The sequence below is a fragment of the Trematomus bernacchii genome, unplaced genomic scaffold (genome assembly GCF_902827165.1).
Source record: "Trematomus bernacchii unplaced genomic scaffold, fTreBer1.1, whole genome shotgun sequence".
Classification (NCBI taxonomy): Eukaryota; Metazoa; Chordata; class Actinopteri; order Perciformes; family Nototheniidae; genus Trematomus; species Trematomus bernacchii.
The window spans coordinates 16006996-16079084 of record NW_022987593.1 but is presented as its reverse complement, the minus strand read 5'-3'; the positions used below and the strand labels follow the sequence as shown (position 1 = coordinate 16079084).

Below are 72089 nucleotides of genomic sequence, written 5' to 3'. Positions count from 1 at the left end.
GGGGTGTAAGAAACCTTTAAAACAATATAGAAGGTTGTCCCATATGTGAGGATATCCTTCTTTCCTTTGAAGAAAACTTGTTTGTTTTAAATGTGTTTTACTATTCAAAATATAACATTATTTTTAAAACCTCAACATGAAGACCTGAACACAAACTTCAGAGCCTATTTGTCAAATAATATAAGAGGAAAACTGATCTCTAATGCAATTTTTACACGATTATTTTTGCTCGAAATGTATCTAAACTTTCTAAAGCGCCTATTTTTAAGATAAACTTTTCTTTATGTTTATTATTACTTAACATAGGTGATGCCAAATAGTATTTACAACAAAAATAGGTAATACTAACACATACTTTTTTAATATAACAAAAGTTATTATATTGGTTTGGGAGAAATCAGCTCTGGATGTACTGAAATATATGAGACCATTTTATAGAAAATTAACCATATTGTATTGTTTTCATAAAATTCCTGTTATTGCCGTCGCTATTTGGGTTCATTGTACAGTTTATTAGTTGTTCTGCATGTTAGTATTGTGAAAAACCCTTAAAATATCACTTATAGTTTAGTATTTAATGACAGAATAGGGGCTCCTTTAAGAAATAAGGTTGTGAAGCACTTATCTAAAGCTCTTCATCCTGAACCCTCAGACACGTTTTGGACCAACCCGCAGTTCAAGCTGGAGCTGGAAGACGCTGATGATGACGATGACGTCTGCAGCGTGATGATCGCTCTGATGCAGAAGAACAGGAGGAAGCTGAGGAAGGAGGGCATGGACCTGGAGACCATCGGATTCGCTGTATACGAGGTCAGAGAGGAAGAGAGATAGATAGATAGATAGATAGATAGAGAGATAGATAGATGGATGGATGGATGGATGGATGGATGGATGGATGGATGGATGGATGGATGGATGGATGGATGGATGGATGGATAGATGGATGGATGGATGGATGGATGGATGGATGGATGGATGGATGGATGGATGGATGGATGGATGGATGGATGGATAGATAGATAGACATAACCTAAATTAGCACAAATATAATTCACCTGTAGCCTAAAATGTGTCTTTGAACAACTTAACTTACTTGTAAACATCACAGTTTGAGTTAAGTGTGCAAATATCATATAAATCATATTTTGTGTACTAATATCTGAACTTAAGTGTCACCCAGCTCATTCAGTCCAGTTTAAAGCAGATATTGACTCTTCTCTCTATCTGCGCTCAGGCTCCAGACGACCAGGACCAGGCGGGGAAAGACTTCTTCCGCTACCACCCCTCCAAGGCTCGCAGCAGGACCTACGTCAACATGCGGGAGATCTCCGAGCGCTTCACTCTGCCTCCGGGGAAATATCTGCTGGTTCCTACGACCTTCCAGCCGCACCACGAGGCCGACTTCATCATCAGGATCTTCTCCGAGAAGAAGGCCGGGGCTCTGTGAGTGTTGCATCAGTAAAGGAGTCAATGCTGTTTACTTTACAATGTGTAAAATGCAAAAAGAGTTCAAGTTATCAGAATCAGAAACAGGTTTATCAGCAGGTAGGTTGACACGTACGAGGAATTTGACTTGATGTATATGAAACATACCACACTATAATGTGTAATATCACACAGAGGATCTAAGATAATTGACCCTTTAAGACATTTTATGCAACATTTGGACACTATTTTTTGTAAAGAGTTCAAATTATGGCCCCTAAAGGCATAATATGAAACATACCACACTATAATGTGTATTATCAAATACATATACATATACTGACATCAAACTTGACATCCTGTTTCTGTCCTGCAGGGAGATGGGGAGCAACGTCGATGCTGACCTGCCAGATGTGAGTGTTTCACCCAGGATTCAATATTAATCGTTATCTATTACCTCATCATCCTGTGTTGTTGTTCTGATGCAGTGTTGTTGTTGTTTATCCTCCAGCCGCCCATGCCCTCTGAACCTGACGAGGAGACGGACGAGGAGAAAGGTCTGAGACGTCTGTTCGAAGCGCTGGCTGGAGATGTGAGGAAACATGAGCGTTAGACACCATTTTATATATATATACCCCAACCAGAGGTGGGAAGTAGTGGAGTACAAATACTTCGTTACTGTAGTTAAGCACATTTTTCTGGTATCAGTACTTTACTCCACTACTTAGACGACTTTTGACTTTGACTTCTTACATTTTGAACACAAATACCTGTACTTTCTACTTCTTACATGTTGAACACAAATACCTGTACTTTCTACTTCTTACATGTTGAACACAAATACCTGTACTTTCTACTTCTTACATGTTGAACACAAATACCTGTACTTTCTACTTCTTACATTTTGAACACAAATACCTGTACTTTCTACTTCTTACATTTTGAACACAAATACCTGTACTTTCTACTTCTTACATTTTGAATAACAAATACCTGTACTTTCTACTTCTTACATGTTGAACACAAATACCTGTACTTTCTACTTCTTACATGTTGAACACAAATACCTGTACTTTCTACTTCTTACATGTTGAACACAAATACCTGTACTTTCTACTTCTTACATTTTGAACACAAATACCTGTACTTTCTACTTCTTACATTTTGAACACAAATACCTGTACTTTCTACTTCTTACATTTTGAACACAAATACCTGTACTTTCTACTTCTTACATTTTGAACACAAATACCTGTACTTTCTACTTCTTACATTTTGAACACAAATACCTGTACTTTCTACTTCTTACATGTTGAACACAAATACCTGTACTTTCTACTTCTTACATTTTGAACACAAATACCTGTACTTTCTACTTCTTACATGTTGAACTCAAATACCTGTACTTTCTACTTCTCACATTTTGAACCCAAATACCTGTACTTTCTACTTCTTACATTTTGAACACCAATACCTGTACTTTCTACTTCTTACATTTTGAACACAAATACCTGTACTTTCTACTTCTTACATGTTGAACACAAATACCTGTACTTTCTACTTCTTACATTTTGAACACAAATACCTGTACTTTCTACTTCTCTCATTTTGAACACCAATACCTGTACTTTCTACTTCTTACATTTTGAACACAAATACCTGTACTTTCTACTTCTTACATTTTGAACCCAAATACCTGTACTTTCTACTTCTTACATGTTGAACACAAATACCTGTACTTTCTACTTCTTACATGTTGAACACAAATACCTGTACTTTCTACTTCTTACATTTTGAACCCAAATACCTGTACTTTCTACTTCTTACATGTTGAACACAAATACCTGTACTTTCTACTTCTTACATGTTGAACACAAATACCTGTACTTTCTACTTCTTACATGTTGAACACAAATACCTGTACTTTCTACTTCTTACATGTTGAACACAAATACCTGTACTTTCTACTTCTTACATTTTGAACCCAAATACCTGTACTTTCTACTTCTTACATGTTGAACACAAATACCTGTACTTTCTACTTCTTACATGTTGAACACAAATACCTGTACTTTCTACTTCTTACATTTTGAACACAAATACCTGTACTTTCTACTTCTTACATTTTGAACACTAATACCTGTACTTTCTACTTCTTACATTTTCCAAACAGGCTGGTTCCTTTAGTTTGAATGTGTGTTTGGTGGCGTGATCATTATTATTTAGAGTCATTGCGTGCCTATTGATTTGAACACGATCCGTGTATCCATCATTTCCTGGTCTTCTCTAAAGAAGAGGGACCAATGAAAACGTTGTCATGTTGCCGTTGTTCAGCATGGAAACATTCATTAGCTAACAATGACATTATTGTTCTATTAATATAAAGGGAGGTCAGGTACTCTTTAAAACAGCTGCTAGTTATGGGTACTTTTTACTGAAGTACATTTCAAAGCCTCTTTACTTTTACTTGAGTAAAGAAGTTTAGTCAGTACTTCTACTTTCACCAGAGTATTTTTAAACATGAGTATCTTTACTTCTACTTGAGTAAAGGATGTGTGTACTTTTGCCATCTCTGGTGGGAATCGTAGGGTCGCCGGTTCAAGTCCCCAAACAGACTTTAAATATGGAGTGTGTACTAGTATTTGGAGAGGTCCAGACCCAGCACTAGGATGGGTTCAGCGCAGAAGTCACTGTGTGCTGTTCTGTGTGCACGTGTGAGGGTTTCATCCTCTGATTCTAATTCATTGATCCTTAATTGGGAAGTGATTGTGTTAAGGAGCAGCGGGATTGTTTACACATCAGCTTATTGTAAAGATATTCTAAAAGACTTTATTAGTGGAGCCGATTTAGTTTCTAATGATCTTATGAAACCAAAAAGTTTAAAAAACAGTTTCAACATAGACAAGGAGAATAAGGATAATACTGTTAGGGATAGGATAGGGATCTTATACTGTGAATTGTGAAGTACAACTAATACAGTATTATATCATTGGAGGATGCAACCCTCTTTAATCATCACACACACATGTGTCACACAGTGACATTTGACCTCTGCTTTATTATTATACTATATTATATATAGGTTTTAAAGATGTATTTGTAGATGACTATGAGACTTTAAAGTTGTGTTTCCCCCCCAGGACGAGGCGATCTCCGTCAGAGAGCTCAAGGAGATGCTCGACGGCGTTCTCAGCAGAAGTAAGTGAATACAAAATATATATTTGCAGCTTTTTGTCAATTATCTCACCATTCGTCTCTCTTTCTGGTTTGAGTTTAGTCAGACAATTTGGCTTCATGAAAGGGATGGCCAACTATTTGTGTATACTGTATATATATATGTATGTACTGCATTCTCTTAACATTTGATTGCATGTTTTATCATTAAGTTAAAAACGGTTTGAATGCATTGTGTTTTCAGGAAAAGAGATCAAGTTTGACGGCCTGAGTCTCAGCACCTGCCACAGCATCATCAACCTGATGGACGTATCCTTGCACTGCGTTAGCGTCAGACTACATTCATCCTGTCAAATCATGTGTTTGTGATGTTGGAGATTAGAAAGAGAACGAAAGGAGTCGTGTATTAGGAACCCAGGTCATGAACAGCATGACATGCTTTCCACTTGATCTGTTTACAAAGGGTTGAAATAGTATTCAAATAATAATAATCTGTCAATAAAAGAAAATTCCACAATAGCGTAATATTTGCAGGGATAATAGACAAATACATTTAAATAAAACATATTTCTTAAGATAATCAGGTAATGTCCAAGTAGTTTAACATACATCTTTGGGGGGGTGGGAGTGATGTAAACATTAGCTAATAATAATTCAGGTAAAGTCCGATCTAACTGTAGATATAATAATAACAATAATTCATTACATTTTTTATTAGAGCGCTTTTTCACGTGCTCAAAGCGCTTAGATATGTCTTCAACCAATGAAGCCCAACAACTCTTAAAGGTCCCCTATTATCCTCTTCTTCATCAATATAGGTCTCAGATATATACAGAACCTGTCTCTGATTGGCTGAAACACCAAACAGATCATTGCAGCATCCCATAATCCCCTCTGTTTCAGCCCTGTTTCCAAAGTGCTGATTCTCTGTCTGTTACTTTAGATGAAAATAAGGAGCCCCTCCCCACGCCCCTCTGAGAGAGATTTGGTTAAAAAGAATGAAGAAGAGGGGACACATGTTGATGTAGAAGAGACATGAAGAAGAGGGGACACATGTTGATGTAGAAGAGACATGAAGAAGAGGGGACATATGTTGATGTAGAAGAGACATGAAGAAGAGGGGACACATGTTGATGTAGAAGAGACATGAAGAAGAGGGGACACATGTTGATGTAGAAGAGACATGAAGAAGAGGGGACACATGTTGATGTAGAAGAGACATGAAGAAGAGGGGACATATGTTGATGTAGAAGAGACATGAAGAAGAGGGGACACATGTTGATGTAGAAGAGATATGAAGAAGAGGGGACATATGTTGATGTAGAAGAGACATGAAGAAGAGGGGACACATGTTGATGTAGAAGAGACATGAAGAAGAGGGGACATATGTTGATGTAGAAGAGACATGAAGAAGAGGGGACACATGTTGATGTAGAAGAGATATGAAGAAGAGGGGACATATGTTGATGTAGAAGAGACATGAAGAAGAGGGGACACATGTTGATGTAGAAGAGACATGAAGAAGAGGGGACACATGTTGATGTAGAAGAGACATGAAGAAGAGGGGACACATGTTGATGTAGAAGAGACATGAAGAAGAGGGGACACATGTTGATGTAGAAGAGATATGAAGAAGAGGGGACATATGTTGATTGTAGAAGAGACATGAAGAAGAGGGGACATATGTTGATGTAGAAGAGACATGAAGAAGAGGGGACACATGTTGATGTAGAAGAGATATGAAGAAGAGGGGACATATGTTGATGTAGAAGAGACATGAAGAGAAGAGGGGACACATGTTGATGTAGAAGAGACATGAAGAAGAGGGGACACATGTTGATGTAGAAGAGACATGAAGAAGAGGGGACACATGTTGATGTAGAAGAGACATGAAGAAGAGGGGACACATGTTGATGTAGAAGAGATATGAAGAAGAGGGGACATATGTTGATGTAGAAGAGACATGAAGAAGAGGGGACACATGTTGATGTAGAAGAGACATGAAGAAGAGGGGACACATGTTGATGTAGAAGAGACATGAAGAAGAGGGGACACATGGTGATGTAGAAGAGACATGAACAAGAGGGGACACATGTTGATGTAGAAGAGACATGAAGAAGAGAGGACACATGTTGATGTAGAAGAGACATGAAGAAGAGGGGACACATGTTGATGTAGAAGAGACATGAAGAAGAGAGGACACATGTTGATGAAGAAGAGACATGAAGAAGAGGGGACACATGTTGATGTAGAAGAGACATGAAGAAGAGGGGACACATGTTGATGTAGAAAAGACATGAAGAAGAGGGGACACATGTTGCTGACATGTTGATGTAGAAGAGACATGAAGAAGAGGGACACATGTTGATGTAGAAGAGACATGAAGAAGAGGGGACACATGTTGATGTAGAAGAGACATGAAGAAGAGGGGACACATGTTGATGTAGAAGAGACATGAAGAAGAGGGGACACATGTTGATGTAGAAGAGACATGAAGAAGAGGGGACACATGTTGATGTAGAAGAGACATGAAGAAGAGGGGACACATGTTGATGTAGAAGAGACATGAAGAAGAGGGGACACATGTTGATGTAGAAGAGACATGAAGAAGAGGGGACACATGTTGATGTAGAAGAGACAGGAAGAAGTGGATTTTGCATAATAGGTGACCTTTAATCTTGTTATGTTCAAGTCTCATAATAGATGTCAGTTTCTCTATTACATAAATATCATAAATAACATCAGAACAGTCCTCAACCTGAGGTGCATCTGTCGTCAACCATTTCCTAGTCAGGGCTTTTTGACTTGCTATTAATAAGATATTGAACGTGTTTTTGTTGGTCTCAGTTCCAGGTAGTGTCTCAAAGTTAAATGGAATCACTTTAAGTATATTTTCCATAAAAGACTTGACTTGTTTCCCAGTAGTTAGAAAGGAGTGTTTTAAATGTTGAACCGATGGATGATTTTGAGCACAAAGTGTTTCCTTGACAGAGATCAGGTGGATAACACCGGGCAGCTGGAGTTCCAGGAGTTCAAGGTCTTCTGGGAGAAGATGAAGAAGTGGATTGTGAGTGTTTGTGATTCATGGCTTTAAAACTGAGAGTTAGTAGAAGTTTTTCAATAATCCACTCACTCAAAAGTAATAATACTACATTTTAAGAATATCCACATGCCAGATACCATACAGGTAAAAAGTGTGCACTCAGTTTAACAGGATGGTCCTTTTCGTTATAACATATCTTAAACTACTTCAATATAATTATTAGTATTAGTGCGTGCCTTATTTGACAGCTGTAAATATCGAGCTAATTTAATTGTATTTAAATAACGGCTGTCGTTTGATTGAATATGTAATTTAGATTATTGTTGGGTATTAATATGATACATTATTTATATTTTAATGTAATAATGTATGCATTGAAACTACTATCAAATGTAATGGGAATGCAGAGTACAATATTAACCTCTGAAATGTAGAAGAATAATCTAATAGAGTTACAGTTACTTTCCTTTATGTATTGCTGTAAATCAGTTCCTGTGCTGGAACTGTTCTTTGTGTTTCTTATTAAAACTGTAAAGAGATATAAATATTTACAATCTGAATTTCTGTTTCTGCAGATGCTCTTCCTCTCCTTCGACACCGACCGCTCCGGGAAGATGTCGTCCTACGAGCTGCGCATCGCTCTCAAAGCTGCAGGTGAGAGTCGATTATTAACTAAATTCACTTATTATATTATCATTGAAATATTCATTTTATAAAACTTGGCAGACATTTTCTTATTAGACCGTTTTAATGGTTTTATTGTAAAGGACATGTCTTCTTCTAACCCTACATGTAGTTGTGATATATTGAGATTCACATAACGTATTGTACATACTGTGGATTTCACGTTACAAAATATTACATTTGGCAAAAATGTTTAACTCAAGGTCGACCTTCCAGATGTTTACAGTTATTCTCAGTTGATGGATTTTCCTCATCTATCTTGGACCCCTTAAGGCACATGTGTCAAACTCAAGGCCCGGGGGCCAAATCCGACCCGCGACTTCATTTCATGTGGCCCCACAAGAGCTTGCAAAGAATATAATATGTTTATTATACGGTTACGTGCTGATTTACAGAAGCACGTTGCCCATAAACTACATGTCCCACAATGCATCTCAAATGTGACTTTTTTCTCAGAATTTGACTTTTTTCTCAGAATCTGACTTTGTTTTCAAAATGTCTCTTTTTTTATTTCGAATCTTGTTTCCAGAATTTGGCTTTTCTATTTAAATCATTTTGTGACATTCTTACTGAAGAGACTTGCAATTATTTGCCCTAGACTTCTGCTTTCAGATGTAGTTAATTATGAAGTTATTACCCTATCCGATAATAATCCAATGCAGAGGCAATAATGTAATATAATACATTAAATACATTAAATATTTATATATGTACTTTTATATAGTCTTATATATAAAACTGGCCCTTGAGTGCAACCATGATGCTGATGTGGCCCGTGATGAAATTGAGTTGGACACCCCTGCCTTAAGGCAACTCCATCAACTGAGGAAGACGAGGAGATGTAGGAGAAAGTGCTGAAAATTCAATATTGTTTATTATAATGTAGGCTAATGTATTCTACCGTAAAACATGGTATACTTAGTGAAATACTATAGATATATACCAGGTTAAAAACATTAGGTAAAACCCATATTTCTGATATATTTATCAGTATCAGTTTAATAATATTAAACATGTCATCTATCTAAAACTAAAATCATAATATATTCTGTGATATTAAGGGGACCATGCAAAATGCACTTTTTGATGTCTTTTATACATAAGTATGTGTCCCCGGTGTGTCGGGGAACTCATGCAGCGTCAGAAAATAAAACCCTCTCTCTTTTCCTCCGTACCCAAATCTCTAAAAACGGGGCTACAACGGAGCTGATCCAGATTTGCGTCCGATATGACGTAATATCTGAAATGTGGACCCACGGCCCAATCAGAAACGTTGCTATCAGAAACAATGCCCGACTGTTTTGGACGTAATATGGTCGGTGTTTACATTAGCATCTCTAACACTCAGAGCTAACCTGTACTGGAGAGCATGTGTGTGAAGAAGCAGGAAATAAAAAGGAACTCACCTTGTGGTATAACCGGCAAGAGAGAAAGCCTTTGAGCTCCATACTGTTTCAGAAAGAATCCTTGATAATCCATGATATGGCGTTTCATCACGGCAGTATTTAGTTTAGACAGTAGCTGCCGGGTCCCGCATAAGCTCAGACCCCTCATTTTAAAGCTTTATACCCCAAATCAGCACTTTTGAAACAGGAAGTGAAATAGAGGGATATGAGGCATGGCTAGAATGGGTGATCTGTTTGGTATTTTGAGCAAATCACTTCATAGACATGTTTTTTATATATTTGTATATATCTGAGACCTATGCTATTGCCTAAAAATAGCATGATAGGTGACCTTTAAGTAAACATTTATTTATGTGTTTTTAAAGATTTTAGATCATATTTTTTATGTCAATATATGTGTGTTTGAAATGATTTACATTTGACAGCAGAGCATCTACATTTCCTCTTGTTATTACTTGAAATAATATTAGCAAAAGTAGTAGATTAGGTAAGTAAGTGTGATTGAACAGGTGATACAGGTAGAAGCAGCTGATACAAAGAAAAGCTTTTAGTGTTTTTGTGAATATGTTGTGATGTTTTGTGTGTGTGTTGTCCTGCAGGCATGCAGCTGAACAACAAACTGCTGCAGCTCATCGGTTTGAGGTTCGCTGACGAAAACTACGACATCGACTTCGACGACTACCTGACCTGCATCGTGCGTCTGGAGAACATGTTCAGTACGTTGAATACTATCCTACGCTGGGTTTACAGGGAGTAATGCCTCAACAAATAAGAAGCAGAAACACTTTATGAAATCACATTTAGTTACAGTCGCTCCTTTTTGAATTTAATTTAAATTTAAATGGATATTAAAATAAATTGTCAATTAAAAATAACATTAAATACAAATTAAAAAAAAATTCAAATCTAAATAAAATGATCAAAAGTAAAAGAATTAAATATCAAATTAAAAATATAAATAATTAGTTTTAATATATATAAATATGTATATATAAAAAGAGAGTAGTAAAACAAAAAATGTGCTTGTAAATATATTCAAATAAACAAATACAATAGTGTCATAATATTAATAATTATATTAATGCTGCAAATGGTATCTACAGTATGGCTAATGGTTTATTATAATTAACATTTATTGGTGTTAAACTTAATGTTTTTAATTTATTTAGGCTTTCAATGTTGCTTTTAACCAAAATAGTTGTTTTTAATATATATTCATTAACAGTTAAACTCAAATGAGCATGTTTAGTACACATAAAGAAGAATACAATCCTCCACTAGGTCCACAGTAACATCACTATTGCCTTTAACTCATCAAAGTGCAGATTTATTCATGTTAAAATCTACTCTTACATAACTATTTCCCACTCTTTGCTCTCCCCCTTCTCCAGGAGCGTTCCAGGCTATGGACCAAAGGAAGAGCGGCCGGGTGAAGATGAACATCATGCAGGTAAACAACAACAAACATCAGAATAGCTTTGTTGTTTATCAAACAAACGTATAAGGACATTTCGTTGGCCTCTCTCACAAGTGTTACAGCAAAGAGCCAACATAGCTGAATATCTCTCACTTCCTGACCGTGTTAATTTAACACTTAAAAGTAGGGTAGGTAAGTTTGAGAAACCAGCTCCAGTGCGCTAGAATTTGAAAATACACAACCGGAGAAAATCTGCCACTTCCTTACAGAGCCCCTCCTCCAACACACACGAACGCGCACATGACCAATGAGGGCACGAGATAAGTTTGTGCACAGATGGAAGGCTGACAGGCAGGTAGGCCATCCAGTTATTTTAGCCGGGCCGGCTCAGATGATTGGTCGTGCTTTTTACAGTTCTACGGCTTCCACAGATGACATTTTTTTATCGATTTTTTGTCAAAGCACTTCAGATATTCATTGCTATCGGGATGTTAAGAGCATTCCATGGAATATAACAAAAAGTGTATCTCGAGCCGGTTTCTCAAACTTACCTACCTTACCTTTAAAGAGTCAATTTGAACACTGAGCCAGTGAACATATGGTCCTTATCTCAGAGTGTTAAATTAACACTCCAGATTTGACTGTGTATCTTGAGATTGACAATAAAGTTGACTTTGACTTGACTTTACATTTTGATTTGTTTGTTTGTAACATGGGATCTGATTGTATTTCGTTTTTATTGTCCTCACAGTTCCTGATGTTGTCGATGAACGTCTGAGGAGGAAACAGAAGCCACAAGAACAAAGTGTGTGTTGAATATTCTCTGTAACGGTGCATCTTTCTGTTTCTGTTTTTTAATGTGAGAATCCGTCTGCAGGGGGGGGGGGGGGGGGGACTTTGGGATCAAAATGTTAACATTTGCAGAGTCATAGTTTTTGACTTAAAACATGTTTTATTTTCTCTCTGCGCGAATGGAAATAAATATTGAATAAAACGCAAGGCTTGAATGTGCAAATATGCTACTGAGTTGGATCATGACTTATTGTCTAAGCAGGACTAAATAAAAATTGAGATAGTCAGTTCCATAACATTTTTAATGGTTTTATTGCAGAGGACGTGTCTTGTTCATATATGGAGTTGTGATATATTGAGATTCACATAACGTATTGTACATACTGTGGATTTCACGTTACAAAATATTACATTTGACAACATTTTTAACTCAAAGTCGACCTTCCAGATGTTTACAGTTATTCTCAGTTGATGGATCTGTCTTGGACCCCTTAAGGAAACTCCGACCCTCCATTTGTTTTATTTACAAGAGCTGAACAACAACACATTTCCAAATGTTTAATATATTGTACATTTACTTTAAGCAGTCCCCATCGATTTGCACGGAAGCAAGAAGTACTTTAAAGAACTTAAAGTTGTACACACTTTGAATAAAGTACAAATACCTCCAAATGATGCTTAATAAAGAACTTACAATTGAGGTTTAATCAAAACACAATGAAGCTTTTAGATTCAAGATTCACAGACTTATTGTCACGTCATAAACACAACTACAGTGTAGTTATGCAATGGATGAAAAACTTAGGTCACAGGTTCCTCAACAGTGCAATTACAAGACATACACTTTTATAAAAATGAAATGAAATAGAATAGTACAAAGTTAAAAGCACACACCGAAATGTAAACAAACACTGAAAAAAATGCAGAGTTGGAGAGGAGCCAAAGTTCATGTGAAGTTCATATGTTTTCTGTAAATACTTGGAGGTGATGCGGTACGATACACTGCAGGACTTTTCTTAGAAGAAATGTGGACACGTCACAGTAGGAAAATGTATTATTAATGTCTGAGTAAAGTTCAATTGTTAAGGTTATGAATCTACTGCTGAGAAACGTATTCTCCGTCCAACATCATACGTTCACGCGGGTGTTTTCACCTCACTCTAACATCAGGTTGTGAAATGTTTCCAGTTCTTCCAGTTTAATCGACATAGTGACCGTCTCTTGGTTGCACCTTTACTCAAGTACTTTACTATTGGGGTTGTCCTAATGTCAGAGGTGGAAGAAGTACTCAGATCTTGTACTTGAGTCAAAGTAGAAGTACTCAGATCTTGTACTTGAGTCAAAGTAGAAGTACTCAGATCTTGTTCTTGAGTAAAAGTAGAAGTACTCAGATCTTGTACTTGAGTCAAAGTAGAAGTACTCAGATCTTGTACTTGAGTAAAAGTAGAAGTACTCAGATGTTGTACTTGAGTAAAAGTAGAAGTACCAGAGTGTAGGAATACTCTGTTACAGTAAAAGTCCTGCATTCAAAATGTTCCTCAAGTAAAAGTAGAAAAGTATTCTCATCAAAATATAGTTAAAGTAGCGACAGTAAAAGTAGTGATTGTGCAGATTGGTCCATTTCAGAATAATATATATGATATGTTTTATAATGATTGATCATTAAAGTGTTCTCAAAGCTGGTAAAGGTGCAGCTAGTTTGAATGACTTTGTATACTGCAGGGTAGCTTGTGAATTTACTCCAGGTGGAACTAAAGTCTGATTTAACACTTGATTATATTTCACATCATTCATCCACATCTGTGAAGTAACTAAAGATATTAAATACATGTAGTGGAGTAAAAGTACACCATTTACCTCTGAACTGGAGTGGAGTAGAAGTACACAGTAGCATAACATGTAAATACGCAAGTCAGTAACTAAACAATTTTCTTAAGTACAGTACTTGAGTAATTAGTTACTTCCCACTTCTGCCTAATGTTAACCTCTGTATATACAGTTAGGTAGTTAAATCTACAGCAACACATCATATTCAATAAGATCATAATATGTTAATAACAATAGTACTTTTATGAGCTCACTAAACTTATCATTTGACCTCAGCTTTACTCATTGAAGCCACTGTGTGATCAGTGTCTGTTTGGCAGGTACGTCCACACCTTCTTTTTCCTCCACACCTTCACTTCATGGGCAGGAACCCAAACAAAGCAAGCATTCAAACCCTTACTCTGCAGGTTATAAAGTATTTCTAACTGAATAACTTCACCTTATAAGGAATCCCTTGCATGGAGTGGAATGACAACAATGAAGACAAAAGATCATGCATGTAAAGTACACCAATATATGCATATAGTACACGTAGCCTACAATTAATTACTATACTTTAGCTGCTGGAACATTTCAAATCCTAGATGATGAGGAGATTTTGTATTTTTTAAGAGCATTGTTATTGGGAGCCTCACAACATGTTCATATATAACTCTATCTATTTATCCACAGCAATTAAATGCATCATACTCATAAATGAAGCTGTAATATTTATCCACGAAGAGCAATCATATATAATAGCAAAACACATACTTTTCAAACATTGAGTACATTTTGCTCATACATACTTTTAAACAAGTAACGTTTTAAATGCAGGATTTGAGTTGAGTATTTTCACACTCTACTATGAGTACTTTTGCTATTTAAATTAAGGATATTAATTATTTTCAGTTTTTTTGTTTTTACTAATGTTTTGTGTGTATCCACTAGGTGGCGGTAATGAGCTTACACGCCGTTTTTTCAACCTACCGTACATGAAAAGAGAAAGACTACTATGGACTATACCAAAAATGCACGGTGTAGATCGAATACAAACACACTCTACAATGAAATGAATTACATTATAAATACAAACACAATCGACGCATCATTCACCCACAATCCACAATTGATCAATATTCAAACACAACGAAGAAATATCGCGTATTATATCTTAAATCATATTAATATAGTTTTTAACCCCCCCGTTGGTCTCCGCAATGGTTCTTTCCAGTAATGGTAGCAGCAGCATGGTGAAGGAGAAGCCAGCGTGGATAAACAACAACAACGACACTTTGTGGATTTAAACTGTTAGTTGTAATAACAGCTACCTGTAGTTTGAGATTTGATCATCTCTAACCCCGATTAGTCAAAGGAAAGCAGCTGAGACTCCGTTACACAATGGTAAACTGACGTTTCTAACCTAAGCTAATCTGTAAGCTAACTTCGGCTAACGTCACTTGTCCATGTGTGGTGTGTTCATGAGAAAAACACTGTTATAATGGGAAATATCACCGTCAACTAAATATATGTTATCGTATTGTACTTACATAACTACATTAAGAAAGTTCTAGGCTTGAATAAAGTTGAATTCTCCCCTGTTGTTTTGGTAGCAAGCTAACTCAGGTGTTTAAAGTTAAGGGAACTTGGTAGAAAATGATTTAACTTAAGTACCACCAAAGATACAGAAGAGACCTATTACAGTTAGTTTATAGAACGTACCTTTAATGTTTAAGTGTGTTGTTTATTCGATAAAGAGTTGGAATATTGAGGTACACTGAAGCCCATATATGTGGGATGTTAGGTAGTTGTTATAAAAACAAACATAGTAATAAAGTACCTTCACTATTGAGATTGTCTAATGTTTACTTATTTGCATACAGTTTGTTAGTTTAACCTATAGCAATGCATCATATTCAATAAGATCATAATATGTTTGTAAGAGTAAACTTATCATTGCTTTACCAAGTAGAAAAGGGTGCAAATATTAGATCGAGAAAAACAATGTGTATATATATATATATATATATATATATATATATATATATATATATATATATATATATATATATATATATATATATATATATATATATATATATATATATAGTATAAGGCATGGATCACATATATATATATATACAGGTTTCAGTCAGGATCATGCTGTTTTGCAATTAAACAGGGCTCTAACTAATGACAATCTATCAATTAATGTCACGATTATTTTTCCCTTATTCAATCATTCTTTTGGTCTTTGAAATCCATCCCAAAATGTCCATCCCAGTCTCAATAAGTTCAGTTAAAATGTCTTGTTTTGTCAAAGCCTGAAATATTCAGACAGATATACAATACAACTGAGAAAGAGAGGCTATTTATGAGTCAGAAAACAATCATTTCTGCATGAAAATTGTATAAAATGACAGCCCTCTCGCCAACAGTGTGAACGGGTAAAGTCACTTTCAGAATATTTAACAGCAGAATCCTCAGTGATGCATTTCTACAGAGGAAATCCTCCTTTCCTGTCCGGACTCCTTTATCTGTTTAATTTAAGACTCCTGTTATATATAATCACCAGCGATCTCACCTAATCCCTCCTCTATCTGTCTCTCACAGCCTCATCGAAAGAAGAAGTCGTTCATAGAGAAGAAGAAGGCGGTGACCTTTCACCTCGTGCACAGGAGTCAGAGAGACCCGCTGGCTGCCGATGAAAAAGCCCCTCAGCACGTCCTGCTGCAGACCGGCAAGGTACACTTTAATAATCATAATAATAATCTTTATTTGTATAGCACCTTTCATACAACAAGTGCAGTGCAAAGTGCTTCTCATAGACATTTCACAGAACATTGATATCACACAGAATACAGTTACCAGTCAAATACATAAGAACAAACTAAAAATAGCAAATACTAGACATATAAAAAATACATTTAGATTAAAGGTACAACGATGAAATTGTGCATTAAAAGGGGGATAATGCAAATTCAACACACAATCAGATGACGGGTTAAAATGCATTGAGAAAGTGCAACTTTAACTGTGTTTTATTTTATTAAATGTCATGTTACTCTCTGTTCATAACTGTCATATAAAAGAGAAGATTAACCTCAGGGGTTCATTCGCTTTCTGACTTCAGGCGCAGTAAGAAAAGCATTGAGCGTGCTGCCCCTGGTTGGGAATGTCTGAGTTAAGACCACTGTTTTAACATTACATTACATTACATCACATGTCACTTGTTAGACACTTTTATCCAAAGCGACTTACATACATTCAGTACTGTGAGCGACTTGGGGTGAAGTGTCTTGCCCAGGGACACAACGACATGCTGACTGCAGTGGGAGTGGGACTCGAACTTGCTACCCCCTGATTCCAAGTTCAGCGCGCTATCCACTGAGCCACAGCCATCCCTTTAAGATTATTAAGAAGCTGTAAGAAGTTCAAACTCTGCTTGTTTTTTGTTATGTTTCCTGTCTTGTTAATATCAAGCGACTGCTCAGATGTATTTAGCAGCCACTTAAATGTGAGCGAACAGTTGACACAGACAGCATTTATTGTTATTACATCAATATTTTGACATGAAACTAGTTGTAGTCTCAAATTTCTGATATTGTCATATTACAAAAGTCTCATTTCCTGGGTTAACAATCTACACAACAATCAGATAATGTCGTTTTCTGAACTAACCATACTTTTCTAGCTTTTCTATGAATGTAATATATAAACATTTCATTGTAAACAGTCAGCCCTAACATAATGTTGCAATATCAATATATGTGATTTCTCATGAGTTGGAAACGTCTTATCAAATCAATTCAAAGTTTATTTATATACAAAACACGTTGGTCTCAGTGGGCCTTACAGATGAACAAACATTCATTACAGAGCTAAGAGATTACATTACATTACATGTCCCTTGTTAGACGCTTTTATCTAAAGCGTCTTACATACTCAATACTGTGGACAATCCCCACAGGAGCAATTTGGGGTGAAGTGTCTCAGGGACACAACGACATGCTGACTGCAGTGGGACTCGAACTTGCTATCCCCTGATTCAAAGTTCAGCGCACTGAGTTCAGCGCAATATCCACTGAGCCACAGCCCCCAAGAGATAAATACAATTACAGGATAATAATCAAAAGACAAGATGGTGTAACATACAAATATAATGAGATCAAATACAATAAAAATACCATAACATGTCGGACCCAGGAGGCAAACATAGGGAATGATCTGAGAGGAGGATGTGGCTCTTTGGGCAAGACACTTCACCTCAAATGGCTCCTGAGGGAATCGCCCAAAGTATTGAATTAAGTTGCTTTGGATTAGAGTTTCTAACAAGTGACATGTCATGTAATCTGAAACCAGCTCGAACTATAGTCTTTATTAAAAAGCCTCTCTTGATGACTTTGCTTCTTTTGTTTTTATACTTTTCATTTAACAGCACTTTGTTCAGACTATTAACTCTTATGTCTACGTACAGTATGAGCAGAATCACAACAGAAACAATACAGACTAATTAAAGGTCTCCTGTCATCCTACCACTCGACCCAGGATCAGCGTTTCTCTCACAGGGCTGGAACAGAGGGGTATGAGGGACTGAGACCCTTAATATATCCCTAAAAGCAGCATGATGGGAGGTCTTGAAGCTGAAAGTCAAAATGAAAGCAACATAATGAAAGACAAATGTGTTGTTCCTCAGGTGGACGTGGATAAGCAGCTGGAGCAACAGAGGGAGTTTGGAGTGTTCTTTGACGATAACTACAACTACCTGCAGCACCTGAAGGAGCCGGCGACCCCCTTTGAGCTGGTGGCTGCCCGCACCTCACACACTAAAACAGGCAAGACCCCTCTCAAGGATGAAGAGGAAGACAAAGATGATGATGAGGAAGACGATGAGGACGAAGAGGAGGAGGTCATTGTCCTGCCTGTAAGTTGACTCAGAAACATTCAAATCCTGGGAACGTCCCTCTAACGCTGCGTTCACACCGGACGCGATGCGATGTTTGGGGGCGGCGCGATCACATGTAAAGTCAATGCAGAGATGCGGACAGACGCAAATTTGCTCCGACAGTGAGCATGAATCGGTTGATGGTAATGTCGCGGCGCGAGTGAAGGGGGCCACGACAAACGCTCGAGTTCAAATTTTTCAACTCGAGCGTGAAATTCCCGTGACCCGATCTCGCGGTAGCCAATCAGCGGTGAGGCTCTGCGTCTGCCGTCACTGACGTTGAACCAGAAAAACAACACAGCCGTTAGCTGTTAGCCCTCAGAGCTCACAGCTCCTCATGTCTGTTCAGAAACTAGACAAAAGTTAAACAAGTACAAACCACAGACTGCCTGTGTCATGGTGAATACAGTCGCTGCTTTATTTATGTCTGTATAGGCCGTTGTTGTGAGTGTGGACGGTCGGAGCATATACTGCGTTAGCTTAGCCAATCTCCATTTAGAAAACACGCATTTTAAAAGGTTTCTCGCCTGCCGTCTGTCTGCAGACTTGACAAAGCATTAATTCATGGTTTTTACTAACCGGTATCAGTATGTTGTTACTTCGGCATCATTTTGAAACGTGTATTACAATTAAATCACGGTCAAATATGTCCATCTTGTTGTAGTTGTAGCCCCCTTGCCAGCGCGTCTTGTTTGAATGATGCGAGTAAACACAGCTCACAGCCGTGGCAAATATTCGCATCGCGTCCGGTGTGAACGCAGCATAAGAGCTGGAATTGGGTTTGAGCATTTTTTGAAATATTTTTGACATCTTAAGAAAGCTGTCACATTTCAGATTATGTTGCCAGGTTGGTCCTTTTTTCAATCGGTTTGATTTCAAGATTACTTAAAAGCTATTAGTGACGTTTGGTGGAGAAGTACTGTAGGTAGCTGAACTATAAATAACTAGTTTTAGTTTTTGTGTGGATGGCGACACCATGTGGACATTCATTAGGAACTTTTTTTAATGTACATTAGTTTACCTCAACATATGTTTTCACCTATAGTCCCAGAACTGAGAGGAATAGACACAGATATGTGTTTTCGAGATGCATTAGTCCAACATGTTGCCGTCTAAGTATGATTCTAACCGTGTAGCGGCCAAAATCATATAGAAATATAACATATAATTAACTTAATACTGTCGCTGAGGCAGCAGTTATTGAATCGTACGCAGAGCAATGATCCGAGTCCAGACAATAATATCTGTTTGTTTATTTATTTCCATGAGCCACTATCATTAACAAAAGAAAAGGTTACCTCTCTATTCTTTTCCTTAAGCCTTTCCTATCTCCTAAAACAATACTGGTGCTCTACTCCCACCACCACCTGTCTCCAATATATACAATAACACCAGATGCCCACACATGACTTCAAAACAAAAGCATAAAAACGACTTGCTTAAATAACACTGAGAAAACAGCAAGTTAATACATGTTTAACTATTCAATAATATAAAGTAATATATAGCTCCAACAAACCGTATCCCAAATATCTTAACCTCACCATATTGCAGTTTAATGTGTTCTTCATGCAGCTGATCGGACGTAAGCTGTAGAAGTCTTTGTGTACATTCAGACAATTGGTTTAACCCAAATGAAAAGCTTCTGTAAACTGTTCCCTGTTGTTTCTCTGATGAACAGGCGGCCACGCTGAACCTCCCCTCCTCGGTGTTCGCCTCAGAGTTTGAAGAGGAGGTGGGTCTTCTGAACAAAGCCGCTCCGATCTCAGGTAAACATCCTCTGCTTTAAAATGACAATAACTAGTGGATCAGCTTCATCCGCCAATGCAGCGTTCAAAGGGAACTTTATTATCCAGGAAGAAAGCACACAGGATTATAAAAGACCCCCATCACCTCAGCCACAAACTGTATCAGGTCTAAAGGCAAGGCAAGTTTATTTATATAGCACTTTCAAAACAAGGCAATTCAAAGTGCTTTACAATATGAAAGACATTAAGAGCATAAAACACATTGGAAACATTCAAAAGCGAAGATAGTAAAACATGAATAACACGGGTACATGAATACAAGTTACAGTTACAGCTCTAAAATGTGAATAGTTAAATTAAAAGCAGCGGCAAAAAGAAAAGTCTTCAGCCTGGATTTTTTGAAGTTTTCTAACCTTTTTCTAAAACCACCAACAGGGACAGTTTCTTCCCACAGGCCATCAGACTGTTAGACACCTGAACTCTGTAAAGAACATCCATAAACATTCATCTGTTTGCATCTTGCTAATTATTTATCTAATATATCATATTCCATTTACTTGTATATAGACTCTTTTTGCACTATTTCTATTTTATTTGTATTTACTTGCACATCTCAAAACATTCTCTCGCACTATTTTATCTGTTTTATTTGTTTTATATCCTATATATATATATATATATATATATATATATATATATATATATATCTCTTGCTCTGTTGGAGGAGCCTGTGACTTCAGTTTTTCATTGCCATATCTACTGTAGCTAATGTGCACATGACAATAAAGCCTTGAAATTGTATTATCCAGAGTTCATGGCGAATCCTTAAAAAGTCTTAAAGTGGACCTATCATGCTATATTTGAATAATATAGTGTAGGACCATACTTAAGGCATATTTATACTTTTTTCTTTTCAAAATACCAAACAGATCATGCATTTTAGCCATGCCTCATTTTGCTCAATTTGACAATTCCTAGCTCTGTTTTAGCAAGGGCAGATTCAGTGAGAACAGCACCATCTACTGGCCTGGCATATGTACTACAGCGTCTCCAGCGCTTTCGAACTGCAATGGCCGTGGCTGTCTCCTCCTGATTGGTGGAGTTGGCCCAATAGCCGTAGCGCCACCGTCCTGACGTCAGGACAGTGTTCAAATCTGGATCAGTTTTTATCAGATCCGTTGCAGCCCCTTTTTTAGAGATTTGGGTATGGAGGAAAATAGAGAGGGTTGTGTTTTCTGACACTTGGTGAGTTCCCTGGAACACCGGGGACACATATTCATGTATAAAAGACGTACAAAAGTGCATTTTGCATGATAGGTCCCCTTTAAAGTACAGACCAAGAATATAATTACATTTGCAAATTAACAAATTCAACAAAAATGCAATAAAGACACATCCACAAACAGAGCAGCTTACAATTCTCCAAATAGATTAATTTTCATATTCAACATTCCCTCACAGTCGTTTAGTCTTTTCACTTTAACCTTCCAGCTTCTGCAATGTCCCCATTTTTTATAAATTCCAAAAACAATTCCCTAATGGTGTAAAATGCAGACTTACTATATATGTGAGTTTGTCTTAACACTTTCTAAATTGTTTTGTTTCCCTCAGGCCCGCGGCTGGACTTGGACCCCGACATCGTGGCCGCTCTGGACGAAGACTTCGATTACGACAACCCCGAAAACCAGCTGGACGACGACTTCATCATGAAAGCAAACGTGATGTGTGGAGCAATGGAAGTAGAGTAAGTGATCAAATATAAATAATCTCTACACATTTTCCCTGTTTCGACTGCACCTTGGCTTCAAATCTAACATTTAAAAGAAATGTGTCTCATTTGAAGCCACTGAGGCTCTGTCCTCCTCAGTGCTCTGTCCTCCTCAGTGGGTCGGAAGGACCTGCAATTATTTTCATTATCAATTCATTTCATGATTATTTTCTCGACTAATCCAGTAGCCTGTCTGTTCTATAAAAAGTCAGAAAATAGTGAAAATGTCCAACCCAGTTTCTTGAACGTAAAGTGATGTATTTAAATTGTGTCAGTCTCAGATATTCATTATGATATAAAAGAGAGACAAAAACTGCATTTCTGCCTGAAAAATGACTGGGAGTCAACGGTTAAGTTGATACTTGTTCTGTTTACCGACTTATTGCATCTCTTCTCATTGGTGCTCCTCCAACACGAATGAACTTATTGTCTGAATAAATGCGTCGGCTAAAACTTTTTTTAATTGCAATTTGTTTGATGATTTTAAAATATTTGCCTTTGACAGAGGTGGCGATGAGGAAGATGAAGATGGAGATGGTGAAGGGTGGGAGGACACAGACGAGGAAGGAGACGTTGACTCAGAGTTTTCTGACGAGGACGGAGAGAGACGCGCTAAAGAGTTTCTTTTCATGGACGAGGAGACGAAGAGTCGCTTCACAGAATACTCCATGTCCTCGTCGGTGATGAGGAGGAACGAGCAGCTCACCCTGCTGGACGACCGCTTCGAGAAGGTTTTGACTTATTCTTTATTAGTTATTCTCTCACATTCCCCTTTACATCCATTAGTACTCCGAATTAGATGAACAGCTTCTTTAACCCTTATGTTGTGTTCAGGTCTCCCGTGACCCGATTCATTTCATTACATTACATGTCACTTGTTAGACGCTTTTATCCAAAGCGACTTACATACTCAGTACTGTGGGCAATCCCCACAGGAGAAATTTGGGGTGAAGTGTCTTCAGGGACACAACGACATGCTGACTGCAGTGGGGTTTGAACCTGTGACCCCCTGATCCCAACACATACGCACAACCCACTGCGCCACACACCGCCATTTAATGATTCAAGTTAAAATTATATAATAACTACACTCTAGTTTTTTGTATCGGAACAAGGCTTCATGATATCCTCCACAGCAGCTATATAAACTCTACAAAACTGATTTTGATCATTTTAGCCCAGTCTGAAGGTCTCTAAAAAAAAAAAGTGTATAATTTGGTGTTGGGGTCTGGGGAGACCCAGCAGAACTGTTGTGGGTCACTCTGGGTCAAATTTGGCCCAATCAAGATACATCTCTGACTTTAGACACCCCTCCCCCTTCATACACTGTAACAATAATTTAAAACTTTTTTGGGGGAGATTGTATTCTAATATTAGTCTATTATAGTCAGATAACGTAATGATCCACTGTCTTCACTATAGGGAATATAATGAGTGAATTCAATCACATGTTTTACTTAAATATGTGGTGTAATGTGTTTCGGCCATACAATTAAATTACAACAGGATTGTACGGTTATGAATGCATAATAAGTTAGTTATGATGTAGTTAAAACAATATTGGATGATAGTGTTTTGGACTGAGATAAATCATGGGTCAAACTGTACACCATGAACGGTAACGGCTTTCGAACACAACACAAGGGTTAAGAAGGGGTCACAGCATGTAGAAGGTCTCAAATCCAAGAAGTTCAACATGAGAATATGACAAATAAAACGTATAGAAATCAAATCAATAATAACACTGAGAACGTAAATAACAGGTATAACAAAAATTAAATAAAAGATGGGTTATATACTGTATAAGGTCATCCTACATATTACAATGATACAGTCCAATATACTTAGGAAAAATATCCATGTACCAGAATATTTCAAAAATAACAATTCCTCATTTTTAAGAAGCCATATTTTATTATTTTGGAGAGTTCCTTTTTTTATGCAGCCTTTTTAATCCTTCCTGTATTAATACAATTTATATTGTTTATTATTGAAGACTGTACCCCAACCCCATATTCTTAAACACCTCCTGATGCCATTCACTTATTTCCATAAATACCCTTTATAATAATAATAATAACTAGGGATGCTCCGATCGATCGGCCGCCCATCGATATGGGTGCTCTCTATAAAGGCCGATCAGGAGAGCCCGATCACATGACGTAAAATACATGACACTTTTCTCTGTGCGCGGCAAAACAAGCTCGCCAACATGGCTTCACCGGTCTGGCAGTATTTGAAGGTGTCTGAAACAGACAGTAAAATAGCGGTATGCAACGTGTGTGTGAAGCAGAAATCCTGCAGCTCCGCCCGCTGTGACGGACCGGTGAGCGGAGCAGAACACACATTAAGAGTTAGACCTAACACACTTAGCTATTTTATCTACCTCTGGAACTAGCTAAACTAGTTATACATATATTTATTCTTCACTGTCGGGTCGCTCATTACTGGATCAGTGAGCTGCAGGAGACGATACTGACCTGCTGTCAGGAGAGAGAGAGAGGGGGAGAGAGAGGGGGAGAGGAAAAGAGAGCGCTTCCGCTCATTTCTCCTGTGTTATTCTCCCAAGTTAATGTAAACTTGAATAATGTACTTCATTTGAATGTTATAATTATGTTGGTTGTTGCTTGTGGAAGCTCCAGTGAATGAGCCCCATTAACTGAGTTTTAAACATCACTTTAAAGGTGGGGTAGGTAAATTTGAGAAACCGGCTCGAGATACACTTTTTGTTATATTCCATGGAATGCTCTTAACATCCCGATAGCAATGAATATCTGAAGTGCTTTGACAAAAAATCCATAAAAAAATGTCATCTGTGGAAGCCGTGGTACTGTAAAAAGCACGACCAATCATTTTAGCCGGCCCGGCTAAAATAACTGGATGGCCTACCTGCCTGTCAGCCTTCCATCTGTGCACAAACTTATCTCGTGCCCTCATTGGTCATGTGCGCGTTCGTGTGTGTTGGAGGAGGGGCTCTGTAAGGAAGTGGCAGATTTTCTCCGGTTGTGTATTTTCAAATTCTAGCGCACTGGAGCTGGTTTCTCAAACTTACCTACCCCACCTTTAAATGGAAGATCCCCATAGGCCCTGCCCACTCGATCGGATCGGCCCCAAAATTGGCGATCGGAGCATCCCTAATAATAACAATAATTAAAAAAGTCAATGACAAATATTTTCTCTTCTCTCTCCTCCCCTTAAATGAAATGTAAACCAACGGCACAGACGGATATATTAAATGTCAAAACAGTTCAGATAACGGGTAAAAGAGGAAGAGGAAGTTAAAAGAACTAGAGACTTCGTTATCTCAGAAACTTTGATAGTGGTATAGTAACACCGTCTGCAATATCTGGGTCAGCATCCTGCAAACACAGGGTCTTCAATCTGTTGAAGTTTCTTGGCAAACTTGTTAAAAAGTCTGTGTTTTGTTTTTGTTTCAGTTTTACGAGCAGTTTGATGACGATGAGATCGGAGCGCTGGATAACGCGGAGCTGGAGGGCTTCATCCAGCCGGACAGCGCTCGCCTGGAGGAAGTCATCAAAGACTATTTCATACAGAAAGGGAAAGAGTGAGTCCCTTCATTCTGAGTTTATTGATAACATGATATGATAGACGATGGATTCTGCATCAGATAGTTGTTTTCTCTGCCAGTACATGTTGCTTTAGATCAAATTCGAAGAGGCTTTATAGAGTGGTGCACTGAGGATGTTTTATTGTAGGTCGTCCAGAAAGTTAGCTTTGCAAGGACTCCATTGACAAAAAACAATGGGATTTTTTCATTGGATTTTCTAATATTGCAGAAAATAAGCTCTTAGTTTACCAGCGGTTTGTTATCGAGTATTAATAACCTCCTAAATGTCTGAATGGACCAATCAGCATCGAGCATTCAACCAAGCCGTGTAGTAAATGTTTATTATTCTCTGTTCAGCAGGATAATCTCCATTATATTAACACCACTTTATGGTTTTTGAAACGTAAATGCAATCTCCAGAAGCAAAAAGCTAACGTTGGGCTATATAGGAACTACAGCACGGGCACATGACTTCACAACATCACCGCTAAGTTAAAGGTGGCTAATGTTGGGCTATAAAGGAACTACAGCACGGTCACATGACTTCACAACATCACCGCTAAGTTAAAGGAGGCTAATGTTGGGCTATAAAGGAACTACAGCACGGTCACATGACTTCACGTCACCACTGCTAAGCTAAAGGTGGCTAATGTTGGGCTATAAAGGAACTACAGCACGGTCACATGACTTCACGTCACCACCGCTAAGCTAAAGGTGGCTAATGTTGGGCGTGATGACGTTTAGTCGTCTCATTTAGACACTTGATAGCAACTACCGTTTTTAAATCCACCAGTGGGGTATTTACTGATGTATTTTATATCTAAAAAATGTTGACTTCAAGGCGAGGAGGAAACAGGAATGCTGACTCATTCCTGGGTGTAAGACTCATTCCTGCACCTCTCAATTGGCATGACCAAAACAAAACACAGTATAGTCGAAGCAAAATGTAATGGCGAACTCAGCTGACTATCTATTGTTTTGTTTGTTTAGATACTTGAGACCTGACGACTTGGGTCCTAAAGAACTTCCTGCCGTGAAGGAGGAGGATGAAGACGATGATGATGATGATGAAGAGGAAGAGATGGAAACCGTTGTTATCATGGGTCCAGAGGAGAAGTGGGACTGTGCAACCATCATCAGTGAGTTCAGTCTGCAGTTTCCTGTCACCGTAGAAACGTGCAGCGTACATTTATTTGAATTATATTTCTGAAGCCATGACGGCTTTCAGCAGCCGAAAACAAACTGTTATTTTACAGGGAAACAACTTTCCAGTGTTTTCCCTAATCTCCTGGAATTACGGCACAACAACGAAACCAAAACTAAACTTTAATAATCTTCTAACTCATAAAGAAAGCAAAATGTCAAAAGTGTTCCAGCTTTAATCTGCAGACAAACATCCATCAATGAGTAATGTGATTACATCACGATACAAATGTTTAGAATAGAGAGCAACTGAGCTCAATAATACAAACTCTTTAAAGTAGAGACACTACATACTGATATACACCTGAACATCAGCAGGAGAGGACTCTTAAAGTAGAGACACTACATACTGATATACACCTGAACATCAGCAGGAGAGGACTCTTTAAAGTAGAGACACTACATACTGATATACACCTGAACATCAGCAGGAGAGGACTCTTTAAAGTAGAGACACTACATACTGATATACACCTGAACATCAGCAGGAGAGGACTCTTTAAAGTAGAGACACAACATACTGATATACACCTGAACATCAGCAGGAGAGGACTCTTTAAATAGAGACACTACATACTGATATACACCTGAACATCAGCAGGAGAGGACTCTTTAAATAGAGACACTACATACTGATATACACCTGAACATCAGCAGGAGAGGACTCTTTAAATAGAGACACTACATACTGATATACACCTGAACATCAGCAGGAGAGGACTCTTTAAAGTAGAGACACTACATACTGATATACACCTGAACATCAGCAGGAGAGGACTCTTTAAAGTAGAGACACTACATACTGATATACACCTGAACATCAGCAGGAGAGGACTCTTTAAAGTAGAGACACTACATACTGATATACACCTGAACATCAGCAGGAGAGGACTCTTTAAAGTAGAGACACTACATACTGATATACACCTGAACATCAGCAGGAGAGGACTCTTTAAAGTAGAGACACTACATACTGATATACACCTGAACATCAGCAGGAGAGGACTCTTTAAAGTAGAGACACTACATACTGATATACACCTGAACATCAGCAGGGAGAGGACTCTTTAAAGTAGAGACACTACATACTGATATACACCTGAACATCAGCAGGAGAGGACTCTTTAAAGTAGAGACACTACATACTGATATACCACCTGAACATCAGCAGGAGAGGACTCTTTAAAGTAGAGACACTACATACTGATATACACCTGAACATCAGCAGGAGAGGACTCTTTAAAGTAGAGACACTACATACTGATATACACCTGAACATCAGCAGGAGAGGACTCTTTAAAGTAGAGACACTACATACTGATATACACCTGAACATCAGCAGGAGAGGACTCTTTAAAGTAGAGACACTACATACTGATATACACCTGAACATCAGCAGGAGAGAACTCTTTAAAGTAGAGACACTACATACTGATATACACCTGAACATCAGCAGGAGAGGACTCTTTAAAGTAGAGACACTACATACTGATATACACCTGAACGTCAGCAGGAGAGGACTCTTTAAAGTAGAGACACTACATACTGATATACACCTGAACATCAGCAGGAGATGACTCTTTAAAGTAGAGACACTACATACTGATATACACCTGATCATCAGCAGGAGAGGACTCTTTAAAGTAGAGACACTACATACTGATATACACCTGACGTCAGCAGGAGAGGACTCTTTAAAGTAGAGACACTACATACTGATATACACCTGAACATCAGCAGGAGAGGACTCTTTAAAGTAGAGACACTACATACTGATATACACCTGAACATCAGCGGGAGAGGACTCTTTAAAGTGGAGACACTACATACTGATATACACCTGAACATCAGCAGGAGAGGACTCTTTAAAGTAGAGACACTACATACTGATATACACCTGAACATCAGCAGGAGAGGACTCTTTAAAGTAGAGACACTACATACTGATATACACCTGAACATCAGCAGGAGAGGACTCTTTAAATAGAGACACTACATACTGATATACACCTGAACATCAGCAGGAGAGGACTCTTTAAAGTAGAGACACAACATACTGATATACACCTGAACATCAGCAGGAGAGGACTCTTTAAAGTAGAGACACTACATACTGATATACACCTGAACATCAGCAGGAGAGGACTCTTTAAAGTAGAGACACTACATACTGATATACACCTGAACATCAGCGGGAGAGGACTCTTTAAAGTGGAGACACTACATACTGATATACACCTGAACATCAGCAGGAGAGGACTCTTTAAAGTAGAGACACTACATACTGATATACACCTGAACATCAGCAGGAGAGGACTCTTTAAAGTAGAGACACTACATACTGATATACACCTGAACATCAGCAGGAGAGGACTCTTTAAATAGAGACACTACATACTGATATACACCTGAACATCAGCAGGAGAGGACTCTTTAAAGTAGAGACACTACATACTGATATACACCTGAACATCAGCAGGAGAGGACTCTTTAAAGTAGAGACACTACATACTGATATACACCTGAACATCAGCAGGAGAGGACTCTTTAAATAGAGACACTACATACTGATATACACCTGAACATCAGCAGAAGAGGACTCTTTAAAGTAGAGACACTACATACTGATATACACCTGAACATCAGCAGGAGAGGACTCTTTAAATAGAGACACTACATACTGATATACACCTGAACATCAGCAGGAGAGGACTCTTTAAAGTAGAGACACTACATACTGATATACACCTGAACATCAGCAGGAGAGGACTCTTTAAAGTAGAGACACTACATACTGATATACACCTGAACTTCAGCAGGAGAGGACTCTTTAAAGTAGAGACACTACATACTGATACACACCTGAACATCAGCAGGAGAGGACTCTTTAAAGTAGAGACACTACATACTGATATACACCTGAACATCAGCAGGAGAGGACTCTTTAAAGTAGAGACACTACATACTGATATACACCTGAACTTCAGCAGGAGAGGACTCTTTAAAGGATGTTTCTTTAAGGATAACAGTTGATTTGAACTCATGACACAAAAGATGACCCCAGAAAAGTTAATAAGTTAATAGTAACCATGACGAATGTTTACTTAGCCTTTTAACTCTGATCTTCTGAACAACAAGAGATAAGGTGTGTCTTCATCTGTTTCCTGATGCTGTCAAAGTGTTTGATTTGGAAGTCAAAGGTTAAAATCGTATCTGTTCTTTACGCTCATTCTGTAAATGGTTGATGGGAAAATAAAACCATAACCAGTAGGAACTATTGATGTGAAAGGTTAAACTCTATGTAGGGAATCAGAAGATAATACTGTACTGTTTCTTTAGCTTGCAGAGGAACTGGTCATGCCGTCTCAATTCTGATCAACAATTAACATTTAAAAAAAATAGGATTTGATGTGATGTGTTTGTCTACGGTACTTTTTACCAGATGGGATGAGCTTGGATAATGAATATGAATATATATGAATGACTTAATTACAGTAGTTTAATCCTCTGGTGTTATTGTGAGTAAAGTGAGGCATTAACCGTTAATATGAATCTGTTTTCTGTAGATATCTAATCTTATTATAACTGTGTTACGTTTATTTCTTTTCTCCAGGCACATATTCCACCATCTATAACAGACCCAAGTTGATTCAGGAACCACAAAGGGTGAGAAAAACATATTTTGTGTCATTTGTACCTGCTTTTTTTGCGATATATATATATATGTAGAATCACATTTCGATAGTGTAAATAGTGTCGAATAATCGATTAATATTCGCCAGGGCTGTCCGATTTCCGATTTTGATCATGGTCAGTTTCTGGCATCCCTAAAATATAGTGGCTTGAGCAATTATTGTGCACTCGACACTAAATCAGGAATATTGTCCTATCTGCATTTTGCTTATTTTCCCTGATTTATTTGTATTTGTATTCCACAGTTCAGAGGTTTCTAGGTCTCTTTGTGTCTCATTGTCAGTCTGGTTGAACTATGGTGCATTCTTTTTGTTCTCCATGGAAGAAACACTTATATAAAATATAATATTTATATATATTTCTAAAGAAGACTTTCTACACAATTCAAAAATAACTAAATCTAACTGGACCCAATTAAGCTTTTAAACATCAATCTGATATGAAAACATGTGCAGTGTTTTAAGATGGAAGGAATCGATCACGTGTTGACAACATTTTCTACAAATATTTACAGTATAAAGAAAAAAGTGCAAGAAAATAATCCCTCAGAGGTGCATTAAACGTGTAGGAACCAAAATGCTTCTTTAGCCATTGCTTGTTATCTGTATTTGTCCGCACCACGTTTAATTGTAATTATCACGTCCGGCAATTGTCCCATGGGGAAATATTGTTTATTGTTATTTAGGTCACCTGTTGCACCAAAACAAAGAGGGTGAATTGCTGTGACCTTTTATGTATTTGTTAATTGTTTGTTTTCTTAATGAAAGATACTTGAACTCTGACTACAGTAAAGACGGTTCCATCATCACAGCGATGAGCAAAGTCTAGCCTCTCGAGGCACGACTCATTGGGAGTTTTACGATACCATAACACTTTAATGGTCAAATGCTCCTTGCATCACAGCAGCTCCACGTGTAACATCAACAGACAGATATCAAGACACAATACATGGAAAACAAACATTTAACATGACAGCACAATCACTGAGAGAACCAGCGTGCGTTTGATCTGGATTCAGCTCTGTCCACACAACACGTTTATTTTTCTTCCTCGTGTCCTCAGACGAAGCCAATCCGAGTGTCCCAGAAGACGGGCATCCCTCTGGACGTCCTTCCTACCAAAGGCCTGACCGCTAAGCAGGCGGAGCGCATGACGAGGATCAACGACTCGGACCTGCCTCGAGTTTCCACCCAGCAGCGCAGCAAGGAGGAGAGCACAGAGGAGAGGAAGCAGAGGAAACTCGCCATCAAGGAGGAACGCAAGGTGAGAGAGAGAGGGGGAGAGGGAGAGAGAAAGAGAGGGAGAGGGAATGAGAGAGAGGGGGAGAGGGAGTGTGAGAGAGAGAGAGGGGGAGGGAGAGAGAGAGGGAGAGAGAGAGGGAGAGGAAGCAGAGGAAGCAGAGGAAACTCGCCATCAAGGAGGAACGCAAGGTGAGAGGAGAGGGAGGGAGGGAGGGAGGGAGGGGGAGAGAGAGAGAGAGAGAGAGGGGATTCGGCTAGATTTTTGGCGGGTTTAGAGAAGAGGGACGGTTAGAGGAGAGACTTTTGTTGTTGGGAGAGATTTTTGAGAGATAAGCGTTGTTGGTAAGAGAAAGAGGAGAAGAATAGCAGGGAGAGAAAAGAGAGAGAGAGAGAGAGAGAGATTAAACACAGAGGAGATGTATAAAGTGAATCCAAGCTCGTTGGGAAAGGGAATCAACTCAAAACACAAAACCAGACATGGTAAAAGTAAACTTGTTTTAATGTCAAACTCCAAGTTAAGGGCATATAATTGCGCTATATATATATACATTTTTTTAATACACATTCAAACATGTTTCTTTGTACTTAACCCGATATATTCCTGCACTTTAACTTTTTCTGCATATTGCAGTATGAATGCTTGTATGTTGTCTTCTCCTGAATGCTGTACGTCTCTTGTTTGTTTTTTGTATTTGTGATGGCACCTTACAAAAAAAAGCAGTAGCTCTGAGGCCTGTACTACGAAGCTGGATTTTCGCTTAGCCGGCTGACTTCAGGGAAAACTCGGGCTTTCCGGTCCTACGACGCTGGTTCTCTTTTTAGCGGGCTAGATCTCCATGGTAACTTATGCTGAGCGGCTAACCTCCTCCGGAGCAGGTTAGGTGGCAGGCTAAGAGATCAACTCAGTGAAAGCACCGCCTGCTGACCAATCAGAGCTCCGTGTGCAGAGTTTAAAGCGATCAAGTCATATTACAGGATAGAGGAAATACAGAAAAACTGCCGTTGCAGGAAAGACGGCCGTGAAAATCAACTGACTGTGTGAACGTGAAAATTAATAGAATATCCCCTCCCATCTTCAGAGCAATCTGACTATTATAATATTAGCGTTAAGAAAGCTTACTTAAATATCTGCCACAACATAAGTAACCGGATCAGAGTAACATTAAGTACAGTCCGGGCACTGTGAGTGCAGACGTCGATGTGTCCCATTATCATTCATATCATATCACATCATAATGTATCATATATTTCCTTATCTGAGTCAGCTGAGCCGTATCTGGCCGTGCAACACTCAGTGTCACATACTGTATGCAGAAGTATTATTTTAAGCAACACATTAAGTTGACGAAACACTCGAGTCAAATGTAATTAAAGTCAGATCCACTCGTGTCTTAGACGGGGCAGTGATTTCATAAACCTGTTAATGTACGCATTCAAACACTTTTTCTTTTACCAGCTGTATTCACCTTGCAGGTGCAGCTGTGTGGCTTTTATCCTGGATAAAGTGTTTAAGTCATGGATGTTTAAAGTTTAACTTCCTCATATTTGACTAATATTAAAGTTCACTTTTCATTCAGGAAGTATGACTCTGCGCTGTCAGTACGCTTCTCCGTGTTTGAGATTGGTCGAATGCTCCAAATACCACCCCTTTCATGTGAACGCACACCTAACTAGATAGGACACGGCTGGCTTGAGCGATCCACTTGATAACCAGCGTCGTAGTACAGTTTAGCGAGAGCGCGTATGTTTTGGATTGGGCCAACCGGCTAACTCCAACATATCCAGGTTAGGTTGAACCAGCTTCGTAGTACAGGCCTCTGCTCATCTCATTGTTCCTGTATAATGAGAATAAAGGATTCTATTCTATAAGCAGCATTTCTCTAATAAACAAAGTTCTCCTAGTGGGTATCTAAAATAACAAAAGTACATTCAAAACACACTCACCTAAATGTATAAATAGCAAACAGAACTTTAAACAGGCCTGGAGTTCAGGCAGCAACGTACACATAACAAAGGTCACCTAAAGGTGGGGTAGGTAATTCACTTCAGAAACACTTGTTATATTCCATGGAATGTTCTTAACATCCCGATAGCAATGAATATATTAAATGCTTTGACAATAAATACATAAAAAAAATGTCATCTGTGGAAGCTGTAATACTGTAAAAAGCACCTGCTACCTGCCTGTCAGCCTTCCATCTGTGCACAAACTTATCTCGTGCCCTCATTGGTCATGTGCGCGTTCGTGTGTGTTGGAGGAGGGGCTCTGTGAGGACGTCTGGAGGAAGGGGCAGATTTTTTCCGGTTGCGTACTTTCAAATTCTAGCGCACTCGAGCTGGTTTCTCCATTCTTACCCTACCTTTAACAAATTAGCAATTTAGCCCGCAGAGCTAACAATCTGCTCAAAGTAGTGAAATCACTTCGAGTACTTCAGTTTCCTTCTCGGTGCTCACTCACTCGCCACAGGTTAACAGAAGGTGTCACTGTTGAACAAGCTGTAGGAATATATAAAAACCAACAATGAACGTGTTTCAGATCGAAGCCTGATCAATCTTCCATCTCAAACCATAGAGCTCCATTGTTTTTAGAAACCTGTAATCTGCTAAACATGTCGTTTTATTATTATTTCCCAGAATTCCTTTCATATAAATACACTTTCCTTAGTAGTTTGTCTTGTAAACAATAACGGTGAGAGCGTTGAGAACACGTCCTTTGGTCAAGCAACTTGTTTTAAATCACACATGGTGACATTTTAAAGGCGTTCAGTCTTTTTAGACTGTAATATTCTCTTCATCAAATCCCATCTCACATCGACTCAAACAACAAGGATCCTGATGCATCGTCCTCCTCTGTGCCATGGAGCTCCAATCTTGTCCAAAATATTATTTAAAACCCCCCCCAGTGAGCATCACTGTTGTGCAGCTGATCATTTCCTTCATCACCAAAAACACACACACGTTTGTTTCGTCTCACACACCGTCCTGCTGCCACAAATACTCACTAGAGCACCAACTATGGATCAATCCGCCGCTGAAAGTAGATCCCAACTAATCAGTGTTCATTTTGGCAGCTGTTTTTGAGTTAGTCTTAGTCTTTAGACGAAAATGGTTATTAGTTTTAGTCACATTTTAGTCATTTCTATCCTTCATAGTTTGTCTAGTTTTAGTCGACGAAAACTCAAAACGTTTTAGTCTACTTTTAGTCGATGAAAAATTACATTTGTCAACTTTTAGTCAAAATGTTTTCTCTCTTTAAACCAATTCAGTTAGGAAAATACAGGTATCTGACATTGTAATCAAGGTGACAGCATCAAGTGTTGAAATTCGTAAAGCAACATTTCACTCTCTTAACACTTTACTTGTGTAATATATAGGGATGGGTATCGTTAAGGTTTTCTACGGTACTACTAGTCTTGGGGGGAAATACCCTGCATTTTGAATGTCCGATAGTCCACCATTAACACCTTAGTCCCGTCTCGTCTCGTCAACGAAAACTAAATATACATTTCGTCAAATTTTCGTTATCAAGAATCTATTTTTAGCTCGTCATCGTCTCGTCTTAGTCGTGTAAAAAAAGGTCGTTGACGAACATTTTTCGTCATAGTTTTCGATGACGAAATTAACACTGCAACTAATGCACTATTTCCTCCTGCTTATTTGATAAAAACGAAAGAAAGTAGGTGTTTTAGAAAATTATTAAGATTATCTTTTCATTCATTGAAATGAAACAGTTGATTTTGGCAACAAATTAGTTGGTTTTGTTTTTTTCATGGGATATGTCTGCATTAATCAAGTATAAAACAACACCAGTCTTATCCCATTACAAAACAAAGCAGTAGTCAGATAAATGAAATGAATTATGTAATTGATTTTGCTCTTATCTTGAACGACCTGGATTCAAATAAGGGCATCAATTTGTCTTTTTAATGACCTTTTTATGATAAGAAATGAAAAACAATGCCAACTATAGAGGAAAAGATGTCTATAAAAGGTCGATAAGTCAGACAAGTATTTCATCAGTTCACAATGTGTTAAATTCTCCTTCTGTGTGTTCGATCAGGAGCGGAGAGTGGAGAAGAAAGCCAACCAGACGGCGTTCAAGGACGAGAAAGTGCGGCAGGAGAAGCAGATGTTGAGCCTGAGAGCCAACGTTCAAGGCATGAAGCTTTAATAAACAAACTCTGCCCACACTGACTTTCTTTTACCCCGCTTTGAGGCGCCATCAGTGGACTCTTAACTTCAGTGGAGCTGAGAAACGAGTCCGAACAGGGCGACTGACGGGGAGAGGCTCCAATCTCCTCGAATCATCACCAGATGCAACTTTAAAAAGAGGAAGAAATGAACTTTATCTACAGTTTACCAGCTCAGGATTAATACATGCTGGGTGTTGAGTAGAAGGATTATTAAAAAGTTTGATTTGATTTTGTTTTTGTGATCATATCTTGCTTTTGGATATTTTGGGGAAAAAGGCTTTTATTGCAGGTGATAAATGAGAGGATTGATACCACTCATGTCTGTACTGAAGCAGCCCAATGCTAACTTAGCTTAGCACAAACACTGGAAACAAGTGTATACAGTAAGCCTGGCTATTCTGAAGCTCACTAATTAATGTTATTTGTATCATTAGTACCTTTTAGTTTATAGATGTTTGTATTGTAAGACAAATGCATTTTGGCTGTTCCATAACTGTTGCTGGCGTTTTGACTTCTCCATGCAGCTTGGAAGTTGATACATGTGTGTAAGAAGCACAGGTGCAGAATGCAACAACAACCAATGGCCATGTTAGAGGGGTAAATAAGACTGTTACTTTATAAAGTGATTTTGTTTAAAGGTCCCATGTCATGCTTTTCCGGTTATTACCCGTCCCCTTGTGTGTTATGAAGGTTTTTCTGCAAGTAAACGGTGTGCAGAGTCACAAACCCTCAAAGTACACCCTGTAGCGAGTAAAACCCTAACACAGAAAAGACCTGTCTATGCTGCCCCAGAACGCCTCGTTGGGGATTTATCTTTTTCCATTTGTTCCCGGAACCAAAATGGACCAGGAGCTCCTCACACACCAGGACCTTTAGCGTACATTTTCAACTAACTCCCATTGACTTGCATAGAGCTCCCTGGTTGGTAATAGACGAGTTGGGATCGCAGAGAAATGCTCTCCGCAGACCCATTCTCACAGCGTTATAAACCTGTTACTCAATATCAAGCCACACTTATTGTTTTTACTTCGGCTTTGAGTGTGTGTGTGTGTGTGCTCAGGATGAGTTTCGCGCTGTCTCGCTGTATTGCCGACCCGGAAACCACACCAGTAAGCCAGCTCACTGAGCAGCGAGCCTCGCAACGTCCCGACCAATCAGAGCACACTGAGCTCACAGGGAGGGGGGGGGAAGGAGCTCCAACAAGCCGTTTAGGACAGAGAGTGAATACACATACTATACAGAGATGCTGTATGAGAAACCAATGTAAATCTATTCTAGTAGACCTCAACAATGGAATTATGATCAGTAGAAATGGCCATGACATGGGACCTTTAAGATACATTACGTTTCATACAATAAAAACAACCTAGCTATTAATTAAGCAAAACAATGTACAAATTAAACAATACCTCCTGTCTCTGAAAGATACAAAAAACAGTCAAACTGCTAATATTTATTTGTTGTATTTTTCATAAATAAACTAATGACATTTATCATGTTAAAACTGAGCTTCAGAGGCGTCGGGCAGATTTAAGCTCTGTTTCTTTGTGCTAACAGTCGTAGGGCACTGATATAGCTTCATATTTATTAGAGTGGTATCAGTCTTCTCAATTTGTCAGAAAGCATAATCCCAATAAATTACAAACTATTCTAATTAAATGGAAAAAGGTACAAGATTTTGTTGAAAATGCTTATTTTCTCAACATATCGTTTTGTAAACTCATTAAGCTGTATATCAATACACAACACTTCCTTATATTTGAAATTAGCAAAAGATATCAATATTGTTCATGTGTCTTTATTAAAAATTCAAAAGCAACCTGAGATTTCCTGTTGATCTTATCAAAGTGCACTTTGCCCCACATGTGATCTGATACTTTCACACTGCCGTTTATTCAAAGATCATATCAGCAAATCTTTGACACGTGAATATTTAAATCCTTCTCTCTCATGGAAACAAGTCATTGGAAAAGTAGAAAGACGGTTCCTTATTAAATAAACAAATACATGTTATTTCAACAGACAACATTCTGTCAGTGATCAGCTTACCATGCTGTTAAAAGTATTAGGCTTCAGTGTTTCACCCTGAGACGAGGTATTGAAAGGTAGTATTCTACGGAAGAGGATTAGGGCCACCTTGAGGTCTGACAAAAAGTGGGAAAAAAAGTTATTTAATCCTAGAATTCAGAAAAAGAATATTTTCTTTTGAGAAAATTCCGAATTTTGAGGGAAAGTGGAAATTCTGACATGAATCTCAGAATTCTGAGAAAAAATCTGAAATTAAAGTCAGAATTCTGAGAGATTTGGATATTTAAGTCAGAATTCAAAGAAAAATAAATAAATGTAATCTTAAAATGTTGATGGCGAAATAATTTTTCCAGCAAAATTCTGAATTTTCAGAAAAGTCAGAATTCCGACTTTTTCTCTGACAATTTCGTTTCAAAATGCTCTGATCTCAAACATTTTGTTCACGTGTGGCCCTTATCCTCTGCCGTAGCATTCAAAGCAACCGTTTAAAAAGCACTTTTACGCAATAGGTAATTTCATCACAGCAATAAAAAAATATGAGCAACCCTGAAGTACTTTGGAAAACGTAATCCTCTTGCGAACAAAAGAAAAACTCCAACACGTCGCATCAAAGCCGGTTGGACAGGAAACACACAGCGAGACCTGCAAATACATTTCCAGGTGTGGCATCCATTTGAACGCCTCGTTATCTGCTGCCTGGAGCAGAAAGTCCACATTTGACGGTGTGTTCAAACACAGTAAAACCGGTACAGTCAATCTCATCCGGTTGGTAAACATTTTACCTCTAGTCGAATTTAGTAAGGTGGGGTTTTTGGAGCTGCAAGCCAAATTCCTTTTAAAATCTGAACAAGTTTCCAGGTTTTTTTCTTTGGCTGACAATGCTGACCTTTGCCTTTTTCATTGGAACTACTTTCTACCAAAGAAGTAGTCCCTCTCTTAATATTTAAAAGAGATTACATTTATTTGATTTGGATGATGACAAATCGTCCTCTAAACCTGGGCAAATAAACTGAAAACTATCTACATAACTTTATACCACTTGATGCAAGTAAGAACTGTTTGTTTTATTTATATATATATATATATATATATATATATATATATATACAGTGGCGGCCGGTGGTCTTTTTTTTTGGTGGGGCTCTTGACGTACCGCAAGTGACCTACCCGGGGGGTTTCCCCCCGAATTTTTTTTTCGAGAAATGACCCCTTAAATGATGACTTCTGGTGATGTTAGAGGGGGGGGGGAAGGAGAAATCGAGGCTTAAAAATATGAGAAGACTGATCAATACCTCCATAATCTTCAGTGTGGAAAATATTATTTATCAACCTGAACATCTACTACTTTACCAGGAATTTGTGTTCTCAGAACTGGTCTGTTTTTTTCTTTCTTAAAACTGTTCATGTTTTATGAACCAACACCTTCACCAAGTAGCTTTACAGTGAACTGCATGTGAGATATAAAATTAATAGCATCTTTTCAGTAGCATTAATTATAAATATTTAAGTGGTTCAATACAAGTCACTACAGCATTTCAAACTGAACTGTGAATAAATGCAATTTAAAAAAATAACCACAGCACAAAATGTCATAAATTGTGTTTTTTCTTTGTTTCTCTGAGGATTATTTACAAACAGGCTTATTTACATATATCAATAACTCAGAAATGAAAAAGCTACATCGTCTAACACGAACAACCAGTTAGCATAATGATAATATATGTGTTATGTACAATGTATCTGGCAAGGCTAGAGCAAGAAAGAACATAAAGTTTGCAAAAGGTTTTAAATAACTTCAAGTATCTGTCTTCAGATTACGTGGAGGTTTTAGTCCGATGGGAAGCAGATTTTAAGCGACACCGAAGATAAACCAAAAATGTGGTGGAGCTGCAAACCGTGTAGTGTTGCTGGGACAGAACAGGAGCTATAACCGTTGGAAAATACATCACAGACAATGCAACAAACGTGGAGACAGAACAATCACTTCTGTGATAAATGCCCACTTATTAATAAACTTCTAACAACCATGGGAAACCTCCTCTCTACATATAAAGTGATATCCAAGCATGGGAAACAAAAGACAGCATTTACCTGTTTGCATCCAGCTAGCCAAGCCTTTCTTGTGTACCAGCTACTTGTGAAGCCTCGTGTATAAATGTTGTCTTTTTCACGAGATTGCTGCGATATATTCAAATCGGGTTGGTCCGGTGCAAGGTCTTTAAGCAACAATTTATCTGCCAAACTTCTCCTTTCGAAAGGATTGGAGATTAGCTCTTGAACAGAATTAGGCGCGGACCGAGGTCCGGAGACTCCACCTGCACACGAAGCCATCCTCATCAACTACTGCGTCAACCGGATACGAGTCACTGTCCAAACTACTCACAGACTGCACTGGGCGCTGACATTGGCGCCCGGTGACCGTCATCTTTGACGACGCTAATTGGCTGAAATTATATTTTCGCGGCATAGTTTACACGTTACAGATAGCAACAGTCAGCTGCTGGTGGCTGCTGCTGCACTGGTTGAAGGCTCCTCTCTTAGCGCCCAGACGAGAGAAGGTGCATGGGCAAGGCCAGGCAGGAAACATGTGACTTATCAGTAACTTTAGACATCGTAACACAATTTTAAACGAGATTTTATTGTAGATTATACATTTTACTGATACCAATTATATAATATTTACCTTGTTCATTAAAAATAAAAATAAAAACATATATATTTTTTTAAACATATTTTTTTTTTTTTATTTTAATTTTAATTATTATTTATTTTTATCAATATGGGAAGAGGTGGGGCGGCGCCCCTAGCGCCCCTATGGACCGGCCGCCACTGTATATATATATATATATATATTACAAATAAAATGTAAAAAAAAATGTAAAATGTCCCTTTTTAAGAACCAAACCCCTAAATGTAAAAACAAGACATGGAGCCTTTCCCTTCATGAATAACAGCTGCACAAACATCCACAAGTTTTAGCCGATACTTAGAGAATATAAGAGTGGACACTTAGAGACTATAAGAGCGATCATACTTCTTATGGAGCGTGTTCCCTTGAGGTAAAATAATGTACGTTGTGTTAAAGTAGACTTCAGGAGACTTGAAGATCACCGCTTCGTTTCCCGGGTACAACAGAGTCAAACAGCAATGCTAACTACTGTGTTATTGTATAAATATAGTTAAAGTGATATACATGAGGCTGAGGTTTCATGTTAAGTTTCTCCACATGTTCGGTAAACAGGCTCAAATCTTAAATCACATCCTGTTTGTGTTGCAGCCGTTGAAACAATCCGCCTTTTCCCCTCGAATTGCCTCTAAAAAACAGCCACAAGGCAAACCAAAGATATACTTAAACATTGGTAGATGTTTACCAGTGCAATCACAAAGTAGAAGGTTTAACTGTCTTTGTCCCTTCTTGAGAAAAGGCACCACCTCCATGAGTGCACTTGTTTGTAATGCAAAGTATAGAGAGGTCCAAACCACGAGAAAATGACTTTTAATCCAGAATAAAGTCGTCTTTTTAGGTTTCTTTTCACCTCTCGCGGTAAGCTTAGTCCCTGTCACCGATATCCACCTACGGAGCGTGAGGGCGATCGTAGTGTGATCGTATCGACTCCACCGTTTCAATAGTCTGAGTTTTCGCAGAATCATCACTAATGTTTTCCTCCAGAAGTCCTCCATCAGAGTGCGCCGCATCGAGAGGCTGCACACCCTCTCTGCTTAGGTATCTGCTGCTGTCTCTGCTGCTGTCTGTGCTGGCCTCCTCTTCTTCCTTGGAGCTCACAGCCAAATCATCATCATCATCTTTCATGTTTTCCTCCAGAATACCTCCATCAGAGTACGCGGCATCAGGAGGCTGCACACCCTCTCTGCTTAGGTATCCGCTGCTGTCTCTGCTGCTGTCTGTGCTGCTGTCTCTGCTGGCCTCCTCTTCCTCCTTGGAGCTGACAGCCAAATCATCATCATCATGTGATGTAATGTTTTCCTCCAGAAGTCCTCCATCAGAGTACGCCGCATCAGGAGGCTGCAAACCCTCTCTGTTGTTGTCCTCTCTGTTGTCGTCGTCTCTGTTGTTGTCGTCTCTGTTGTTGTCGTCTCTGTTGTCGTCTCTGCTGTTCTCCTCTTCCTCCTCGGACCCGACTGAAGAAGGGTTGACGGGCTGGTCGAACAGTGTAACAACACTGATGTGAGTCAAGTCTTCTTTAATTAGTAAAGGTCCATCTTCTCCTTCTCTGTGATTCTGCAACTTAAGCACATTATTAAGAAAGGTTGGGTCAGATGTAGTGCTGAATGATATGGAAAAAATAACAAATTGCAGTTACTTCTTACTACTTAATTGCGATCATGTGTGATATTCTGCGATGATGTGACTGTACCGAACAATTCGTTTGTTCACCTGAACATCAGCAGGAGAGAACTCTTTAAAGTAGAGACACTACATACTGATATACACCTGATCATCAGCAGGAGAGAACTCTTTAAAGTAGAGACACTACATACTGATATACACCTGAACATCAGCAGGAGAGAACTCTTTAAAGTAGAGACACTACATACTGATATACACCTGATCATCAGCAGGAGAGAACTCTTTAAAGTAGAGACACTACATACTGATATACACCTGAACATCAGCAGGAGAGGACTCTTTAAAGTAGAGACACTACATACTGATATACACCTGAACATCAGCAGGAGAGAACTCTTTAAAGTAGAGACACTACATACTGATATACACCTGATCATCAGCAGGAGAGGACTCTTTAAAGTAGAGACACTACATGCTGATATACACCTGAACATCAGCAGGAGAGGACTCTTTAAAGTAGAGACACTACATACTGATATACACCTGAACACCAGCAGGAGAGGACTCTTTAAAGTAGAGACACTACATACTGATATACACCTGATCATCAGCAGGAGAGGACTCTTTAAAGTAGAGACACTACATACTGATATGAACCTGAATATGAGATTAATATATCCTCTTTAATATAAATGACAGTACAGTCTTTTCAAATAAGTAACAAAGCATTAGAAACACATTTATTTTTGGATTACTGAAAAGATATCAAAAGTTATACACATCTACCCAACCCTCGTAATTACACATAATACGTTTGGGGTTCTTCCATTTCTTCTTACCAGAGAAGGAGGTGTGCAGGGGCTCTCCATCGTCCAGGCTTTCACCTTGATGATGATAATTATAATCACAACGATTACAATGCCGAGGACGAACAGCAATACAACCAGAGCCACCGTAAGATCCTCTGCAATAAAAACACATTGAACTTTGTTTATTGATTGGACATGTTCTGATTTAGCAAAAGTGTTCATTCATATTACAGTGTTATTTTACAGAGACGTTCAAATGTTTATTTTCCCGTAATGTATAATGCAGGTTGTCGCACGCATCTCTGCTTGTCTAGCAGACATCTCTCAGTGGATGTCTACTCACCACCTCAAGCTCAACCTTGACAAGACTGAACTGCTTTTCCTTCCTGGAAAAGATTGTCCCACTCTTGACCTAACAATCAACATCGGCCCCTCTGTTGTTTCCCCCGACTCAGACTGCAAGGAATCTGGGTGTGACCCTAGATAACAAACTGTCCTTCACTGCAAACATCGCTGCTACAACCCGCTGCTGCAGATACACTCTTTACAACATCAGGAGGATACGTCCCCTCCTGACCCAGAAAGCCACGCAGCTTCTGGTCCAGGGCTCCTTACACATATTTTGATTTCGCTTATTATTATTATTAGGATCCGAACATCGACAAAGTCAGAGGGAAGGACCTTCGCCTTGTTTTGTTTTATGCTGCTGCAACGAAAACATTTCCAGAATTGGGAAGTTAATCTTATCTTATTGAAATCCTTATAACGTTTTTGTTTCACGTTTCTTTGGGCTTAAACGTGCTGTGACAGTGGATTTTTTGGGGCAGGATTGTCAGGACTGGGGAAAACATGTGTATTTCAGGGGTCTTGTTCTTTGGTGGAGGCAAAATGCTCTTTAGCCGCTTCTACAAAGTTGTTAAAAGGCTGTTCATCGTTGACATTTCACCTATGAGTCTGAAACTTCCTAAGTATATGTAGCAAGTTGAGACACACAAAAAAGCCTTAGGGCGTCATATTGTAAATCCAACAGGAAGTCTGCCATTTTGAATCACGTGCATTTTATGGCTTGATTTTGTATTTTACACGTGCCATACTTTAACAAACTGCTCCAAATGTTTTAATCCGACCGACTTCAAATGTTGTCAGAACCATCGTAAGACCTGGAGGATCAAAAGTACAACATCTGAGTACTTCTTCCTCCACTTCCTGTTGATGGCTGTGTCCATGCTGTGTATTTGTATGTTAGAAAAACCTGCTTGATTAATTTATTTCCCATTTGGCCGCACCATTTAATATTTGTAAATGGGAACAACAGTATACTGCAGGTATTTCTAGTTCGTACTCACTCTCTTCTGGTTCGGCACAGATTTTGGCGGTCTGTCTGAACACGACTTGGTCAATAGAGTTACTTCCAAACAGCTCTCCCTTCAGCTTCACACACTTCTCCACGTCCGCAGCGAACACAATAGCAAGTTTGCAGTTTTCCTGCGGCCTGTCGCATTTTCCGTCAAAATGATCCTGAAAGTCACAGAACATGGAGAATAAACATTAACGTTGCTTTTCTTAATACGGAGTACACATTTACAATATTTAAGTTATTGATCATATCTCGTTTTTTTCTTCCATAACAAAGTGACATCCCTATGTAACATACTTCTATTGGCTGGCGCTTCAACACATTGTACTTAATAGACTAAGGGGCGGGACATCTCTAAGCAGGTTGACCAATCACAACAGAACTGGCCAGCTAACCAATCAGAGCAGACTGGGCTCTCAGACAGAGGGTGAAAAGAGGCAGGCAGTATGAGAAAAATAAAGAGCTCTTTGAACATTAAAGCATGGAGACATGTTACAGTAGAGACACTACATACTGATATACACCTGAACATCAGCAGGAGAGGACTCTTTAAAGTAGAGACACTACATACTGATATACACCTGAACATCAGCAGGAGAGGACTCTTTAAAGTAGAGACACTACATACTGATATACACCTGAACATCAGCAGGAGAGGACTCTTTAAAGTAGAGACACTACATACTGATATACACCTGAACATCAGCAGGAGAGGACTCTTTAAAGTAGAGACACTACATACTGATATACACCTGAACATCAGCAGGAGATAACTCTTTAAAGTAGAGACACTACATACTGATATACACCTGAACATCAGCAGGAGAGAACTCTTTAAAGTAGAGACACTACATGCTGATATACACCTGAACATCAGCAGGAGAGGACTCTTTAAAGTAGAGACACTACATACTGATATACACCTGAACATCAGCAGGAGAGGACTCTTTAAAGTAGAGACACTACATACTGATATACACCTGAACATCAGCAGGAGAGGACTCTTTAAAGTAGAGACACTACATACTGATATACACCTGAATATCAGCAGGAGAGGACTCTTTAAAGTAGAGACACTACATACTGATATACACCTGAACATCAGCAGGAGAGGACTCTTTAAAGTAGAGACACTACATACTGATATACACCTGAACATCAGCAGGAGAGGACTCTTTAAAGTAGAGACACTACATACTGATATACACCTGAACATCAGCAGGAGAGGACTCTTTAAAGTAGAGACACTACATACTAATATACATCTGAACATCAGCAGGAGAGGACTCTTTAAAGTAGAGACACTACATACTGATATACACCTGAACATCAGCAGGAGAGGACTCTTTAAAGTAGAGACACTACATACTGATATGAACCGGAAAATGTGCAGAATAGGAACCCTTTAAAATAATCATGGTATTTTTTTTGAGAGAGTCCTTGATTCAGGATGATAGTCACACATATGTTGGCTGTAACAAATATTGCGCCTCATGTGATTCTGATTAAATTGTTATTAATTGTGCAGCCCTTCTTTATTAAACTTACCTTTTTGGAAGAGGCAGATTCAAATTTAAAGGAGGCCCCATTTGATCCGATGGTAGCCTGCTTCAGCTTCTCGTAGTAGTGGAGAGGATTCTTGAAGATAAGCGTGTGTCCTAAACGCGTCTCCACCAGATCCACATGGGGGAAAACCAACTGACCTGCCAAGAGACATTTGTAAAACTTATAAGATAAGATAAGATAAGATAAGATAAGATGGTACTTTATTGATCCCAATTTGGGAAATTGTTTTTGTTGCAGCATATATTATGATTCAAATTTAAAATTTAAATTAAATGTACAGTACCAGTCAAAAGTTTTGACACACCTCCCCATTTTTTTTTTTTTCTACATTGTAGATTAATACTGAAGACATCAAAACTATAAAAGAACACATATGGAATTATCTAGTAAACAAAAAAGTGTTAAAATAAAATGTTTTAGATTCTTCAAATTAGCCCAATGTTGCCTTGATGACAGCTTTGCACACTCTTGGCTTCTCTCAGTCAGCTTCATGAGGTAGTGGTACACTGGTAGTGTATAAAGCCCAATAGCGTGTACAGATCAACAAATAAAAGAAAAAAAACATAATGAAATGACAACCTCCTAGACGATAGAATTGACAAAATGGCAATGCGAATGTAATAAGTCATGTTAATAGGTTTGAAAAGATATTAAAATAAAATAAAAAAGACCCAGGAGGATGTTTAAGGCGAGCCTGAGCCAGCAATATTATAATATGTAATAATAATAATAGGTTTTCAGACTATTAAATGTCGAGAGGCATGCCCATAAAAAGTAATAACATTATTATAATATTTATTATCATTAAATATTTATATTTATTTCAAAGCACTTTTGTAGTTATAATAATTTTCCCCTTTAATGCATGCATATAAATAAACTTTGTTATAATCTTTTTAATAATAATCGCAATAATAATTTAAAGGTCTCATGTCATGCTTTTCCGGTTATTACCCGTCCCCTTGTGTGTTATGTAGCTTTTTCTGCATGTGAACGGTCTGCAAAGTCACAAACCCTCAAAGTATACCCTGTAGCGAGTAAAACTCTAACACAGAAAAGACAGAGTGTGTGTGTGTGTGTGCTCAGGCTGAGTTCAGGTGAGTTTCGCGGTGTCTCGCTGTCTCGCAGACCCCACGCAGCAACCAGGAAACGACCCCAGTGAGCCAGCTCACACTTTCCGCAGCAGCGAGCCCCGCAACGTCCCGCCAACACGGCACCCAGACCCCACGCAGCATTCTGATCTGTTTGTCATTACTGGTGTCATTTTCTGGTTGCTAACAAACGCCATTGTAACTAGGGTTGCAAAGGGGCGGAACATTTCCATGGGAAGTTAAGCTGGGGAATTTTGGAAATATTCGATGCAAAATTAAACAAAAAAACATGAAATTTCTTTTTTTTAAGTAGAACAGAACAAGTTTTAATTATTTTATTGAACAATTATTTGAGTCATTGAAGAACGAAAACAGGAATGTTGAGTTAAATGTTACTCATCCCCCCCAACCCCACTCATTAAAAAATGAACAAAAATGCACCCCCCATCCAAAAATCCCCACAAAGTCCCATTCAACATGTTAAATGAAAAGAGCCCCTCTCCCTCCACAAAGTCCCATTAAACATGCAAATCTTCCTTCAAGCAATCCTCTGCATTTTTTGCTAAACCCTTTTCAGTCAACGGGCTCTTCTTGGGCCTCATCAACATCACACTCTGAGTCTTCCTCTTCAGTGTCACTGTCCAGCCTTGTTGAGGATGGCTCTGTGTCCGGCTCAAAGAGCCTTAGGTTTGCCCGAATGCCAACCACTTTTTCCACTCTCACATTTGTGAGCCTGTTGCGAACCTTTGTCTCAATAGCCATGCAGTAAGCAGTGTGCTATGGCATGGATATTCAAGTGTACTTGAATGGCATCTGTTTGTTTTAGTCAAGATTATGCTAAAATATACTTTCCCCAACTATATTTAAGTTCCCTACGAAGAGCCAACCTTCAATTTTGAAAATTCCCAGTTTATTTCCATAAATTCCCGTGGAAAGTTTCCATCTTTGAAAATTAAGAGACACTAATTGTAACACATAATCACTGATGTTCCGCTGTAACGGTGGTGGACTCATCAGAACAAAGTGGGCGAGCTGACCAATCAGAGCACACTGGGCTCATAGGGAGGGGGGGGGGGCAGGAGCTCCAACAAGCCGTTTAGGACAGAGAGTGAATACACATACTATACAGAGATGCTGTATGAGAAACCAATGTGAGTTTGGAACATTGAACAATGTAAATCTATTCTAGTAGACCTCAACAATGGAGTGATGATCAGTAGAAATGGCCATGACATGGGACCTTTAAAAGATATTCCCATTACTAATATTATTATTTTTTAATGATAATGACAATCATTGTAATACATACATTTTTATAATATTTTTAATCATAACATTATAATATAATATAATATAATATAAATAAAATACATTTTCTTAGAGCACTGTATAATTGATTAAAGTGATTGCACTTATAACTTATTAATTATTCTTATTTTCTATATATTGATTGTTGTGCTTTTATTTATGTCTTAATGTGTGCATATGTATAAATGTGTCTGTTGATTGTGTATGTAGGTATATAGATATATTTGTATTTTTGTATTCTGGATTGTGGGAAACGGTATTTCAATCTCTCTGTCTGTACACACAAACTGAAAGATTTGACTTTGATGGGACAATATATATATATATATAATGACTTAAAAAGATAATCAAAGATATTGGACTTTTATGATTAAATAAAGGGCAGCCATCTGCATGTACTCACATTTTTTATGAGCTTCCTTTAAGCTGTTAAAGGTGAAGGAGGTCTTTGCTTCTTTAGACCGGTTTCCTCCCTGAACTGCTGTCACATTGACTCCTAAGAAAGCCATGAAGCGAGCCTCAGATTCCCAGACGAAGTGGCTCAGATCAAAGTGACGCTCTTTCACCCAAAATGTATGTATTTCTTTGCTGCAACACAACAGAGGAATCCTTGAATTTAATACATTAGATCAGATCAGATTGTCGCCACCAAGGTAGTATTTTAATCAGCGGTGTGAAGTGACTAAGTACAATTACTCAAGTACTATAACTTTAAGGGACTTGAGTAATTCATGTTATGCTACGTTGTACTTCTACTCCTCTACAATTCAGAGGTAAATGGTGTACTTTTACTCTACTACATGTATTTAATACCTTCAGTTACTTCACAGATCTGGATGAATGATGTGAAATATAATCAAGTGTTAAATCAGACTTTAGTTCCACCTGGAGTAAATTCACAAGCTACCCTGCAGTATACAAAGTCATTCAAACTAGCTGCACCTTTACCAGCTTTTATAACACTTTAATGATCAATCATTATAAAACATATCATATATATTATTCTGAAATGGACCAATCTGCACAATGACTACTTTTACTGTCACTACTTTCACTATATTTTGATGATAATACTTTTATACGAGTAACATTTTGAATGCAGGACTTTTACTGTACCAGAGTATTCCAACACTCTGGTACTTCTACTTTTACTCAAGTAAAAGATCTGAGTATTACTTCCACCTCTGATTATATTTGTAATCTATGCATTGTGTTAACCAAATGCCTTCTTAAAGGCATCAAAAAAACATTACAAAAACTAAAATGTTCTTGCATAAAGATAAACAAACATAACAGATAATATACAGTTCAAAAAGAGGCATAAAACCCAAATTTGAATCCTCTGACTTAATAATATTAAAAAAAGTCACAAGATTAATATAGAATATACATTTTAATTAATTAGTGAAGGCAAACAAAAAGAACAACATGTAAGAATAAAGAACATTAAAATAACAATATATATATATATATTTTTTTTTCCAAAGCAGCTTACATCACTTGTTTACATCCTGGTAATGTATTATTTTAAATATTAGTTTAGAAGTCTCACTTATCAGATCCTTTGACATCTATCTTGAATTCGGTGCCTGTTTGCTGCTCGCTGAACTCCCAGCTCAGCGACACGTCGAGGTTCGTGCAGCTCACAGTCAGGTTTGTTGGTGGAGGAACTGCAGGAAAGAAGAGAGGGGAAAGTTCAAATGGATCGTCACCAGAGGTGGAATATAGTTAGGAAATTACCCACTGACCCAAGTGTGCAGAATGAGTACTTTTACATGTTGTACTTTAAGGCCAGTCAAGACTGCTACCTTATATATTTTGATGTTATTACTTTTTTTCATACACTTAAAGGTGTGGTAGGTAAGTTTGAGAAACCGGCTCGAGATACACTTTTTGTTATATTCCATGGAATGCTCTTAACATCCCGATAGCAATGAATATCTTAAGTGCTTTGACAAAAAATCCATAAAAAAATGTCATCTGTGGAAGCCGTAGTACTGTAAAAAGCACGACCAATCATCTGAGCCGGCCCGACTAAAATAACTGGATGGCCTACCTACCTACCGTCAGCCTTCCATCTGTGCACAAACTTATCTCGTGCCCTCATTGGTCATGTGCGCGTTCGTGTGTGTTGGAGGAGGGGCTCTGTAAGGAAGTGGCAGATTTTCTCCGGTTGTGTATTTTCAAATTCTTGCGCACCCGAGCTGGTTTCTCCAAAATTACCTACCCTACCTTTAAGGGTCCCCTATTATACTGTTCTTCATCTATATATTATAGGTCTCAGATATATCCAGAGCCTGTCTCTGATTGGCTGAAACACCAAACAGATCATTGCAGCATCCCATAATCCCCTCTGTTTCAGCCCTGTTTCCAAAGTGCTGATTCTCTGTCTGTTACTGTAGATGAAAATAAGGAGCCACTCCCCACGCCCCTCTGAGAGATATTTGGTTAAAAATGTGATGCCCCCGTGGGTTCATCTAGAGAGGGGCCGTTTCTCAATGTCAAGTAAACCTGCTGCAGAGCCACTATTTCAAGTATACCACGTCATCGAGTGGCGCAGAATGCTGGGCATTTAACATGCATTTAAACAGTCCTTCGGCGCCACTCGATGATGTAGTATACATGAAATAATGGCTCTGCAGCAGCTCTACTCGACATTGAGGAACGGTCAGGGTGTGGCTTTGCTGTCTTGGTTGCCTTGATTGCAGTAACTCAGGGCACCTGGGTCTGGTGCCGTGCAGCTATTTAAAGCCTCTGCTCCTCTCTGTCTTCCCTCTGCTTTCTCCTGCAGGCACCCGGCTCGGTTGCGTATGTTAAAGTTATTTCAGTTGTTTTACTTTGTGCACCTCAACACCCTCACACATGTTCATGCAATCCTCACCCTGCATTTACATTACTGATACCACTGACGTCCTCACCTCATGCTTTACTTACTTTGCACTTGATTAATTTGGCTAATTTTAATCACTTGCTTTAATAAACATATTTTGTTAACCGTTGATGTCAAATCAAATCAAATCAAGGTTTATTTATAAAGCACATTTAAAAGCGATTTTTGGTCGGGCCAAAGTGCTGTACATGTAATAACTACAATCACATAAAAACACATTTCTATAATCACAATAAAAGACAATAAATAAAACACAGGGAAAAGTCAGGAGTCGTGCTCCGCTCTGACTAATATGGTGTGTCTCCTTTGTTGTGGCCTTTTGAGCCAGGTCATAACAAAAGAACACTTTAGGCGCTTTCACACCGCAGTACTTTTCCCACTTTAGTTCCGATATAGTTCCGAAATGTTGCGTTCACACCAAAAAAATCCGGAACTAAAATTAGTTAATGAAAACCTTTTTACCCCCTTTTCCTTTCGTGGGAGAAAAAGGTTCCTATGTCTGATTGGCTGGGCGGAACGCAAACCACGCCCCGTAAAACTCCCAAAAAGTTTTGTGAAGCCGCCATTTTATTATCCTCGCATTAGCATTGTTAGCATTAGCATTAGCCCAGCGCAGAAACGCAGAGAGACTAACTTATGGCAACACAAAAAAAAACATGGGAGCGGTGGAGATGAGGAGGTGTCGGCGTTCTGGCAATTTACTCGGAAGGCTTCAGTAGAAGCTGCTGGGAGTCCCAGCAGCTTCTACTGAAGCCAGTCCCCAACTCCGGGGACTTCCGGCCGGGGACTTCCGGCCGGGGACTCCGGGTGGCAGTATACGCCGTGAAGTTGTTTGCGGCCTGCCAGTAAACCCAAAGCAGAAGAAGAAGAAGTGACGTCAGCGGCTTCATTTGCCTAATCCACCCTCAGGGAACTTATTCCGGTGTGAACGTGATCTGTACTTAGTTCATGAGAACTAAAGAGTTCTGATGAACTAAGTTCTGATGAACCTTTGTGGGAAAAGTACTGCGGTGTGAACGCACCTAATGGTGCTCTAGGAGGAGATTCAGGTGATAAGGTGGGGGGGGGTTACCTTGGTTGGTGATTGGCTAATGGTTACACAAGCCGAAAAAATCGTTATGACATCATGAAGTGACCAAAATCTGATCAGCTCATTTTCAGACAGGTTTTTATATAAATGGATCAGGACAAAAAGAGAGAGAATATTTTTTCCTGAAACTTTCAGAATCTCTTTACACAGAGGGGACACATGTTGATGTAGAAGAGACATGAAGAAGAGGGGACACATGTTGATGTAGAAGAGACATGAAGAAGAGGGGACACATGTTGATGTAGAAGAGACATGAAGAAGAGGGGACACATGTTGATGTAGAAGAGACATGAGGAAGAGGGGACACATGTTGATGTAGAAGAGACATGAAGAAGAGGGGACACATGTTGATGTAGAAGAGACATGAAGAAGAGGGGACACATGTTGATGTAGAAGAGACATGAAGAAGAGGGGACACATGTTGATGTAGAAGAGACATGAAAAGAGGGGACACATGTTGATGTAGAAGAGACATGGAGAAGAGGGGACACATGTTGATGTAGAAGAGACATGAAGAAGAGGGGACACATGTTGATGTAGAAGAGACATGAAGAAGAGGGGACACATGTTGATGTAGAAGAGACATGGAGAAGAGGGGACACATGTTGATGTAGAAGAGACATGAAGAAGAGGGGACACATGTTGATGTAGAAGAGACATGAAGAAGAGGGGACACATGTTGATGTAGAAGAGACATGAAGAAGAGGGGACACATGATGTAGAAGAGACATGAAGAAGAGGGGACACATGGTGATGTAGAAGAGACATGAAGAAGAGGGGACACATGTTGATGTAGAAGAGACATGAGGAAGAGGGGACACGTGTTGATGTAGAAGAGACATGAAGAAGAGGGGACACATGATGTAGAAGAGACATGAAGAAGAGGGGACACATGGTGATGTAGAAGAGACATGAAGAAGAGGGGACACATGTTGATGTAGAAGAGACATGAACAAGTACATATATTTTGATGCTATTACTTTTTTACTTTTTTCATTCACTTATACCTTTTAAAATCAGGACTTTTACTTGTGGTGGAGTATTTTACGATCACAGTATTTGTACGAAGGTAAAGGATCCGAGTACCTCTTCCAAGACTTATCATCACAAAGCTTAAAGCTGTTTTAAATAGTTGTGAAGTTTAATCTATTCATTACAGTAACACACCTTTAATGCTGCAGCTTTGTATCATCATCTAAACACCTCAGCTGACAGGTATCTGGCACCGATAAGCAAGAAGAAGGGAGTCAGAGTTTATGAAGTCGTTATTGCTCTGCAGCATTCCTCCCCTTTGTAGTCTTTCAGCAGAATGAATGCATCACTGGGAGTGTCTTATAAAGTAATATTAACCAATAAAATAATTGTTATTAAAGGTTCCTAATATGTTCCACATGCAGGGAACATGCAGAAGCAGCGTTTAGTTATTATTAAAACAAATACATATTCATACTTGCACTGTAACTTTTATTTTAGTATTTTTAAACCTGTCTTATTCTGTTTTACTTTGTATTCTCTTGGCTTTTTCATGACTGTTTTTAAATGTATTTTAATGTCATAGTATGTGATTCTGTTGCACTTTGTCTCAATGCTTTTAATGTTTATGTAAAGCACTTTGAATTGCGTTTGGTTGAAATGTGCTGTATAAATAAACGTGCCTTGTCTAAAGAGCTCTTCAACATGTGCTATGTGTTATTTGTTTGTTGTTTTGTTTTAGATTGAAGGTGTATCTCAGTATGTAGTGTCTCTACTTTAAAGAGTCCTCTCCTGCTGATGTTCAGGTGTATATCAGTATGTAGTGTCTCTACTTTAAAGAGTCCTCTCCTGTTGATGTTCAGGTGTATATCAGTATGTAGTGTCTCTACTTTAAAGAGTCCTCTCCTGCTGATGTCCAGGTGTATATCAGTATGTAGTGTCTCTACTTTAAAGAGTCCTCTCCTGTTGATGTCCAGGTGTATATCAGTATGTAGTGTCTCTACTTTAAAGAGTCCTCTCCTGCTGATGTCCAGGTGTATATCAGTATGTAGTGTCTCTACTTTAAAGAGTCCTCTCCTGTTGATGTTCAGGTGTATATCAGTATGTAGTGCCTCTACTTTAAAGAGTCCTCTCCTGCTGATGTTCAGGTGTATATCAGTATGTAGTGGCTCTACTTTAAAGAGTCCTCTCCTGCTGATGTCCAGGTGTATATCAGTATGTAGTGTCTCTACTTTAAAGAGTCCTCTCCTGCTGATGTTCAGGTGTATATCAGTATGTAGTGTCTCTACTTTAAAGAGTCCTCTCCTGCTGATGTTCTGGTGTATATCAGTATGTAGTGTCTCTACTTTAAAGAGTCCTCTCCTGCTGATGTTCAGGTGTATATCAGTATGTAGTGTCTTTACTTTAAAGAGTCCTCTCCTGCTGATGTTCTGGTGTATATCAGTATGTAGTGTCTCTACTTTAAAGAGTCCTCTCCTGCTGATGTTCAGGTGTATATCAGTATGTAGTGTCTCTACTTTAAAGAGTCCTCTCCTGCTGATGTTCAGGTGTATATCAGTATGTAGTGTCTCTACTTTAAAGAGTCCTCTCCTGCTGATGTTCAGGTGCCATAGGGAACATTAGTAGCATTCTACTGCCTTTCTTGGGCGGTGTCCGTCAAACGAAAAACGTAGAGCCAATCAGGAACTGAGAATTTAGTCCAACTTCCTTTTCAATCAAACTCACTTCCTTTTCAATCATACTCTCTCACACTCATAACTATTCTTATGCACACACCCTATCATTCTGTTTTATACACATACCATTGAGTCATTCACATGAACTATTATTACCTCTTATAAGCTATTATTCGGCCTTTCATTTACTGCCATTCTGTTTTACATATATGACTATTGTTATTAACATGAAATACTATTCCCTCTTATATAGGTTATTATTCTGTCTTACATACATTGTGTACCGATTACACACATACTACTACCCTCTTTCACATACACTATTATAATGTTCTATTAGATTATAGTTGTTTGTGAAAGACGATAGTGGTGTGTGTACGAGAGTATGATGGTGCGTTTAAGAGATTTTGTTTTTGTGTGTGAGAGAGAATAGTTATTTATGTATGATAGTATGATAGTAATTGAAGGAAGGAATGACAGTACGTTAAAGACGGTATGATACTGTGTGTGAAAGAATCTGGTGGTGTACATGAGAGATTCTGATATTGTTTGTAAGACCAAGTATGAGTTGTGAGCTAGACGGCCTCTCATAATGTCATTACGTTATGGAAGTAAACAAAGGAGTCCAATGGAGTTGTTTCAGGCAGGGGGGGAGTGGGAGAGGAACTCCCTCTGAAGGGAACACAGGGATTTTAGCCTTTGCAGACCATTTACATGCACTAAAACCTATAACACACTACAGGAAAGGAAAACCCCACAAAGCCTCTTTAAGGAAGGTCCTTTAAATCAAAGGTGAGCCACGCATCAGTCATTCGTTATCTGATATTATATATATTTAGAAGTGTTATCTGATGTAAAAGAAGTCAATCAAAAGCTCGCCCTTTCTTCACAATCTGCAAACACATATTTCCCGACCTTTGATTTACGGTCTGATTTAGGGCGGGGAAACTTGTGAAATGATTTAGAAACGTTTAGGGCTGCAGGACGCTTAACGTGCACGCAGCACAATGTTATCAAAGAGCAGCTAGTTGTGTACAGCTGTTGTGTTCCTGAGAAGAAAACAACAAAGCAGCAATCGAAGGGGAAATGTGACCCCATGAAGTCTGACCACACAGAGAGAGGCAGGGACTAACAGAAACACTCACTTTACTTTTAGGATGTCAAATAAGTTATAAAAAGATGTAAGCTCCAGCTCTTTGGGATACAGAAAGTGTATCTGGCTACTGACAAAGTTAAATATTAAATAGCTATAAACAACAATAGTGGTGACTAACAGATGCATCGTGGACCTCGAACACATTTATAACTCACGGAAACATTTTATGTTATCGTGTCACTCAAAAGGTTTATCAAAACATTATCTCCTACAAGTTAAAACACGCTCAAGTCATTCTTAAAAAAAAGAAGATAAGATGCATTTATCTGTATCATGTTGTACTTGCTACCTCCGCGACCCGACCACGGATAAGCGGGAGAAGATGGATGGATGTTGTACTTAATACAATGTTTAATTAAGGGCAGGGGGTTTAACTTTCCTGTTGTCTTCGGGTCAAATCTGACCGATTTACAACTTTCATCAATCATAACTTTTTAGTTTTACATTCGATTGCATTAAGGCTATATGATATCCTTCACAGTAGACATTTGAACATATAAAATTGCTGATCACCACTTTCATTGAATTTTGGATGATTTAGTCAACCATGGTGTTCCCGGTCAAAAATGACCGCCATAAAGAAAAGGAATTAGTAACCATCCGGATCAGATAAAACACACACACAAACACCCTCACACACACATACACACACACTCTAGATGTGTTCCCCCCCCCCTTATGTGCCCACCCCCCCATGTGAATCACACCTGGCACACACAAACACAGAACAATTTGATACATTTCCCGCTCTTATGTGCCCATCCCCCCACATGGATCACACCTGGCACACGCAATACATGTTCAGTGTCTATTCTTTGTATATTTACTGCAGTTGTTTATGTATACCAGTAGTCTGATACAATATGTACCGTTTTTTGTGTTAATGTAATAGCAGTTAAAACAACACCAAAGTAAGGGGGGGGAAACGAAGAGAATAGGAGGGTTAAATGAAGCAGAGAAAAATAAATGGAGATTATTTTCATCAGCTACCAATCATTAGCTTACTATTTCTAGTACATTTTAATATTTTATTCAAATTTAACTTGTCTTTTTGTATTATTTAACTATTGCAAATGCATTTATTTTATTTGTAACAGAAAGTCAGGGTCCAAAGTCAGGTCTGATCGCTCATTTTTGACATTTCAACAGCAAAACATCCAGGTATGAATGGGAATTATTTTTCATATTCATGACAAATGTACTTCTTTTTTACGCCCTTGCCACAAAAACAATGTAACTATTGTAATTGTAAGATTGTAGTGTAGTACAAAGAGCAATATGTAGTCAGTAATGGAAAGTAACAAAGTACCATTTTGACCTACTTGGACTTCAGTGTTAAGTGTTTCCATTTTACACGACTATATACGTTGTACTTTGTACTCCTTATCATCTAAGAAGGAAATACTTTACTTTTTACTACATTTAACACTCAGTTATGTTTTTACGTGATCTCCTTACATGACATGATGCCCTACTAATACTGTACTACAAAAGTGACTCATTACTTCATTTTCCTTGATAAAAACGGACTAATATAACATCATATGACAACAATAGTGTTAAAAAAAGAGCCGCTGTGCATAATAACTTGTATTTCTGAATATCTTTGAGTGCATTTTACTGATTAACCTGTTTAGCCCGAGAGCCCCCCGTAGAGGGGGCTGCGGGGTTTTTTTTCACAAAACTGTGTCTCAGGTAGGGCTGTGCAATTAATCGTTTTTTTAATCGCAATTACGATTTTGGCCTGCCACAATTACAAAAACAACATAATCGAAAAAAAAGATTATTTTGCTTTTATCATATTTATATATGTTTAGTAGCTTGTTGAAGTGCGCTCCAAGATATTTGTTGATCTTTTTTATTGGTATTTATTATTTTGATATTATTTATTTAAATGTAAATATAAATGTATAATTTATTTTATTTATTGGTTTTTCAGTTGAATTATACGTTCAGGGTAATCAACAGTTAAACAGATACTGTTCAAATTATTATTTTAATTTGTTTTAAAGTTCAATAAATTGACGTTTTCAAAGTCAATGAATAATCGTATTTAATAATCGTGATATCAATTATTGACCAAAATAATCGTGATTATGATTTTTGCCATAATCGCACAGCCCTAGTCTCAGGGCTTCTTAATATTTAAAAACCTATGAATGTGTCATACCAGATTAACGGGAAGAAACTCAGCTAACTGACAGTACGAACCATTTTTACCAAAACAAAACAAGTCTCATAAGAAGCGTCTAAATGACCCCTGAGCGAAAAAATGCTAACGCACAGAACTCAAGGTAAAAATACCCTTATTACTTATCGTAACTGCACATACAAGATATATGATTAAAGCTGAGATTCCACAGATTATATAGGTATTAGTATCATCACTGAGCGATCAGAACTCGCGACAGGGGAAGCAAACACAGACATCACAACACGTAGCATTACGGAGCAAACACGGGAGATCGTCTCACCTTAGCTGTTATTCTGATCAAAAGTCGTGTTCAATGGCATTAAAACGAGAAAGAACGCGGCTGAAGGTTAATCCAATGTGTCTGTCACTTTGAAAAAATGATTGATAATCCATAATTCCATTTTTATGTAACAATCGGAGAATTAATATTAGCTGCCACCAGAGTGTATCGCAGCTTCCGGTTTTGGCTACGCGTCACTCTCACTCCTTATTTGGTAACATGTGTGTGTATGTGGAACTTCCCCTCGATTCCATTGGCTCCAGCGGTTAAAAAGAGATGTCAATCGTCAAAATCGACCGAGGGGGGCCAGAGATTGGTCAAATCCACCCAAATGACCCCAGAAGTGGGTTTTTTTGTGCTAAATCTCTCTAAAAAGGTCAAATGTCACTTGTTTTGCATCAATCTTGATACAGGGTACTTATACTATGTTATAGTTTGGATTCCTAAAGCTTTTAGTCTACTATCCCATCATTCAAGGGTGGTTTTCACTATAAGTATTTTTATTTCTTTTGGACGGACACTATAATTTACATTTTTTTACTATGTTCAATCTGAATTTACTTTAAAATAAAAAACATCTATATTGATTCTGACACTTCTACATCCAACTCACAGGTGTAACCTTGCTTTGAGAAAAAAAGATTATAAATGTACCCCTTTTAGAAGTTAAGATATGGTCATTTGTTCTGGGAATGTCATTTTCGAGCCTGAGACCTGAAAAACAGGCTCAGGGTAAACCTTTTTGTACACACTAATCATGTGATGAGCTTACAGGACATGAAGCCTTGGTAGTACTACACTACAAAAGTGACAACATTTCTCCTTCTCAGTGACAAAAACAGGTTAAAATAATAATATTATGTGATAAGAACACTTTGAAAAGAGCCAATCTGAATCATATTCTGTATTTATGACACTGTCAGTGAATTTTACAGATAATACTTCTACTTAAATAAGATTTTGAATTCATGAATTGTACTAGTAATTCGGTCTTTTAACCCATAATATTCACACTTTCATTCAAGTTAAATATCCGAGTGATTCTTTCAATACTGTATGTATTTTAGCTACTTACCAAAAGCAGCAGAAAGTCCAGAGAGCAGAAGCAGCAGGGCCGTGAACGCACCACCGATCAGCAGCATGTTGACAGGCCTTCAAACTAAGAGACTAAACACCGTAAAAACCGTAAAAACGACTTCCTCCTCAACACGGAGAGGATAACAACATTTAAGTAAAAAAAAAACTTTATAAAAACACGTTACAAACGGAGGGTTTTCTAAACACCATGTGGAGTTCCTCTTCAGTAAAGTTCCTGATTCTCAAATTAATTTGTCTGAATCACATCCTCGCTCCAGGAAGCGCGTGTGCTGATCACCTGAACAACACCTTGATGACGTCACTGGACTGTACCTTCAGAATAAAGCTTTTTAGAAATGTTTTGATAATATTGCATTCTGTATAACATCATAAACACATTTTTAGATTATATGTATTATGTAAATGGGTTTTCTGCCTCTTCCTGCACTGTAGATAATGTTGTATTGGTTACTTATGTGTATTTTAATTTGTGCAAAGAAATGTAAACTAAAATTAAGATAAAACGGGGAATGAATGGGAACAAAACTAAACAATTAGATTAATGAATGAATAGGACAACGCAACATGTAAGGAAATGGGCTAGAGAAATACAAGATAAATGCATATATGTGATAAATAATAATAGATAAACAATCAAATAGAAGGAATGAAAATCTTTTAATTTCCGGTTGTGTTTTTTTTACAGGTAAATCTGTTCCTAAGAAAAGCTGGTGTTTGTCGCCCCCAGCTGTTCACTACCTGGCTCTGCATTCATGAATTTAGTTTGACAGCACTCAAAGAAAACTAAGGAAGAATAGGGAGAAAAAACAAGTGAAAAAAAATGTTATGGTCAGAAAAAAAAATTGGAAAAGAAAATCTCGAATCAAATTTTTGGGAAAAAATATTGAAAATGAAAAACATTCTGAAAAATACATTTTTTTCTGATTTCCTGAAGTCCGTTTTTCAATGGTTTTTATCAGACGACTGAATAAACTATTTTGTGGATCTGAAAATGTCCCTAATCGGAGGAAAAAGTCAGAAATCTGATCAATATGGTGTCAGGAATTGGAAATAGGTTTTTACTCTTCGTACCCTCAGTGGTGTCATGGCAGGACTGACCTCTTTTTTCCCATGATCCTCCTCTCCCTCTCTCCATATTTCTGCACACTCAGCTCGACACGTGCCATTAATCCTGCAAAGAGGTCGACTCCAGAGTCCGGACAGATGTTGAGCCGCAGCTGGATGTTCGTGTTTCATCAGAATGAACTACATCTGGAAATCTAAAGCAGAAAGACTGATGAGTTAGTGCTATTTGTTTTATCTGTAAAATATCATATTTACTACAATTTTGGACAGAATGTAAGGAATATTTCACCTATAGAGGATAGAAAAAAGTTGTTTAAAAAACAGAGAACATTCTGTATTATTTGAAGTTAAGGGGGGGCATGTTTAACAGCAGGAAGCTTCTAAGAATAAAAGTTAAAATGAAAAATATATATATATCCACAAAGACCAGAGGTGTAAAGTAACTAAGTAGATTTAGTACTGTACTTAAGTACAATTTTGAGGTACTTGTACTTTACTTGAGTATTTCCAGTTTATGCTACTGTGTACTTTTACTCCTCTACATGTACCTTTAGTTACTTTACAGATGTGGATGAATGATGGTAAATATAATCAAGTGTTGAATCAGACTTTAGTTCCACCTGGAGTAAATTCACAAGCTACCCTGCAGTATACAAAGTCATTACAACTAGCTGCACCTTTACCAGCTTTGAGAACACTTTCATGATCAATCATTATAAAACATATCATATATATTATTCTGAAATGGACCAATACTTTTAGTTTCGCTACTTTAACTATATTTGGATGATAATACTTTTCTACTTTTACTTGAGGAACATTTTGAATGCAGGACTTTTACTGTAACAGAGTATTCCTACACTCTGGTACTTCTACTTTTACTCAAGTACAAGATCTGAGTACTTCTACTTTTACTCAAGAACAAGACCTGAGTACTTCTACTTTTACTCAAGTACAAGATCAGAGTACTTCTACTTTTACTCAAGAACAAGACCTGAGTACTTCTACTTGTTTTACTCAAGTACAAGATCTGAGTACTTCTACTTTTACTCAAGTACAAGATCTGAGTACTTCTACTTTTACTCAAGAACAAGACCTGAGTACTTCTACTTGTTTTACTCAAGTACAAGATCTGAGTACTTCTACTTTTACTCAAGTACAAGATCTGAGTACTTCTACTTTTACTCAAGAACAAGACCAGAGTACTTCTACTTGTTTTACTCAAGTACAAGATCTGAGTACTTCTACTTTTACTCAAGTACAAGATCTGAGTACTTCTACTTTTACTCAAGTACAAGATCTGAGTACTTCTACTTTTACTCAAGAACAAGACCTGAGTACTTCTACTTTTACTCAAGTACAAGATCTGAGTACTGAGTCTGATTACTTTTCCCACCTCTGACAAAGACACACACATAAAATAATCAATAAACATGTTTTGATTTATTTAATAAAGAATGTTGGATCACAAACAGACTCTAGTTTTTAGCTCTGAAGATTAATTGTATTTTTATGATTTTTATCATATTAAATATATTTTATCCGAGCAAAGACATGATTTGTTTTTGTCGGCTACAAATGTTGTTTGGCTATCAATTTAACAATGTTTTACCCAGCTTATTGTCAGTGTGCAGAAGTCATAAAGAGTTAGACATTGTGTTTGAATCAAAGACATGAAATCAATAGATCGCCTCGGTTTAGCACAGTAGCTATCGTAGCTTAGCATAAAGACATTCTTTCAGTGTGTTTGGATTTTTTCTTAAATCCTTTTTTTGAAAACGTTTTTATTTATTTTACATGAAGTACTACAATATCTTTATATTAGCCTATGTTATATTGTCTTAATTGAAAAAGGTATTAACTTGCAGCACACAACACACAGCAGGATTTTATTTTTAAATGTTACAGTATGTCCACTGTAGAGGACGTCGGGACCGTTTTAGTTTGAAAAGACAGCCAAAATTAACAGATAGACTATGTAACGTATTATGGTTATAGAGTGATATTAATACATTCACCTTTATTTAAAACATAAGTAATTGATCTGAACATTGCTGTTTATTTGGTCACTAAAAAACTACTTTGGTTTTTGGTGAATCTTTCCAGATCTTCAAAGACTTTGTAGTCAATGTACTGGGAAAGGTACCTCATTGACTCCAGTCTGCACGGGCTGTAGGGTCATCTTGACTAGTTTTATGGATGTGGTCTCCATTTGAGCATGCTCATAGAAACACACTTGGCATTCCTGAGGCAATTCTCATTTTTCATGGCTCCACTTAAAATAAAAACAACAATAAAACATACGTGCTACTCTTGGCCCACAGAGGGCCATGTCTTTCCAGCTCGTCCCTATCTGTCTCTATGTCTGTATCTGTGCGCTCATGGAGAGTCCTGCATCTTTCCCCCCCTTCTTCTTGACCCTCTTCTATCCCAGGTGTGAAATCCTCATCTCTCTCATCATCTGAGAGCTCCAAATCTGAATCTCCCTTAACTATCTGTTACAGAAAATGTCTACTTCAGTTCAGTCTCCTGCAACAATATTCAGTCATTGAGTTTTCATGTTAAAGGTCCCATGTCATGCTTTTCCGGTTATTACCCGTCCCCTTGTGTGTTATGAAGGTTTTTCTGCATGTGAACGGTCTGCAGAGTCACAAACCCTCAAAGTACACCCTGTAGGGAGTAAAACTCTAACACAGAAAAGACCTGTCTATGCTGCCTCAAAACGCCTCGTTGGAAATGTCTCATTTTCCATTGTTTACTTCCTGGGTTCTGTGACGTGTGAACACCCAAATCAACAACAAAGTATGGACCAATCCGCGGAGCACCTCACACACCAGGATCCCTTGGCTAACTAACAGGGAGTCCCCATTGACTTGCGTAGAGCTCCCTGAACGCTGGTAATAGACGAGTTGGGATCGCGGAGAAATGCTCTCCGCAGACCCATTCTCACAGCGTTATAAACCTGTTTCTTACTCAATAACAAGCCACACTTATTGTTTTTACTTCGGCTGTGAGTGTTTGTGTGTGCTCAGGATGAGTTTCGCTTGTTCTCGCTGTATCGCCGACCCGGAAACCTGTCCGCTCCTCGCAGCAACGAGCTCGCAACGTCCCGACCAATCAGAGCACAGTGGGCTCACAGGGAGGGGGGGGGGCAGGAGCTCCAACAAGCCGTTTAGGACAGAGAGTGAATACACATACTGTACAGAGATACTGTATGAGAAACCAATGCTATTTTGGAAAATTGCACAATTGAAATCTATTCTAGTAGACCTCAACAATGGAAATATGATCAGTAGAAATGGCCATGACATGGGACCTTTAAAAATATCAATTATTCAACAATATTTGACTTCTCCTCATGCTTCTATAAAATGTTGTTTTTGGTATGCCAGCCATTTTGGATGAAAATAAAGAGGAACTTCCCAGCATGCAATTGTAACCGATGACATATCACTGGAAAGCCCAGGATGCCCTCTGTACAGTACATCAGGGATTTATAGAGTAGCTCAAAAGAGTAAAAGGAGATGCATGTTAACAAAATGTCCCCTACAGTGGACATTTGTCAATGGGCTGGGTCCCATATAGATTCAAATACATTCGACCTCCTTAACATTTCCTACAGCTCCTTACACCTGTAGTTTTAAATAGTAGTTTTAAAGCAGTAATAATTTATTTTATTTAATACCACATTTGAACGTTTTTCAATCACTTTAAATGAGACTTGCAATATGAACAACACAACAAAAGGTGCAACATGCTTCTCTTTATTACTGCTATAATTCAACTCTGGAGGAAAAGGTTCATTACGCCACGATAGTTATTAGTCTTTGCATTCGGCAAAGTAGTTTCCTGCGGTCTCATTGTTGCAGTCGGGCTGGAAGATGAGCCTCACCCTGCAAAACAACAGAACAGATCCACACATGTTGGTTTTGTTAGGTCATTTGTATGATGAAATGGTAATTTATTGCATTTAAAAGGTAGAATACGTGCAACACAAAGACTGTATAAAGATATTACTCACATTCTCCAAAACTCACGTCTGCGCTCCACCGCGAAACCACCATCACTGTGGAAATATTCACATCGTCATTCACGGAACTTTCGTTAGGATTTTGCAGCATGCTTAAAAAAGGGCTTGCTTTCGTGATGAATCCTTTAATTTCACGTTCCCTCAGAAACGTCTTTTGTGTCTTACTGTCTTTTTGACCTTCAATCTGCAGGATGATGTATGTGCAGAGTTTGACTGCAAAACATGTTTTCTTTATTCAACTGCTGACCAAAGTATAACCTTTTTTAGCTAGGTAGTTAAAGTCATTATTGGGGTTAAAGTCCCCTCGTAGGTGGTTAAAGTCCCCTACGTGTATTGGGGTTAAAGTCCCCTACGTGTATTGGGGTTAAAGTCCCCTACGTGTATTGGGGTTAAAGTCCCCTACGTGTATTGGGGTTAAAGTCCCCTCGTAGGTGGTTAAAGTCCCCTACGTGTATTGGGGTTAAAGTCCCCCTGTAGGTAGTTAAAGTCATTATTGGGGTTAAAGTCCCCTACGTGTATTGGGGTTAAAGTCATTATTGGGGTTAAAGTCCCCTACGTGTATTGGGGTTAAAGTCCCCTACGTGTATTGGGGTTAAAGTCCCCTACGTGTATTGGGGTTAAAGTCCCCTCGTAGGTGGTTAAAGTCCCCTACGTGTATTGGGGTTAAAGTCCCCCTGTAGGTAGTTAAAGTCATTATTGGGGTTAAAGTCCCCTACGTGTATTGGGTTTAAAGTCCCCCCGTAGGTGGTTAAAGTCCCCTACGTGTATTGGGGTTAAAGTCCCCCTGTAGGTAGTTAAAGTCCCCTACGTGTATTGGGGTTAAAGTCCCCCTGCAGGTAGTTAAAGTCCCCTACGTGTATTGGGGTTAAAGTCATTATTGGGGTTAAAGTCCCCTACGTGTATTGGGGTTAAAGTCCCCTACGTGTATTGGGGTTAAAGTCCCCTCGTAGGTGGTTAAAGTCCCCTACGTGTATTGGGGTTAAAGTCCCCCTGTAGGTAGTTAAAGTCATTATTGGGGTTAAAGTCCCCTACGTGTATTGGGGTTAAAGTCATTATTGGGGTTAAAGTCCCCTACGTGTATTGGGGTTAAAGTCCCCCCGTAGGTGGTTAAAGTCCCCTACGTGTATTGGGGTTAAAGTCCCCCTGTAGGTAGTTAAAGTCATTATTGGGGTTAAAGTCCCCTCGTAGGTAGTTAAAGTCATTATTGGGGTTAAAGTCCCCTCGTAGGTAGTTAAAGTCATTATTGGGGTTAAAGTCCCCCGTAGGTAGTTAAAGTCATTATTGGTGTTAAAGTCCCCTACGTGTATTGGGGTTAAAGTCCCCTCGTAGGTAGTTAAAGTCATTATTGGGGTTAAAGTCCCCTCGTAGGTAGTTAAAGTCATTATTGGGGTTAAAGTCCCCTCGTAGGTAGTTAAAGTCATTATTGGGGTTAAAGTCCCCTCGTAGGTAGTTAAAGTCATTATTGGGGTTAAAGTCCTCCTGTAGGTAGTTAAAGTCATTATTGGGGTTAAAGTCCCCTACGTGTGCCGTTTTGGTCTCAAGACCCTGGTTCACAGAGGATACCAAAAAAGTCCTAGAAAGACAAGGTAAACTTAACCAACGTGCATTTAAAAATAAAAAAGAGGAATAGTTTCACTGAATACTAAAAGGTACCATGGGGTCAGATTAGAATGTTCCAAAGGGGGGTTCGTTTGAAATAACTAAAGGACAAGTTAAATCTCACACTGCACTGTCACTTTAATTAATGTACCTTTGCTTTTAAATTAGTGTTTTTAAATGTAATTTTAATGTCTTTCATTGTTGTAAAGCACTTTGAATTGCCTTGTGTTGAAATGTGCTATATAAATAAACTTGCCTTGCCTAGAAGTAAAAGTCCCACATCAAACTAAATTAAAAGTAAGTAAGTATTTTCAGAAAAATGTACTCAAAGTGTGAAAAGTAAAAGTTATATATGATGTTTTGGATCAAGATTACTACTGCTTTAATGTGTCGGCAGTATTTTACTGTTGACTCGTGGAACTGAAGGCAATGAAGAGCTTTACATTATAAAATAACTTAAAGGTGGGGTAGGTAAGTTTGAGAAACCGGCTCGAGATCGCTAGAATTTGAAAATACACAACCGGAGAAAATCTGCCACTTCCTTACAGAGCCCCTCCTCCAACACACACGTACGCGCACATGACCAATGAGGGCACGAGATAAGTTTGTGCACAGATGGAAGGCTGACAGGCAGGTAGGCCATCCAGTTATTTTAGCCGGGCCGGCTCAGATGATTGGTCGTGCTTTTTACAGCGCCACGGCTTCCACAGATGACATTTTTTAATGGATTTTTTGTCAAAGCACTTCAGATATTCATTGCTATCGGGATGTTAAGAGCATTCCATGGAATATAACAAAAAGTGTATCTCGAGCCGGTTTCTCAAACTTACCTACCCCACCTTTAAAGCTGTCTCTTTCTTTACGTTTGTGTTTTTATGTCTTAGAACATGTCGGGATCTTTAAGAAACACAGTCGACTGTCTCGGTGTAAAACATTTTCATTTTCTTTCGTGAATGAAAACAGGCAGATTTTATAAATGCATGTTAATATGTCACATTTAACAAAAGTGTAATCAATTATCTTGGAGGTCATTGCACAATAAAGTCAGCATTAAATAACATAATAAACCTTTTAAAAAGATAAGTAACTGTACACAGGTTATCTGACAGTTTGATGTGAACGCTGATTTAACTGTGAAGACATTTTAAAATGAACTCACATGACTTTTTTGGCGATGTTCAACACGCAGCTGATGTCATCTTCAATGTGGTCATCCACCAAGGCTGGAAAGGAAACATATTTACTGCTTTATAGATTGGAAATGTTTGAACTAAAGTATACAAATGTTGTTGTTTTTTCTAGAGGAGAGAAGAAGACATTTAGAGTGAGCTGTTGTTACTGTTCATTTTTCAGAACTGTCACATCTCACACACATCTCACACACTTACTGGAATGCACCTACATTTACTAAAGTATTATCCTTTACGTAATAGAGTGGTGCAGTGATGAGTTCTAAAACCCGGAAGTGAGTTAGCATTTTACCGCTACGGGTTCCCTCGTCTCAGAGCCAATGGGATCTCTCCATAGGATTTTGGAAAATATCTGGAAATAAGGTCTGTGGTTGAGAGACATTTAAGAGACGGACCACCTTTTGTTTTACGACATTAAATACATCAGCAGTGACCCCACTGGTGATTTCTGAAGAGTTGACGTGTCTGAAAACGATGGTTGTTACCAAGTGGTTGAATAGGACTACAGAAGTTGTGGAGGACGTTGTACGTCATTACGCCGAACACGTAAACACTCCGCTAAGTTTGTTTGCCCTGTTCTGCTTGAAAGCAAGTACCTGCCTCCTGCAGACTGTTCAAACAAACGCTTCAATTTGTACCATTTTTAATCTGTATGTTTGAATATGGATCTTAAGTTGGCGTGACGTTGAAGTCGTGTGACCCTGCTGTAGTTCGTTTATAGCATAACGTTAGCATTTTGCTTCTGGCGATTAGATTTATGATTAGAAAATTATAAAAGTAGGGAAGACATGTGGAGATTATCCGGATGAACAAAACGTGCATTTATCAAACAGGCTTGTTTTCCACAGATCTTATTTCGAGCTATTTTCCAAAATCCTATGGAGAAATCCCATTGCTTTTTTTGTCGAGGGAACCCATGCACAGCTTACTTCCGGGTAAATACGTCATCCCTGCACCACTCTATTCACAATTCACTTGATGCCACTTTTTACTTCTACTACATCAAGTGCTGGAAGAAATACTCAGATCCTTTACTTTTCAAACATACTCATACAGAGTCCTATGGGGTTCAGTATCTTGCTCACGGACATGGGCGGTTCTAAGGGGGGCCAACAGGGGCCTGGGCCTACGATAACAGGAATGTTTGTTTTAGGTAATGTAATTCAATCTATTTACGGATAAGACATTTCCCTAAAAATACAATAACCTCTTCACCACAAACTGTTCACCACTCACCGCTGCAGGTGACGTTACAGATGCGGTCAGGTGACGGCGTGGCTCCATCGCTGCAGATCAGGTGATCGCTGAGCTGGAAGAGACCGTAGAGGGTCCACTGCTCCGCCTCCTCTTCCTCCTTCTTCCTGGGAATCAGCTGGTTCACGGAACTGGTGTTAAATTCTGACGCCTTCTCCACGTGGCAGATAACTAAGACAAAGGAGTTTCAATTCAATTTTCAAGGCTTTATTATCATTTGCACATTAGCTACTGATATGGCAATGAAACACTGAAGTCATAGGCTCCTCCAACAGTGCAACATTAATGTATATAGAGGAAATAGAACAAATAAAACAGATAAACTAGTGCAAGAGAATGTTATGAGATGAGCAAGTTAATACAAATACAAAGTAAAAAGCACACGACGTAAAGTAAACAAACACTGAAATAAAACGAAAAAAAGGCAGAGTTGAGGAGGTGCCAAAGACACGGCGAGAAACATTCACACAAACTGTTAAAGTGGACCTATCATGCTATATTTGAATAATATAGTGTAGGACCATACCTATATAAGGCATATTTATACTTTTTTTTTTTCAAAATACCAAACAGATCATGCATTTTAGCCATGCCTCATTTCGCTCAATTTGAAAAATGTTAGCTCTGTTTATGCAAGGGCTGATTCAGTGAGAACACCACCACCTACAGGCCTGGCATATGTACTACAGCGTCTCCAGCGCTTTCGAACGGCAATGGCCGTGGCTGTCTCCTCCTGATTGGTGGAGTTGGCCCAATAGCCGTAGCGCCACCGTCCTGACGTCAGGACAGTGTTCAAATCTGGATCAGTTTTTATCAGATCCGTTGCAGCCCCTTTTTTAGAGATTTGGGTATGGAGGAAAATAGAGAGGCTTGTGTTTTCTGACACTTGGTGAGTTCCCTGGAACACCGGGGACACATATTCATGTATAAAAGACGTACAAAAGTGCATTTTGCATGATAGGTCCCCTTTAAGGAACTTTTGGATCAGAACACAAGGAGAGAAAGAGATCAGACTGATGTCAGAAACTGAAGATGCATTTGGAGTTACTGCCCGGAGGATTTGCTGAAGCAACGAGGTGACACAGCTCCTGCCCAACAAATGCTGAAGCTTTCTCACCCAGTCCCAAGCATGCTGTCTGAGAGAATAATCAACATTCTGCATACTTTAAACCAATGCTTCAGCCTGTGTGGAGGACATTCTTAAGAGAAACTGATAAATGATTCATGGACAAAGTTTGTGTATACAAGTGAAATTGATCTCAAATGCAGGAGCAGAGCAACTTCATCCTCAGAGGATAGAGAAGTTCTGCACCCAGAACACAGTTTACAGTCACACTATAGAGTAGATAAAATCCAACTGGTCCCACCCTTAAATTCTCTTAGGCATCATCTAAACATCCCCATCATTAAACCATAAAACCCCTCGTCCTTAAAGGGGACCTATCATGCAAAATGTACTTTTGTACGTCTTTTCTACATGAATATGTGTCCCTGGTGTTCCAGGGAACTCACCAAGTGTCAGAAAACACAACCCTCTCTATTTTCCTCCATACCCAAATCTCTAAAAAAGGGGCTGCAACGGATCTGCAACTCCACCAATCAGGAGGAGACAGCCACGGCCATTGCCGTTCGAAAGCGCTGGAGACGCTGTAGTACATATGCCAGGCCTGTAGGTGGTGCTGTTCTCACTGAATCTGCCCTTACAAAAACAGGGATAAAAAATGTCAAATTGAGCAAAATGAGGCATGGCTAAAATGCATGATCTGTTTGGTATTTTGAAAAAAAAAAAGTATAAATATACCTTATATAGGTATGGTCCTACACTATATTATTCAAATATAGCATGATAGGTCCACTTTAACATTTGCAAATCCCCCTTTTACACTTCCTTTGCCCTCCTGAAATGTAAACCCTTAACATGTGTCTCTGTTAAACACATACAAGACTAAAAATACAATTAACCAGAGTATAAGACTATATGTTTTAAATTATTATATGATTATTTGCTATAACTCCCCACACACACTCAGACACTCAAATCCAGCACCAGACACTATTTGTTACGCTGCTATGGACAATCTGCAATAAATGCACATTTTATGGACAATCTTGCACCAAAGATATTGATATTGAAGAGACTGTTATTTTGTATATATTGATTGTTGTGTTTTTGATCTTAATGTGTGCATATGTGTAAATGTGTCTGTTGATTGTGTATATAGGGTATACATATTTTATACATATTTTTATACATATCTCTATATTGTATAATTGTATATTCGGGATTGTTGGAAACGTCATTTCGATCTCTGTCTGTAAACACAAACTGAGTAAGATTGACATTAAAGTTGACTTTGACTTTGAAGACTATATGTTTTAAATGATTATATGATAATTTGACACGACAGCCAGTACTCACGCTTAGCCAGGAAGTTATCAGTCATTGTGTGTCCTTCGGGCCATTCTATCTCCGGCAGCTTGTTAAACTCCTTCTTCAGATCACATTTGGACACGACTTTCCCTTCAGCCAGACTGCAGCCCAGCACCGACACCAGAAACAAGCACACAAAGACCCTCATCTTCACTGCAACGCTCTGAACACATACGAGACATGGTATTTATCTTGTCTGGTGACCAATAACAGAGAAACCTGCACCTTTTGTTCTGCTGGGATAAAAGGCCGCTCCCTGGCGCCTGGAGACAGGGATCAGGAAGTGCACCAAATATCACTAATAGCTTCATGTTTCTGAGAAATAAAGAGGTCGGAGTGGGGATGATCCGTCTACCTGAACACATCCTTTCTTATTCACAGGTTACACCTTCGTCCTGTTGAAAAGACCTGGCCCTCAGAGAAAAAACAGACAGTTTATCTCCTCTCGTCATCACAACACATTCATCATTTCAGAGGATCTGGTGTCAGCACTGTGAATACACTGTGTGTGTTTAATATGAGGGCATTAGTTTCATTAGCTATCATGTTAAGCCCAACAAATACAAAACAACAACAGGAAAGGTGAGCAG

General features: G+C 38.5%; 4 protein-coding genes across 4 annotated transcripts in view; 2 read left to right on the top strand and 2 right to left on the bottom strand.

Moving 5' to 3' along the window:
• capn9 (calpain 9) overlaps positions 1-12237 on the top strand; it is a 23772-nt gene extending 11535 nt beyond the window's left edge. Inside the window, exons 10-20 of the mRNA XM_034129752.1 lie at positions 653-810; positions 1235-1443; positions 1802-1838; positions 1937-2017; positions 4566-4623; positions 4844-4908; positions 7598-7666; positions 8218-8296; positions 10332-10448; positions 11124-11182; positions 11901-12237. Coding sequence (XP_033985643.1) covers positions 653-810; positions 1235-1443; positions 1802-1838; positions 1937-2017; positions 4566-4623; positions 4844-4908; positions 7598-7666; positions 8218-8296; positions 10332-10448; positions 11124-11182; positions 11901-11927 — 959 coding nt within the window. The 3' untranslated portion in view covers positions 11928-12237. The remainder of the gene's footprint in view (positions 1-652; positions 811-1234; positions 1444-1801; positions 1839-1936; positions 2018-4565; positions 4624-4843; positions 4909-7597; positions 7667-8217; positions 8297-10331; positions 10449-11123; positions 11183-11900) is intronic.
• Positions 12238-14984: 2747 nt separating this feature from the next.
• On the top strand, positions 14985-36747 carry ltv1 (LTV1 ribosome biogenesis factor). The gene is made up of 11 exons (XM_034129764.1): positions 14985-15151; positions 16361-16492; positions 18444-18671; positions 20374-20461; positions 22052-22184; positions 22714-22939; positions 25646-25773; positions 26767-26915; positions 30593-30645; positions 31735-31935; positions 35974-36747. The coding sequence occupies exons 1-11, from the start codon at positions 15149-15151 to the stop codon at positions 36082-36084; spliced, it is 1452 nt and encodes a 483-aa protein (XP_033985655.1). The 5' UTR covers positions 14985-15148; the 3' UTR covers positions 36085-36747.
• Positions 36748-40949: 4202 nt separating this feature from the next.
• Positions 40950-60175, bottom strand: ifngr1 (interferon gamma receptor 1). Its single transcript, XM_034129763.1, has 7 exons — positions 59908-60175; positions 50127-50244; positions 48978-49162; positions 46158-46312; positions 44599-44770; positions 43283-43407; positions 40950-42380 (listed from the first exon to the last, which is right to left on the bottom strand). Exons 1-7 carry the CDS (start codon positions 59972-59974, stop codon positions 41709-41711), a joined length of 1494 nt encoding a protein of 497 aa, XP_033985654.1. The 5' UTR covers positions 59975-60175; the 3' UTR covers positions 40950-41708.
• A 4573-nt stretch (positions 60176-64748) lies between these two features.
• LOC117481981 (lysozyme C-1) lies at positions 64749-71810 on the bottom strand. The gene is made up of 6 exons (XM_034129926.1): positions 71725-71810; positions 71488-71600; positions 69051-69239; positions 67784-67847; positions 65017-65061; positions 64749-64888 (listed from the first exon to the last, which is right to left on the bottom strand). The coding sequence occupies exons 1-6, from the start codon at positions 71808-71810 to the stop codon at positions 64816-64818; spliced, it is 570 nt and encodes a 189-aa protein (XP_033985817.1). The 3' UTR covers positions 64749-64815.
• Between the last annotated feature and the right edge of the window lie 279 nt (positions 71811-72089).

Coding starts and splice junctions, on each gene's coding strand:
- ltv1 (XM_034129764.1), top strand. Junction 16,493..18,443: donor TCCTGCTGCAGACCGGCAAG/GTACACTTTAAT, acceptor GTTGTTCCTCAG/GTGGACGTGGATAAGCAGCT. Junction 22,185..22,713: donor TGTGGAGCAATGGAAGTAGA/GTAAGTGATCAA, acceptor TGCCTTTGACAG/AGGTGGCGATGAGGAAGATG.
- ifngr1 (XM_034129763.1), bottom strand. CDS start 59,974: ATGCTGCTGATCGGTGGTGCGTTCACGGCCCTGCTGCTTCTGCTCTCT. Junction 50,245..59,907: donor TGGACTTTCTGCTGCTTTTG/GTAAGTAGCTAA, acceptor TCTTTCCTGCAG/TTCCTCCACCAACAAACCTG. Junction 42,381..43,282: donor CCTGCACACCTCCTTCTCTG/GTAAGAAGAAAT, acceptor AATGTGCTTAAG/TTGCAGAATCACAGAGAAGG.
- LOC117481981 (XM_034129926.1), bottom strand. CDS start 71,810: ATGAAGCTATTAGTGATATTTGGTGCACTTCCTGATCCCTGTCTCCAG. Junction 71,601..71,724: donor TTATCCCAGCAGAACAAAAG/GTGCAGGTTTCT, acceptor GCTGGGCTGCAG/TCTGGCTGAAGGGAAAGTCG. Junction 67,848..69,050: donor CTGTAACGTCACCTGCAGCG/GTGAGTGGTGAA, acceptor TTTCCTTTCCAG/CCTTGGTGGATGACCACATT.